This window comes from Sitophilus oryzae, unplaced genomic scaffold, assembly GCF_002938485.1.
Source record: "Sitophilus oryzae breed Bouriz unplaced genomic scaffold, Soryzae_2.0 scaffold_1301_pilon_pilon, whole genome shotgun sequence".
Lineage (NCBI taxonomy): Eukaryota > Metazoa > Arthropoda > Insecta > Coleoptera > Curculionidae > Sitophilus > Sitophilus oryzae.
In genome coordinates, this window is record NW_022145951.1 from 33610 (window position 1) to 105698 (window position 72089).

Sequence of the window (72089 nt, forward strand, 5' to 3'; positions counted from 1 at the left end):
GGATCGATCCGAGGAAAAATGTAGTCCGACATTTCTCGGACGGGGCACGGACGGGTTCCGGCGAAGCTCGGCCCGTGCTCGGCTTAGCATGAATGCATAGGTATAAATAACATTTGACAATGTTTGGCCGTGCCTTCACCGTCGCACGGCCCCGGCCCGTCACGGTGTACCATGAATCAGCCTTAAAAGGGGAAAAATCGACGATGAATAAAATACGACAAACCAAATATCATGTTAAAGATATAAAAATTTATTACTTATGCGTTATTATTTGCTGCAGGTTTTTTATCGGACATGTTTACATAAACCGGTCACCTTTCACTATGATCCAACTCGCTTGTCTCGCGGCAGGCTTGCGTCAAAAAATGGATAGAAAATGTCTTGCTCTCGTCTCGCACTCGTCTTGCTCTTGCCTCGCTCTTGTCTCGCTCTTGTCTTGCTCTCGTCTCGCACTCGACTCCTTAGGTCTAGACGCACCATTATGTTTGCCCTATCATATAAACTTTTATTAACACCTTTTTTATACTTATACTGTGATTAGATGTGACATTTAAGTATCTGTATTTGTAGGTTTTCTCTAAACATCTAAAATTAGTGAAACGAATTAAAACGCGTAATTATTGTCTTGTTATATTAGTTTTCACTTTCGGGATCTTTAAAAAATTGTTTCTTCTTGATTTATTTGTAGGGTTAGCACTAAGAGTAGTCCAGTGGCCTCCCATCTATGTCTTAGGACGATTGACATTCAGTGCCTATTTAATACACTTGTGGATACATTTGGTCAGACTAGGTATGGCAAGATATCCAACGTACGCTAGTATTACCACCCTGGTAAGTTATTATCACTGTGAATAATTAATACATAAAATTACTAAAATTTAAAACCACTTTTATAAACATTGGGGTGTCCGTTATTTACAAAGTTGATCATTTCTCTCACGACGCCCTCTAATTTTTTATTTTATTGTCTAAAAAAATAACAGACCATTGTAAACCCTTAATATACTCTGTTTTTTTTCTCAGGTAAGATTTCGACAGAAGATGACAGAAGAAAAGCAGATGACGTCCCATACCAATCTGTTTATTTTACTAAAAAAAGTTTTTAATAATTTTTAAGTTAACTATGGATGGGTTTAAATATAAATTCGTCATGCGTCGTCACTTGTTGTTTTTAACCAGTTTTATTGGTTTATTTCAAAAATGACAGATCGTATTTCAATTTTATTGGTTTGACGGAACGATGAACGACAAACGGACGCCGATGCGTATGAACTCGCCTTTAGATTTTTGACGTTTGTCAAAGTCTTGCCAAATTATAGGTTATAATTTTGTGACAACTTTTGTCAAATACCCTGCGTTTTGGAAGATGATGCATTTTGATTCGTGTTATTACGTGTGTTTTGTGTCTTTTGAAGTCAAGTGGAGGAAAAATCGAGTGAAAATTAACTGTAGAACCCAGAGCACAGTTTATGGTTAATACTCGCTGCCCAGGCAGAAAGTCTTATACAGATACACCAATAAAGTTACTATCAATAAAGTTCGTATACCATCTCGTCGTAGATAAGTGCATCTCGAATATGGTAGAAGGACCATACTAAACACATACTAAAAACTGGAGTAGCTGTAAAATATCGACATCACACGATAGGTAAATAATGGATTTTAGTACTGCAGAAAAATAATGTCAAAAGGTACTGGTTTAAAAAAATTAAGATTAAAGTTAATTAATCAACCTGTGAGGTATAAAATTTGGTAAGTGTTATTATTAATAAAATAGTTTGTTTTATTTGTGTTGTTTTATTTATTCCTGCGGAATATTACAAATTTGTATTTGTACATAAGTTATATTATTGATATATTTATCATAAATCTGGGAAGTTTCATAAAGCTTGAAAGTAAGAAATAGTTTTTTATATTTTTTTGGTATGTGGTGTCTTGTTTTTGTTTGTTTTGTATTAACACATACCGTTTTTTATTAAATAAAATAACTCGATTACATTTTTTCAGTTTTATACAGTTTTTTTCACAATATTTTGAAGTTACTTGTCAGTCAAATTTTAAATACATATATTAATTTCCTGCTATGCGTTTCAGTTGTACCAACTTATTTCTTTGAAAAATAAAATAAACTACTTTGAAATTAAAATAACAGACACATCTATCACTGTCAAGGATCTTCTCGTTGGACAGACTATATTCACAATTAATCTTGCCCCAAAGACGATTCATTTCCCATTAAAATTACATGGGAACTTGCCAATTTTTGCAAATATTTTTTTTTCTAGCCGGACTATTCAACTCTCCAACTTCTTTTTAAGAATTTACCCAGTGGTTAACTTTAACCGTGAATAACGTTTGAAGGAATTGGTTTATTGAAAAATTGTAAGAGACCTTTTTTGTAGAGCGGTCAATTCTGTACAGAACATGACATGGTGCCGTGGCTGCGAGAGAACAAGGTCGAGAGAAAAAAAGTATTTGCAAAAAGTGGCAAATTCCCATGTAATTTAAGTGAGAAATGAATCGTCTTTGGGGCAAGGTTTATTGTGAATATTAAGGGTTTACCACGGTCTCTCATTTTTTTAGACAATAAACTAAACATTTAGAGGGCGTCACCGGCGCCGTCGTGAGAGAAATAATGATCAACTTTGTAAATAACGGACACACTAATAAACATAAATGGTGACTTTGAAGTATATTATATTTTCTAAAATATATTTGCATGATATTAAAACAAGAAATTATACAGGGTGTCCCAGAAATAAGTGCAAGTATTTTAACTGGTAATATAGTTCAACGCCAGAAACACGCCTATAAAATAATTTTGAAAATTCGAAATTTTTTGGAAATTTTTTTAGTTAATATATATATATATTTTATTAGTTTTATATAGTTTTTAGTATTATAGATAAACCATAATTTCTTGATAATATAGCAATATAGATAGTAGATTAAATTTACAAGAAAGAAAATCCAGAAAACATTCAGTGGTTCTCAAAAATCATTTTTTTTTTAATTTTCAAAGTAAAATAACTCCGTTATTTTGGACTTATTTGAAAAACGATAAAGAGAGAATATGTTTCTTTTGTCGAGATCTACCACCCCTTAAAATACTTGCACTTATTTCTGGGACACCCTGTCTTGAACTAATCTTTTTATTCAACGGTTTTGAACAGTATTTTATTTTATGCTATGGTGCATTATAGCACAGTATGAACTTTTTATTTTTTGAATGATATTTTTAATCTCGAGACACTTCCCATACAGCACATCAAATCACATTTACGATGTGTTTACATTATTAAACGTAGACACAGGGTGACACAATTTCCCCGATGTAAATATGCTACGTTTACACATTGTAGTTCAACACGTATGCACAAAGGTTTAAGGTTTTAAACGTCCGCCTCACAATGTAGCCACAATATAGCATTTACGTCTACACAAAGTAAGGGATACACAGTGCTTGTGTATTACGTTTAAATTCAGTTTACAAATTGCAGTTGTGACTACCGCGTGTATACTTATGTATTTTGCTTCGTATATACATCTTGTGCTAGATAACACTACTTCTTATGAACGAATTTAGGAAATAAAACAAGTTTTGATGCCTAATTTTTCGTTCTTTTTAAGAAATATTTATTCAATGACACCAATAATTATATATTTTTAGAACGAAAATTAGGAAGGCAAAACTTTGTATTTTCCAAAAGTATCTCGATTGTAAGTTCAAGAGAAGTAGCTTTAAAATTGTTCCATTTTTGTTTTGTATCAAATGTACCACTTTTCTTCCATAAAATGGATTAAGTGGTTAAAAAATAAAATTCTTATATTTCTTTATATCATGAAACGCAATATCGCAAATAACACAATAATAATAATTATTTACATTGCAGAAACTAGAAGTAAGAAAATACTGTAAAAGAACAGAATTTGTATAAAATGTATTAAAAATATAAGTACCTAGTATAACAAAACATACTAAAATAGTAAACACTGGTATATCGCCACGATTTGGTGGACCTCGTTAAGTCATTTTTTTCTCCTCTTTTCCCTTCAAGCAGTTGGTTTGTTAGCAAATTATATCCACGTAGCTGGGTACGTCACCCGCCTTTGACGTCACTGCTACCTCAGCAGTAGAAGCCTATAAATATAAGTTACATTTATATTTTCTCATCTTTTTGTTAGTACTGTTCAACCAAACATATTAATAAACTGATCAAGTCTCTGTGTTGTTTTTTAAAAAGTAATTGTCTTTCTCTGGTCCATTTAGATTTTTATTATTTCCAAATTAAAAAAAAATTATATTGCAGAGCTAACCTCTTTATCATTATACGAGAATATTTGGAGTTTTCATTCTTTGGAGTCAAAATTTGGTAAATTGTGTATCGAGTAAGGGAAAAGTCGCTGCTATAATATTAATAATACTCTTAGGAAGGTATAACAAGGTAATTAAAAACTTGTGCTTACCTTAAGATCTCTTTTAAACTACACACAAACAGAACATTTATATAGAGTTTCCGAATGATAAAACAATAATGGCTGCTAACACATACCACTCCTAGAAAGGACAAAGGAGATATACACATAAGATACACTTGGTCGGTGTGTCTACGCTGAGGCTATCCGCGCGTGCGCACACCTTCATTTCATGCTAGAATGTAGACACAACAGTTAACTATAACAAATTGTCTATATAGATATTTATATTATGTGTATACGTCACATTTTTACAAGGTGTGTACTATAGGCACAACTATGATACGAAGTATCACAGATACATATGACTTATGCCCGGACCCCATTAGCCAACACGCTACGCCACGCGATGCCATGCTACCCCACGTCATGTGGATCAGTGCGTATGTTTTTCCATTTAATTACATGTATTGCGTACACACTAGACAACACGCCACGCCATCCGACGCTATAACACGCCAGGACACGTGTGATGGTCGATTCGTCGGTCCCAGATCTCACCGACGTGTGTTACGGCGCGGCGTGTTGTTCTCCGCTTGCCTCTCTAGTCCCGCAGCTATCTACTTTTGTAGTTGATGTAGGGATGCCCCAAAAATAAAATAAATCAATATTTTGAATCGATTCAACATCGGATATAACAAGATAGATCCAGAAAAAAGCGGCAACAAAAGATTGATCCCCAAAAGATTGATTTAATAATATCGATATTCGATTCTGAATATATTGGTGTACTGGTATTATGATTATAATCTAATATCGGTATGGGTATCGATACTTCTAGTATTTTCGTAATAAAAAATTCGTGTTAACACGAGTTAACAGGTGTTACCTAATGTACACCCATTCCACGTCGCAACACGTGGGATAGCGTGGCATCGCGTGGCATCACGTCGGGTGTTGGCTAATGGGGACCCAGCTTTATACATTGTACATGTCTTATATACCGACGTCAGATTTCATCATTTTAATAATTATTTGTTACGTTACAAAAAAACTCTTTAGAATCTTGAGTGCACACGGTATACAACTATAAGTAAACACTGTATCACGCAATTCTATCAATATAAACCTGCGTGTATCTCATATGTATATGTTAAAACAGATGAACACTTAGGTTCACTTTAACATATTTTGTTCCTCATGTGTCTCCCTTGTAGAAACGTACTTTCATTTGGACGTGCTGTATGGGTTATATTTAATTTAAACATATAATTTTTTAATGGAACACAAATTTGCCTTTGAATCAATACTCTAGTTCAAAAAATAAAACCCTTCCCACTGAAAATATACACGATATTGTATAATATTTAATATTTCTTTACTCCATAACATTTATACCATTCCCTATAGTTGGTGGCCTCTGTCGGCGATATAGCATTGGCATACATGTTTGCTACCATCTTGGCGCTCTTGGTTGAATTTCCTGTATCACAAATCCTGAAGCAAATTTTTTCCATTGAAAAAGTGGAACAGACAACTGAAAAAGAGGAGTAAAAATTATATGATTTTTCTTTTAAATAAATGTTCTGTAGAAATTATTATAAAATGCCTTTTATTTCCAACTCAACGTTGTGTTTAGTGGTGAGCAAATGCAAGACCAACTTTGGTGTCGATCTTGCAGTCTAAGACCACGGCCACATACACACAGAAAGCAGGGCCGGCGGAAGGGAAATAATGATACCGGGTGAATACCCTACCTGGCGCCCCCCCCCCATACTTAACATGTTAACATAACAACTAAGCATATTTATGCTACTTTAACAATAAAATTTCATTTAAAGGTACTTCAAAATTCTTCTCTTCGTTCAATCTTAGTCCGCGGTTGTTGTTTTTTCTATACCGGGTGCATCTTGGAAGTGACTCACCCCTATAACTCTTTTATTTTTTTAAATAAAAAACGAAATTTGGTATGTTAGTATATGACATAAATTAGGATCGGTTGACGTATAATTGTTTTTGGTCACTTCCTGTTTCAATGAAAAACTATTTAAAACAAAATGAAAATCAATATTAAAACTAATATTGATTTTTAAATGGCACCGTCGCGTCGGTATATTTCTGGTTTATTCGATAGAAAATGACACTCTGAGTAGAATGACATATCATATGTCAACTTTTGATATTTTTGCTCAAAAAATCGTATTTTAAATTTCAATCTAGAGTGCCATGGCTGTGTTAAAAACACTAATTTTTAAACAAGGAGCCTGGGAAAAATAGATTTGATCGTCTAATGTTTTTCGTGTCTTGTCCTGGTCGGTTAACAAATGCCCAAATCGTATTTTTAACCATATGCCAATTTTTTCAAATGTAACAAGTGGCTCATTTGCATATTTGGAAAAAGAATTTTTTACGAATTATTTTTGTAATGAACCGTGTTACAATGTTACAATTTCAAATAAACCATATGCGAAAATGTCAAAAGTTGACACATGATGTCATTCCATTCAGATTGTCATTTTCTATCGCATAAAGTAGAAATATACCGAGGTTGACATTTAAAAATCAAAAGTTTTATTAATTTCCGGTGAAAGAGGAAGTGATCAAAAACAATTGAATACGCCAATTAATCCTAATTTATGTCGTATACTAACATACCAAATCTCGTTTTTCATCTGAAAAAATAAACAAGTTATAGGAGTGAGTCAGTTTTGAGACGCACCCGATATATAAATGATAAGTACATATAAGTGATCTTTGAAAACATTACTATTTAGTTGCAAGCAATTGGTATTATTTTTCTATAAGAATTTAAGAAAAAATTATTTTCTTTTTCACAATCAATTATTTCGTGCACAATCAGTATAGGTATGATCAGATACAGTTTTGTCGGCTTCAAAATGAGGATCAGCCAGTGTTTGAGATTTGAGATGCATTCATTTGTCTTGTTTTAATGAGAAATTTCGACGATTCTGCTACCATTTACCATGTATTACTACATATTCAATCCAGAACAATCAAAATCACCAAAAGATTGATATTTTTCCCACTACTGTTAATAAATTAATGAGGCAAACTTACAAGCTTTTTTTTGATAATAAGGATATCGGGATCCTATTTAGCTTCTTGCGAATGAATATTTGATTCATATAATTTTAGGGCAGATCAGCCATTAACAAATAAAGGGTGTGGGTAGTAGACAAAGTGCAATTTTTAGCGGTCAGTCTAAAACTGTCAATTTTGTTGGCTCTTGACCCAAAACAGTTTGTTTAGAGAAAATTTATAAAAACAAGAATTATAGAAAGAAGGGTTATTTACAAAAAGTTGATAGCTTTTCAGTTATAAGTAAAATACCACAAACAATTTTTTTTAAATATTTTAGTTGCTGACGTGGCGCCCCTCACATTCGGCGCCCCGGGCGGTCGCCCGGGTCGCCCGGCCCTTCCGCCGGCCCTGACAGAAAGCGATTTTTGCGTTTTTTGCCTGAAGCGTCTTTCACGACTAAAACAAAATAACAGGATTATACAGGGTGCTACAAATTCGAGGTACGAGCATTCGTAACTCGGTAACCGTAATAGATACGAACATGGTTAAATTGGGGCAAAGTTGCGCTTTGGGATGTTCACCAAGATGCCATCAAAAAAGTTTTAAAAGTTTCAAGGATTGCTGAGTTTTTTGGAAAAGACGAATATTTTTGAAAATCAATTTTATTTTTTCCTATCGATACTTTTTAGAAAATCAAAAAACTAATTGCACATTCTCATAGCCACTTTTTTAGGGCTATCTGATAGTATTTTTAGATTTTCAAATCAGCTGATAATTTGTGAGATACAGAGGCTAACTTATTTTTTTTAAATACGGACCTACATTTTTTATTTCAGATTTTGAAAGAACTCCTCTCCTGAGTACAACGATATGCCACACTTAATATTTTTTTTGGTTTTGGAAATTTGGACAGAATTTATTTAAACTAATTTCAAGTCCGGCTCTGTTTTTTTTAATATTTAATACATTCATCGTTACAATATTGAGAAGCTTTTAAACTTAACAATGACGTGGGTTGAATAGACAAAATCAAATGCAATAAAATAAAAAAAAAATAAAAATAATGTGTAATATAAACAATCACATCATTTCCCCGGAAGATGGATTGCAAATGGTAGAGCAGTATAATGGCCTGCGAGCTACCTGGACCGTCTGATGACGTCAACTAATTCGACAGGTCCAAATTTTACAAAAAAGTGAAATCAACACATCTCGGCAATTACAATAAGTGGTCACAATAATTGGAAACCCAATGCATTCGAAAGTATAAGAAGATCTATTCAATAGCTATAAATAAAATTGAACGAAAAGTAAATTTGTGTAATAGGGAGGGTGGTAACCCTTTCGAACATGTAGACTATGTAAAACGTTAGAAACTAGTTTGTAGAAGTTAATTTATTCATAATAACTACGATTAATATTATGCAAATGATTAGATCGTACACTGATAATTTCAAATTCTCAATAAGAAAAGTTAAAAATAATATCTTTAAATTGCTGATCTGGATATTATTTATTGAATCTTTCAATTGGCTCAATTTTCCTTATTCAATGTTAATTAGTACTGACCAATATTGTTGCGATGAATATAATCAGATTAAATAATTTAAAAAACAGAGTCGGACATTTTTTTTAAATAATAATTAAATAGTTTTGTTGTGGTTATAGTACCCAAAACAAAAAAAAGTATAAAGTGTGGCATATCATTGTACTCAGGATACTGAGTTCTTTCAAAATCTGAAATAAAAAATGCAGGTCCGTATTTAAAAAAAATTAAATTGGCCTCTGTATCTCACAAATTATCAGCTAACTTGAAAATCTAAAAATACTATCAGATAGCCCTAATAAAGTGGCTATGAGAATGTGCAATTAGTTTTTTGAATTTGTAAAAAGTACCCACAAGAAAAAATAAAATTAGTTTTCAAAAAAATCCGTTTTTTTCCAAAAAACTCAGCAATCCTTGAAATTTTTAAAACTTTTTTGATGGCATCTTGGTGAACATCTCAAAGCGCAACTTTGCCCCAATTTAACTATCTTCGTATCTATTACGGTTTCCGCGATACCAATGCTCGTACTTCGAATTTGTAGCACCCTGTATAGGAGTGGCCCGACCAAAAGCGTGTAGCGTTCGGCGTATGTCGCAAAAGACGCAAATGAAAACAAATCAGTTTGTTTTATGTAGCGTCTTTAACGATTTCTAAGATGAGACCCCGTCATAGGCGGACGTAATATTTAATAATACAATAAAAATAAATTAAATAGTATGCATTTTTTTTCATTTTAGGGTATTATCTAAAAATATTTTTATAGAGAACATCTACTGTTAAGGAAGATTCTATTAATTTGAATATAAAACAAAACATATTTGAAAAAGTGTAGTTTGAAATGTTGTGTGACGCTCCCCCGTTTTTGAGAGAAGTCACGGACGCCGAGTTACCTTGTTTGGGTTCCTCGGGCGCCACCCCCAAGTTTAAAGTGTTTGAGAGACCACTAGTGCCAATACGGGTAGCTTTTATACAGAGGAGATACCAGGGAGTGATGAGATGAAAAGAAAATAAAACACACAATTAACTACCAACGTAACACTAGGCTTTTATTTAACTAATTAACTATGTACAAAAATAATCTAAGAAGGTTCACGTCCTCGAATCGTAACAACAGTGAAATAAAATGTATATTGAAAGACCCGTAAAGTAAAATTTACCAAACCAAACAACCGTGTACCTCTTGATGAGTTTTGATCGATTATTCCCGATATGTAACTCTCTGACTGATTCTATCCCGTGAATTCAAAACGCGTTCCCGTAATGACGTTCTATTAAATAAAACGACGCGAGTTCCTAATCGACGTCGAATCTAGCGGCGTCCTAATGCACACAGACACGTAAGTACCGGAGTAACACACTCTACTATGACGCGACTCTCTAAACGGCGGCGACGTCGTTACAGGCGTCCCGATAGTCACAGCTAAATATTTCTCAGAACGGCGTCCGTTTTGACAACGAAACACGGACCTCGGATCGGCGTCGAAGTTAAAAGCGTCCCGGATTATAAAAACGCGAGTCCTGGATCGATCGTGAAGTTAACAGCGTCCCGTGGGATACACAAACGCGAGCCCTGGATCGATCGCGAAGTTAACAGCGTCCTGTGGGATACGCAAACGCGAGTCCTGGATCGATCGCGAAGTTAACAGCGTCCTGTGGGATACGCAAACGCGAGTCCTGGATCGATCGCGAAGTTAACAGCGTCCCGAGGGATAGACAAACGCGAGCCCTGGATCGATCACGAAGTTAGCGACTCTCGGCGAGTTGTACGTCGTTTGGATAAGCGCAGCCCGCACACACACCGCCCGGTCAGGACAACCTCGGGATTTCGGCGAGATCCCGTCCAGCGTCACTGATGCAGGGTGTCGTCCGGACGACGCACCTAGAAAAATAAGGGAGCTACAAAACCAGCCTAGGGATTTGGCGAAGTCCTGTTTTAGCTCCGTGAACATTCGCGACCCGTGCGTTTACTGAACTACCCTGACTTTCCCTTAAGAAGATGAATTAATTATTAGCCCGTAATTAGCTTTCCCCGAGAGGTACACTGAGCCGGAGCAGATGTCAGACAACCTTTAAAAGAAAAGGACATGATTCCTGGCGACCTGCCCGTAGCACAGCGTAGTCCCTTTTTGCCTGCTCGGCAATCCTGGCAATTTTAATATTAATGAAGAAAACCACGAACTCTCGTCTCATCAACCGAAGGACACGTCAGACCGGAGCAGATGTCAGACAACCTTTAAAAGAAAAGGACATCATTCCTGGCGACCTGCCCGTAGCACAACGTAGTCCCTCTTTGCCTGGTCGGCAACGGTTGTTCTCCCGCGCTTTTAATATCCTAACAATCCCGTCAACTAACTCCCTTATCCCTATAACGCGTCCAGGTAGTCGAGAAACGCTTAATAACAATAAAAATAATACGACCTACCCTCGATCACTTTGGCGGTGGGTGCTTACCTTATACAGTGCGGCGACAGGCGGCTGACAGCAGGACACTTGGCAGGGCACTCCGGACTCGAACCTCACTGTTTCGCGTGTGACCACAAAAACTGTCTCTCTAGAGCTGCTGTAGCCGACGTACTCGACTGACGCTCCCCTCCACTCAACCTGCACTGGTAGGGAGAGCGGCGCAAACGTCTCGGTTTCTCGCACCGAACCACAGCGACCAAAACCGATCAAAACTCTCTTACAAAATGGCAATTAAATATTTAACTTATTTAATTCAACAATAGAAACACTAATGAAGTTTATTACAATAATGAGTTAACAATAAAATACACTGCTTGTCATTATTAAAAGAGAATCAAGTCTCTATTATTCTAGTATAATATTAACACAATATACAGGATGTCCTAGAAATTTTTATGAACTTCATTACAGTTGAAAAAGTAATAAATTAAAAAAATATTCTTTACGCGTAAAAAAATAGTTTTTTTGTGTTAAAAATATTTTTTTTTCGTATAACAAATAGTTTTTTATGCGTAAAAAGTGGTTTTTACTGGTAACAAATAGTTTTTTAAAAAACGCTTTCTCTGTGGCCGTGTGCTAATAGTGATAAAATTCTAAGTAAGTAAAGTCTAAGAGAGAGAGAGATAGATAGAGAGAGAGAAAATCCGTAGTATCTAACTAGCGTGACGTCATAAATCTCGCTCCGTGGCTGTTCTATTGGACGGTATTGGTCTGATATTTAGAAATGTCAATAAGCTAATGGCATTTGACTTTTGACAATTATGCCATTTCGTGTTGATTTTTGTGAAATTTTTCTATTTCACGAAAGTAAAGGAGTTACCTGACAGAGAGAGAGATAGAGAGAGAGAGAGAGAGAGAGAGAGAGAGAGAGAGAGAGAGAGAGAGAGAGAGAGAGAGAGAGAGAGAGAGAGAGAGAGAGAGAGAGAGAGAGAGAGAGAGAGAGAGAGAGAGAGAGAGAGAGAGAGAGAGAGAGAATTGTCCCTCTCACAAACAAAATTTACGTGTTTTTGAATTTTCTGAAAAAAAAAAAATTACCCTGGCCGTTATGCCTTGCGGAACGTTTTCGATGGGCCACCCTGTATTTATTTGACCCTATAAAATAACCTCAAGCGTCACCAACCATTTTAAACGAACTTCCACAACAAAGACCTTAACTTCTTTTTTCTTATTTTCCTTTCTGGCTGCATTCTGCACTGATGCAGTCATAATATGATCCGCAAACATTCATAGCGGCTGCCTGGCATTCAAGCTGAAAAAGTTATTAACCGTTGACAAAACACAATCCTCTTACCGGCAGTCCAAGAACAACTACATCTTAAAAATTAATAATGTACTTATTAATTTAACCAAAAGTATTTTTTAAGCTGGCCAAAGGCTATAGGCTATAAATTTAAAAACGATAATCGAAGGAAACCAGTTTTTTAGGATCCGCAAAATTCGACAATAATTTGAAAAATAATAATGATACCAGATACAATCAAGAATTTCGGAGAACAGGTTACCAATAGTTTTTTTGAAGTTGGCCTCACTAAAACGTACTAAGAGGATGTATTTTATGTAAACAATAAAATATTCAATAATCAATAAATTTAAACATTTTGATTTTTAACAAAAAGAGAGCAATGAAGATCAGCAGTGTTTCAGTTTTAGTGATCTTGTTTTATGTCAGTAGCCAAGTTAAATGTGATATACCGGGTGAGTTATGTTTGATATATTGTAGAATTAGCAAAATTTAACAACGATAGGTACAGGGTGGGTCAAATTCGACGCTTTTAAATGGAAATACCCTTTTCTATAGGAGATAAACGAAAAGTAATATCGGTGTCTGGAGCTCAATTTTCATCAAAAATATGATGGTAATAACCGCACATCAATATCTGTTACCGTTTTGGAGTTACGGGGTGTTTTTCAAAAATGTGCATTTTCAACAAATCGCTGTAACTTTCTTGTTATGAAAAATTTTGTATTTCTATGAAAACATTTCCAAAGCAACTTTTTACGTAGAATTTAATGGTCTAAGTATAATTTTTTTTAAATTAATAATTTAAGAGTTATCAACAGAAAAATTGATTTTTTATTTGGGACACCCTCTATATTTTTAATTAACTGAAAATAATTTAAAATTACCTTTCCAAAAATATAGCACACTTGATATTTTGTTATAATCCCCTTCGAAATACAGAATTTTTAAAAGTTCGCCACTTTTAACTAGTAGGCTTTGGACTTTTTTTTTAACTAGTAGGTAATGGAACTCGAAAACATATTTTTCCAGTAAGACGACGCGCCGCCTCTGAACGCTGAAGTTATCAGCAAATTTTTGCAGCCAATTTCAAGAATAATTGAATAGCTAACCAAGATCCCAGCCGTTGGCCATCGAGGCCCCCTGACTTAGTGCCCATGGATCTAATCCTATGGATATATTGCGGAAGAATAAAGGTTCCTTATTCTTCGGTATAATCTAGACAAGAATTAGAAATACTTAGCAGTTATGAGAGGGTATCTTTGACCCCTACTGAGTTAATGAATTCCGCGAGAAATGTTTAAAAACTGCCCCGTCTGTCCGTAACAGAAGACGGTCGATATGTCAAACACCTGTAGCAAAATCTCATGTCTTGGTTTGCTATTTATTTTTATTGTTTTTAGATGTAGTTTAAATGTGTTGATGTTAAACTATTAAATTCTACGTAAAAAGGTGCTTTGGAAATGTTTTCATAAAAATACAAAATTTTCCATAACAAAAAAGTTACAGCGATTTGTTAAAAATGCATATTTTTGAAAACACCCCGTAATTCCGAAACGGCAACAGATATCGATATGCGGTTTTCACCATCATGTTTTTGACAAAGATTGAGCTCCAGACACCGATATTAGTTTTTGTCTATATCCTATATAAAAGGATGTTTCCATTTAAAAGCGTCGAATTTGACCCACCCTGTACATTAAATTATATTATTTAAAAACTGTTAAATGTATTAACATTGTTAACTAAAATATATACAGTAAGTATTCTGTTTTTAATTCCAAGTTTTGAAAAATGGAATGGAGTATAAGACATACAAATACATTTTCATGGGCAGATTCTTCTAGCTAGATATCCATCTTTTATTATTGATTACAAAGGCTATTACATTAACTTAAACCATCAAAATCAGTTTTCTTCTAATCTTTTATTCTTTTTAATCTTTTATCCACGACTCGTCTATAATTTGATTATTATACATGAGTTTATGAAATAATAATAATATTCATTATTCACTAGCACTAGTGAATAATGGTTTCATTATTCACCATTTCCAGGGATATCTCGATCCAAACTCCAAACAAGAGCTATTTGAAGTTTTCAATGTCACTTTTTGCATTCATCTATGGGATGTTTCAAAAGTTGTTTTTCTTGTCACGAGATTTTTAACATATTTTTTGCTCCTTAAACATTCTCTTATATTATATCTCGCCATGTAAACAAATTATTATACACCATTATAAAGAAACAATGTTAAAATTCCCTCATTTTCTACTCTAAAATTCGATTTAAAAATTTGAAGTTTTTAATGTCACTTTTTGTATCTAAACCAACCTTAATTTATTCTAAAACTGTATATTTCGGCATTCCATAGTCTTCCTCAGGCGCGTAAGCTAAAAAAATCAAAACAAAAATGTTTTTCATCTTCAAACACAGTAAAAGCAAATTACAGCAATAAATATTAATTATCGTTTTTTTTATACATGTATAATTAAAATAAATATAATTATATAATTAAAAATGAAATAAAATGAAAAAAATTATATACAAAAAGTGGGTTTCCATTTGAAAAAAAATGATTTATGATAATTTTTTAATCGTTCAATTCCATGACAGCTACGCCCAAAATTATATGACGTTCAAACTTTGAATAAGAAGACTTTTATTTCACACGATAACTTCAAATTTCGGATGTCGTACCATCGGATTTCGGATGCATGAGACTCCGGCTTAGAGCCAGAGTCTCATGCATCCGAAATCCGATGACACGACGATCCGACGGTGCTCCTATTGGTCGAAATATTTTGACACCAATTTTTATCCGATATTTTTAACTAATCGTCCGACGTCGTATAAAGTTAAATTTTGTTTAACTTTTGTACGATATCGTGTGTTTTTTAACCTCACTTTTTTTGAAAACATTGGTTTTTAAAATCAAGTTTAGTGGGAAGTGGGCAATTTCGGGATATTTGGCGAGGAAGTTATTTTTATAAGTATTTCTCCAATAATACATGGAATAATACATAATAATAATACATAGTAATTACAAGTCTAAATGTCAAAACTGTCAAATTTCGGAGCGAACTTTCGGATGTATGTGACAGGCTTGTTTTATTTCACACGATAACTTCAAATTTCGGATGTCGTACCATCGGATTTCGGATGCATGAGACTCCGGCTAAGGAAGGAGCATAATGCTATCCATGTATTCATGCATGGTGGGCGGAAAAAGCGCCATAAAAGCACTCTAGGGTGGGGATCCTTGACAGTTCTGTTTGACGATTCATTTGACACATTTGAATTTGATTTGAAATTTTGTGGATTTGTCAGTCTTTACGGAGCTTATTTTATGTTATTTATTATTTATTCTACTACTGATAGTTGTATATAGGTAGTAAATCTAGATGGAAATTGTGGCAGAACTTAAATTAACAGTGACACTATCGCGATTAATCGAAATAGATTCTAAAATAGTTGGTTGTGTAGCGTGCGGTAGATCTCGGCAAAAATTGAGTGAAATAATGGAACAACTTTTCGCTAGTAAGTGACTATATAATATACATACGTGTAGTAAACCGATCATTTATGAAATTCACTTAAATTAACAAAATTATATATTTTTCTTGCATTTTAGCTTTTATTTATTACTTGTCAAAGATTAGATGTCAAAGAATTTAGATACGTTGATTTGACTTACCTGCTTCAGTAGCGTATTGGATGTTTGTGTTAATAAATACTTATTATAACTTATCTATTTTTATTAGAATTATATATTTTTATAACAATTTTAATAACTACCAACATTTATTCACAACGTAACATAAAACAACAAATTATTGAGTCTACCCCACGTCTACCCTACATCATAGTTTTACATTTTTTAAATAAAATTAGAACGACACTGATAATCCGGAATTTAAGTCGGCCATATTTGAGACCCATCGCGGTGTACAAGATTTTTGATATGCTCCTTCCTTAGTCTTCTTATTCAAAGCGTTCAAACAATTTCTGAAATAGATAGTTACAATGTCACATGTCGCAAACTTTATGTCTCAGTGACTGTTGTAATTACCCAATTTGACATTTAGGCTATACAATTTTTTTTCACAGGCTGTTTTTTTGTCAAAAGATTTTAAATATTTTTTTCTCAAAAACGGTTAATGTTAGGTATAGAGAGTGTTTAATATCAAAATTCATAAAATATTACAGAGAATTTAAATATGCAATAAAAAATTGGGGTACCCGTTTAAACTAAGAAAGTTGCTGTCAACTTCCGTTATTTCCGGAAGTGTCCCCATATTGAAAGTATTTATGGTCGATAGATCTCGTTGTGAAACAATGATGTGCAAAAAATCTCCGATCTAGATATTGCTGTTCTCTAGAAACTCCTAATGCACGCTCAGCCTGGGACACCCTGTACAGGGTGGCTCAAATTGGACGCTTTTAAAAGGAAACACCCTTTTCTATAGGATATAGATAAAAACTAATATCGGTATCTGGAGCTCAATTTTTATCAAAAACATGATGGTGAAAACCGCACATCGATATCTGTTACCGTTTCGGAGTTACGGGGTGTTTTTCAAAAATGTGCATTTTTAACAAATGTTGTATCTTTTTTGCTATGAAAAATTTTGTATTTCTATAAAAACATTTGCAAGGCACTTTTTACGTAGAATTTAATGGTTTAAGTACAACTTTTTTAAAATTAATAATTTAAGAGTTATCAACAGAAAAATTGACTTTTTATAGGGGACACCCTGTATATTTTTAATTAAATGAAAAGAACTTAAAATTACCTTTCCAAAAATATAGCACACTGGATATTTTGTTATAATCCCCTTCGAAATACAGAATTTTTAAAAGTTTGCCACTCTTAACTAGTAGGCTTTGGATCCCTTACTGATGATCTGCCCCTAATGGAACTCGAAAACATATTTTTCCAGCAAGATGAGGCACCGCCTCAGAACGCTGAAGTTATCAGCAAATTTTTGCAGCAAATTTCGAGAATAATTGAATAGCTAACCAAGATCCCAGCCGTTGGCCGTCGAGGCCCCCTGACTTAGTGCCCATGGATCTAATCCTATGGATATATTGCGGAAGAATAAAGGTTCCTTATTCTTCGGTATAATCTAGACAAGAATTAGAAATACTTAGCAGTTATGAGAGGGTATCTTTGACTTAGTGCTTATGGATCTAATCCTATGGATATCTTTGCGGAAGAATAAAGGTTCTAGATAAAAATTAGAAAAACTTAGCGGTTATGCGAGGGTATCTTTCACCCCTACTGAGTTAATGAATTCCGCGAAAAATATTCAATAACGGCCCGGTCTGTCCATAACAGAAGACGGTCGATGTCGAACACATCTGTAGCAAAATCACATGTCTCGGTTTGCTATTTATTTTTATTATTATTATTAGATATAGTTTAAATGTATAGATGTTGGTAAAATATAGTTTAAATTATTATAAAATTCTGCATCTCTCATTGCAAATATTATTTTCGTTTTAATTGCTGCTCACCGCTAGATTTTTTTTGCATTACAGCCGGCGCCGTTCAAAGCCTACTTATTCAAAGTGAGCGAATTTTAATAAACTCTATATCTCGAAGAGCAATCGAGCAAAATATCAATTGTGCTATATTTTTGGAAAGGTAATTTTAAATTATTTTCAATAAGTTAAAAATATACAGGGTGTCCCATTTAAAAAATCAAATTTTCTGTTGATAATTCTTAAATTATTAATTTTAAAAAAATTTTGTAAAAAGATGCTTTGGAAATATTTTCATAAAAATAATAAATTTTCCATAACAAAAAAGTTACAGCGATTTGTTAAAAATGCATATTTTTGAAAAACACCCCATAACTCCGAAACGGTAATAGATATCGATGTGCGGTTTTCACCATCATGTTTTTGACAAAAATTGACCTCCAGATACCAATATTAGTTTTTGTCTATCTCTTATAGAAAAGGGTGTTTCCCTTTAAAAGCGTCCAATTTGGCCTACCCTGTATATCTGTAATTTATTTTTTAGTTTTTAATTTTGTAAAACTTCGTAATAGAGAAAACCAAGGAGGTTAGTTAAAACTTGAAGACTATTTACTAAATAATAATAAAAAAACTACAAAACGCTACAGATAATTAATAATTATTAAGTAATAAGTTAAAAGGAGTTGACGTCAAACCAAAGTCTAAATTTAGATTCCAGAAAGAATTGAATTCAAAAATTGTGAAATGACAATTTTCTGAAAAAATCTTATCTTCGTTCTTGTTATGAACTACATAAGCATACTAATTAATATTTAAATATTATTAAACTGACAATAATTATTTTATAATAACATCAAACACAATTTAATTACAGAAAATATAGTGACAATTCACCTCTAAGGCAAATCATGATTTTGAATCAAAAGTTAATATATTTTTTCTCCCAAAATCATGTTTTACATCAATGCTAATACGCAATGTATACTAAATTTCATGTGACGTGAAGAAGAACTCATAAACAGAATCATTAAAATTAACAATTACTTTTGGCGATTTCAAACTGTGCAAATATAAAAAACCAGTGATTAAAATTTCTCTATAAACATTAATATTGGTATAAAATAAATTATTAAAAATTAATACTAATCGGCGCGTTCATATTTTACGTCAGAAAGTTAAAGTTTTTGATCATTGGGCTTTCTGCTTGGGTATAAAAAATATTGGAGTAGTAAAATCATACGATAAGTTAAAGCCTTACTTATATAGGGAGATTCAAAAAATATGTGCCATCTCTCGTGGGGAGATTCCTCACGTAAAAATAAGATTTATTTTTCATATCAACATAGGTCCCATTCTGCTATTATTATTTATAACTTAATAATTAAAACTTATTATAATACAATTACAACATACATACAGGGTGGCCCATCGAAAACGTTACGCAAGGCATAACGACAAGGATATTTTTTTTTTCAAAAAATCCAAAAACGCGTTAATTTTGTTTGTGAGGGGGACAACTTTTGCCCCAAAAATGATTGCAAAATCTTCAGCCCTCTAAGCGGGGGTGTCATCCTCCAACTTTTTTCAAATGGGAAGGGGGGTCAAGTGGTACCGCAATGAAAAGGGCCTTTTATTCTCTATACTTTCCCGCTTCGTTTTTGAAAATCGGTCGAGTCATTGAGAAAATATGAAGGATTGAAATTTGAAAAGTTTATTTAAACATTTATCAGAGTAAATGATAAGGATAAATTCCTTCGACCAATTTGCTGTCTTTTCTTATTATTTCTAGATGTTTACGCATTTTTTCACTTGCCACAAGGTTGAGCGATCAGTTGCGGCAGTTGCTAGATAGCTGTTCTGTGACTTGTGCGTTGAAGTTCTTCTCAATATCGTTAAACTGACCTAAAATAGAATTTCCAAAAATACCAGCCCACACGTTCAATTTCTGAGGGTTTTGTGTGTGCACCTCGTAAAAAACCCCTCAGCCCAGTATCGACAGTTATGCCGATTAACTACACCGTTCAAAAAGAAAGTACACTCATTCGAAAAACACACATTAAATAGGAAATTATTATCATTCGCCACTCGTTTACTCACAGTTGCACAAAATTGCAAGCGACGATCAAAATCGTCTTCGTTGAGTTCTTGTACCAACTGAATTTTGTACGGGTGGAACTTGTGTTTTTTAATATCCTTTGGACACTGGTACGATTCACGCCAGCTAATTTTGCATTGGCTAATTTTCTTGTACTCAGCGTACTATCCATGGCAACTTGGCCCAATACGAATACCTCCATAGCTTCATTTACTACAGGGTTTTCCCTCTGCCTCTTTTTATTCATAACGGAACCAGTTTCGCGAAATTTTGCTACTAACTCGCGAACAATTTTGCCATAAAGGTGTTTTTCAGGATGGCATTCATTGAATATCTGCGGGACCCGATTGCTACATTCATTATTTTTAAAATAAAGTTCGATTATTTCCACTTTTTCTGCAAGTGAGTACACTATAATTGTTAAAAATATATTGAGAAGAACTTCAACGCACAAGTCACGGAACAGCTATCTAGCAACTGCCGCACCTGATCGTTCAACCTTGTGGCAAGTGAAAAAATGCGTAAACATCTAGAAATAATAAGAAAAAACAGCAAACTGGTCGAAGGAATGTATCCTTGTCATTTACTCTGATAAATGTTTAAATAAACTTTTCAAATTTCAATCCTTCATATTTTCTCAATGGAAAAAAAATGGAAATTTTCTCAAACGAAGCGGGAAAGTATAGAGAATAAAAAGCCCTTTTCATTGCGGTACCACTTGACCCCCCTTCCCATTTGAAAAAAGTTGGGGGTGACACCCCTTCTTAGAGGGTTGAAGATTTTGCAATCATTTGTAAAACTTGGAAAATAAGTTCGTCATAATAATGCTTTTATTTATTCACTATTCTAATAAACAATATGTATTCCTTCGGAAACTCTCTATTTTTTATTTATCTAGTAATGCTGAAACACTCTATTTGAAAGTCGATTAGAGAAAATAGTATGATTCATTGGCAAGCGATGTAAATATTTGTGATCAGGTAAAATTGTGATGTAAGAGGAGACTTAGCTTGCCGGCGCGCGGCAGGTCAGTCAGTGGTACACGTGCCGGCCAGCTGTGTAGTAGTGTTGTGTTGTGTTTTGTCACAGAGTTGACATTTGGAGGTTACGAGTCTTATTGACTATTTGGATACGAGTCTTATTGACTATTAGGATACGAGTCTTATTGACTATTAGGATACGAGTCTTATTGACTATTTCGATACGAGTCTTATTGACTATTAGGATACGAGTCTTATTGACTATTTGGATACGAGTCTTTTGACTAACATAGTTGCAAGTCGTTTGACTGTAAGCCAACGGGGTCGTTTGACCACAGGAAGAAAACCTCTTGTGACGTCCTGCTTTCGAGTTGGTCTTGAGAGTTTGAGGTCTCCATAATGTCTTCTCGATTGACGATGCGGCGTTGGGATAGTGAGCTACCCAATTAGCTTATTCGATTGGGATGCGAATCTGTTTAGCGGCAGAATTGCGTCCGGGGGAAGCCCCTATACTATTTCAGGTGACACTAGCTAGTTGTTGAAGATTTTTAACCAATAGATCCCAATAATATTTGAATTAGATGGAAGATATGGAATGGGATATATTGAATAGAATGTCAGTGATGTCAGTGGCTAGGGGGCGGAGTACTCCGGGTGAGTCTTACTATTTAACTATCAATTTTATCCGGATCAGTAAATGTTTGTTTTATTATTTTCATGTACAATGAGAGAGTGCCTGCCAATGACCAACTAAAGGGATATTTCAGGTGAATTTGCATTGTGAGACACGGTTGAGTAAGCCCCAAAAATAGCGATTTTAGACATTTTTGGGGCAAAAGTTGTCCCCCTCACAAATAAAATTGACGTGTTTTTGAATTTTCTAAAAAAAAAATTACCCTGGCCGTTATGCCTTGCGGAACGATTTCGATGGACCACCCTATATATTAAATTTATTAAGGACTTATAGTACTTGCTAAAGTCACTGTAAGTGCGACCAGAGCTGCAACAAGTCAGTTTTAAATAAACTTAAGTCTTAAGTTTTAAGTCATATTTTAAAATCAAAATGATTTAAGTCTTAAGTCTTTGACTTAAATCATTTTATTTCAAGTCAAGTCATTTTCTTAAAAGCTTAAATCAATATAATGAAATTTAATTCAATAATTACTTAAGTCTATATTTTTTATTTAAATCATTATAATTTTAGAGTTAAGTGGGCAAAATTACTTAAACCATATAAAATAATTACAAACACAAAAACTTGTTTTTGTTATAAAATTTAATCGATTTTGTAGTACTTATTACCATCACAGTTTAGATGTCATCAAATTCATGTCTATTAAAAAGCGGTGATGTGGTTTGATCACTATATAATATGTCGATGGCATAAGCTAAGGGCTGGAGGCTTTTAAGATACTCTTCAATATATTTGAAATAAATTTCTTTTGTTCGTCTTTCGGGCTACGTGGTGTCGGGGATTCACTTGAAAGACAACAGACTCACTACGCACGTGTAACACGATAAATAATTAAAACCGGCTTAGAAGAATTAATATTTTATTTCATTGCTCTTTTCTAAAAAGACTTAAATCTTTTTCTATTTTCGAATAAAAATTTAAATCACAAGTCATTTTGAAAAAGACTTAAATTTTAAGTCTTAACTCTAATGACTTAAAATCAAAGGACTTAAGTCATTAAAATGATTTAAATCAAAAGAAGACTTAAGTTTTCTGTGAGCTTGCAGCTCTGAGTGCGACATATTTTAATGCTAAAAAGTGTCGACATATTCACTGCAGTCGGCAGTTAAAAGGCGGCAAGTGAATTTTTTTCAATTTTGAGATTTTTGCATTTTTAGACTAATGTGATCCTACTCTATCTAAATATTCAAAAATATTTTTGAAAAATATTGTCAAGGATGGAATTATTCGATATATAAAATAACATATTTAATATTAATATATTTCGTAAATTAATAATTCGATTGAAAGGAAGTATAAAATAATTAAAGTTCATTGGCATTTACGCAACAAAAGTAAAGTTTTAAAAATCAAAGTTATAAGCATAATTGGCAATTGCGAAAATATTTCCTTTCAATACTACGAATTTGTAAAATCATCAAATCAGCACTAACGCGGTCATCGCACCGGTCATCGCACCGATAGACCAATAATGCTGATTCGATGATTCGACGTAACGAACCAATAAATACAAAAATGTCACCTGTTGGGGGGACAGTCCACAGTCGACAGTCGACAGTCGACAGTCGATAGTCGATAGTAAGTTCGATAAGGTCGCGGTCGAGATTCCGGCATTGGCGTTACACTACCCTGACACTACCCCCGAGCCAGTGATGATGTTCGTCCATAAATATAATATGTAAGTACACATTTAGTTTTATAATTATTTTATTATTCGTAGATTAATTAAATTGATTATTAAGTTAAATTGAAGTATTTATTATTTGCTATGCCCCTAGTCATAACCCACAAAATGGGGTGTGACATATGTGGTGGAGGCGCCGGTTTTTATTAAGTAACAATTTCTTACACATCTCCGTATGTGATGGAGGCGATTTTTATTTTATAATTATTCATTAATTTACGAATAATGTGCATGCCAATTCATAATTCCAACATTTTACGGTAGTTAGTAGATATGTTTTTTTTTCTCTAAGTTTGTCTCTCGGAATCTAAGTTCATTTATTCATTTTACTTTATATATTTAAAACATGGCGAAAATACAAATAATTAAAATACATCATATACGATTTTTTTTAATACTTCGATAGCAACGAACAAGCTTACATACTTTTACTTTACATTTACCGACTTAAATAATTATATATTAAAAATGCTTGATTATTTAGTAGGACGGACTATTTTATTTATTTTAATTTATTGTATTAATAATAATTGGAGATGGCAAAATTTATATTAAGACTTAGGAATCTCTTATATTAGTTTTGTTTTACTTATTTTTTACCATTTATAAATTCAATGTGTAGGAACATTTTTTTTATTAAATATCCAGTATTTTTTACACTATTTAGAGAGAAAATGCTGTCGAATCCTTATTGTTTAATTTTTCTTTTATCACTGCATATGGTAATAATTTTTGTGAATGTTGAGAATTTTTATTATTGAGAATAATTTATTTATTTTTATTCTATAAGGACACATAAAACGACATCCAGTATATTGATAGACAGTATATTTTAAATTATTTTTAGTGTTGCCATGATAAATATATAATGATAAATATAATTTTTAAATGAGAATTTTATTATTTCAGTTATTTAAACTGTAGAATTTAACCTGTTGGTTGAATATCATTATCAAGGATGACACTGACCTAGAAAATATTATTCTTGTTAGGAATATTTTGAAATATGAGTGTTGAAGGAAGCGACCATATTTATTTAATTCGTGTTACAAATACTGCTGACTTAGTTAGAACTGCATTGTACGTCTGTGTGTGTTGAAAAATGTATTTCATTACATGATATACTGAGCGATAATTATTTTAATGATAGTTTAGAATTTATTTATTTTATTATTATTTAAATTGATTTTTTTAAATATATTTTAATGTCTTTTGTAAAAGCACCTGTTCTACCGGAATTTATACCGCCACCTACTTTTGACCCTACAATCGACTGCCCAATTTCTTTTATTCGAGAATATGATAAAATAACTAGTAAGAATGGCTGGAATTATGCTTTTAAGATAAAATATTTAGAATGTTACTTAGAAAACGCTGCTTTTATTGGTATAAGGAATATGTTATGACAAAAATAATTTTAATAAAGTCTGGAGCGATATCAAAAAAGATTTTATTTTAGAGTTTGGAAGTGAAATATCACTACGCAAACTAAAATCTAAATTCCGTACACGGAAACAGGGAAAAAATGAAGATATAAAATCTTATTATTACGATTTACTATCAATTGCACATGAAATCTATGGTAAAATAAATTTTGAAATATTTAAAGATCAATTCGAATATGGTTTACATGAATCGTATGATTATCATTATTATCTTCTGCTTACTGAAAATATGAATTTCCAGAGTTTGAAAAATATAATCTATAAAATAAGCGATTTAAAAGATATATTATTAGAATCCAAAACATCAGCATATTCCAGAAATTCTTATCATTCTCAAAATTCTAACATAAATAAAAGACAATCACAGCAAGTAAATTCAAATATCAGTCAGAGGCGCTATGATTTTCAATACGAATATTTTACTAATCATTTAGATTCGAACTTAAAGGGCAGAACTAGTTTTATAAATAATAATAATAATAATAATTATGGTCAGATAGAATAAACAATGCAGGTCAATCTAAGTACAGTAATTTTTCACAATCAACTAGGTCGTCAAATAATATATGTTGTGATAATCAGGATACTCTCCCATACGAAATGTATAGTAACCAGGAGGAAAATATTTTAATGATGTCAAAAGAGGATATTTTTAAAAAAGAGGATGATTTTGTAAATGACTATAAAGAGGAAACGTTGGATTTCCTCACTTTAGAAAATGCGCAGGCAGAGGAAGATGATAATACCCTCCCTGTAGCGTTGAAATATGCACAGGCAGAGGAAGACTATAATACCCTCCCTGTTGCTGGAGAATATTTGCAGGTAGAGGATGGGGATAATACCCTCCCTAGCAAAATAGAATGTACGAAAATAGAAAATATTCAGAATGAGCTCTTAGAAGTAGAATGCAATTCCTCAAGTTTGCCTATATTAAGTAGAGATAAGGCAAAAAATAGATTTATTTCCTCTGACAATATTCCTGGAAGAAGAAGAAAAAGACAGTTTCCTGAACCTCAATCGATAATTGAGTCAGAAAACATAAATGAAGAACTACCATTTACAAGAAAGCGAAAGGTTTTAGAATATAAACCTGAAACAGATAATACAATGCCATGGAAAGAGCATACATCGAGAAGAAGACATAGGACAAAGATAATATCTAGGAAGCGAAACGTCATGATGGCAAAGGATATTATTATCCACCCTAGCCACCCTCCCTGGAATTGCTGTAGATAGTCAAATTTTACAGTCAAAATTAAATGTAAAATGCGAAGAATAGGTACCCGAAAAAGGAAAACCGATAAAAGTAGAATTTAAGTTTACATTTTCGTTCTAATTATCTAGTCAAAAGTCTGAACATACACAAAATTTTTTTTAGATTTCAATATATAAAATAGGTAAAATCGAGTGATATATTTCTAATTTCTATATATACCATTAGCTGACACAGTAATTTTATGTGACAGAAGTATATATAATTAAAAAAAAAAATCGTAATTTCAAACGTATTTATAATAGGTATAATCTCAGTCTTTAAGTAAATGTATTTACTCGAAATCGTTATACGACAATTTTTAGCAAAAAAAAAAATAATTTAGTAAATGAAACTAGTATAGGTAATTCAAATGGTTCACGGTCAAGGTGCGAAACTTGATCACGACACGTCTCATGACATACTTTTGGGCTAGTTGCACTTTTTTCATTGTTTTCTTTTTATGTTTAGTTATTTACTGTATTTGGCATTACTTTATAAAGTTAAAAGGCAAAATAATAGGCGTTTAAAACATTTAAATAGATGTAATTTTAACAATGAAAATAAAAATATTAAACTCTCTTGCGTATCTAGCGAAAATCGAACATTTCATTATAATCTAGAGCCAAATGATAATCAGAACCTCCTATCTCTATCTCCTGGGGATAAAATAAATGCAACTATTGAATGCATACAAATAGAATAAGTATTGTGTATACGTGTATTGGAAAGGCAACTCTGTATGCCCAAGTTAGTCTTCTTCAAAATAAAATCAAGATGGAATATTGAAATAATTGGAAAAAGATATGTTTTTCTTAACATAAAATATTAATGATGTCTTTATTAATGACATGTATTATTGAGCTTCCCTAGTGTGTAGGTTTTAAATTGATATTTAACCCTAACTGCGCGCAAACTCTAGGACAAATATCAATTTGAAACGAAAAGTATTGAACCACTAGAGTTAATTATTTAGCGCTTAATATAAAAAATAAAAGAAATAAAGTAAATTATTATAAACCCAAATGTAGGTAGGAGATAGAGGGCATACAAATTAGGTAGGAGTGTTCATAAATCCTACAAATTTACAACGAAAATAAAAGTTTATTGTTTGTTTTACGCCCAATCATATAAAATTTTTATATTCTCCCTTGCTGTCAAGAAAAAAAAAAAAATGATATTCTGAACTAGGTTGAAAAATAAAATTAAACAAACAAACTTAAAATAGGATTAAGTACTTTAAGAACTAGTTTATAAGACATAATAATTTAATACAATAAGCTGTAAGTAAGAGCACATATTTACTCTTTGTTCTCTTTTTTCATGTAATTACTGGTCAAAACTGCCAATACCAAGCAACAAGTCAAGGAACACCACTGAGAAGAATTGACGTATGAACTCAACCCTGAAGGAGAAAGAAGAATGTAGTACCACACCATCATGCCTATACGATGCAAACTGCCTACCCTTGTTTATGAAGCTTTGTGACCAGTACACCATGGTAATGCAGTCCGAAGCAAGTAGTCCAATTCAAAAATGGGTTCAGAACATGCTGTCAAATTTGGTCTGGCGATATAAGCAGCTACAGGAAGAGTTATTGTCTTGTCTAAAAACTGGTCTCTTCTTCGAAAGATGAATTCGACTCAATCCAGATGACAAACAAAATCATACTGGAATTTTGTTTCCATTGTCAGCCTACACCGATATCAAGAAACAACTCCCTAAGGACGCAAGTATTGAGAAACAGCTTACCAAAACAAAGAGCTTTTCAAAGTGCAGGGAACGGAGGCATGTGTGCATTCGTTAGGTTTATGATGTGAAGGTGGATACTACAATCAAAACTTCAGTTTTCAGCCTCCGTGAGCAGCCGACGAGATTTGTGGGTGGGTGTTTTATGAACGAAGTCAGTGCAAAGTATTGAAACTTAAAAACTATATAGGTATTGTGCAGTTCACGTTAGTGCCAGTATTAAAAGACATTTTTTTTGTCTATATGTAAACGGCTAATCGCCATCCTTAAACTTATAGAGAAGCTTTTTTTTTATATTTTTTTTTTAGTTAGTAATTTCTTTAAAAACATTTTTTTTAATTTTTTTTTAATATTATATACTTACAACATTTTTTTATTATGAAACGTTAAGCACAATTTATTGCAATGTATAATAATTATTGTTAAAAAGTATAATTTCATAAATCTTGAATTATCGCTGGGGTCCAGCTTTAGAGGTGCGGGGGAAGTGTCAAGGATGGAATTATTCGATATATAAAATAACATATTTAATATTAATATATTTCGTAAATTAATAATTCGATTGAAAGGAAGTATAAAATAATTAAAGTTCATTGGCATTTACGCAACAAAAGTAAAGTTTTAAAAATCAAAGTTATAAGCATAATTGGCAATTGCGAAAATATTTCCTTTCAATACTACGAATTTGTAAAATCATCAAATCAGCACTAACGCGGTCATCGCACCGGTCATCGCACCGATAGACCAATAATGCTGATTCGATGATTCGACGTAACGAACCAATAAATACAAAAATGTCACCTGTTGGGGGGACAGTCCACAGTCGACAGTCGACAGTCGATAGTCGATAGTAAGTTCGATAAGGTCGCGGTCGAGATTCCGGCATTGGCGTTACACTACCCTGACACTACCCCCGAGCCAGTGATGATGTTCGTCCATAAATATAATATGTAAGTACACATTTAGTTTTATAATTATTTTATTATTCGTAGATTAATTAAATTGATTATTAAGTTAAATTGAAGTATTTATTATTTGCTATGCCCCTAGTCATAACCCACAAAATGGGGTGTGACAATATTTTTTTTCAACGATTTTTGAAATTTGAAAAAAGTGACATAACGTCACCATTTTGGAAGTAAAAAGGCGGAAAGTGTAAATCTTAAGTTAAAAGGCGGCATTCTTGCAAATATGCCATTTATATTTAAAAAATGATGACGTAATGATGCATATTATGTAGTAAAAGGGCGGCATTAAACAGTAATTGCTCTATTCCTAAACGATGGATATCAAATACGTCATAAAACTTGAAGTTATAAGGCGGCATTGTTTAATACCACCCTATTCGTTAAATAAGATTGTGAAATACGTCACGAAACTTGTAGTAAAAAAGCGGTATGTGACTATTGCGCCCTTTTTTAACGGTCAAAATCACCACGCGGACGTAAATTTGGTAGTAAGAAGGCGGTATATTTCACGAAAGATGAATTAGTCGATTGGGAATCCAGGCACGCATCGCATTTTTCGGCTTATATAAAGTGATTAATAATAATTTATTATAATAATAGTGATTGGCTTTCGTGCAAAGGTAAGCTTTTAAACTATTTTTATAGGTATTTTAGATTATTATATATTATTTACTGTTCAATACATATTTATATGATGGATTTATAGCTAAATTTGTGTCATGTGTTAACAAAATATAAATTTTACCCCTGAAATTAAAAAAAAGTATAATAATTAGAATTAGTAAAATTTATCAATAATTAAGTATTATTAATTAAATTAAGTATCATTAATTAAATAAGTACTATTATAGTGCCTCCATAAGTTTTTCTTTTAAACGGTACATCAGTATATTTACAAATATATTTTGCCACGCCCTTTCTAATTTAAAGTTCAATAAAACACAAGTTTACTTAATGCAGAATGAGTTGCATAGAGGCCACTAGTTTTTTAATTTTAACAGCCGGGTGGTCGGGGTTCACAGATCTTAATAAAAGGGCGCCACGAGATTATACTCTACGAACTCGGCAATAAAGATGTAACTATTAAGTAGACTTCAACACTAACCTCGAACTGTTGAGTGCAACCACCATGAACTTCAAATATTACTATAATTATTTGAACTTGAGTGACTCTAACTTAACTATGAGACTAAACTGTAAATAATACTACTAAAAATATTAAAGCAATTTATTAAAATATTAAAAAGTTAAATATATATATATATATATATAAAAATTAACGAAATGTAAAATGTAATATGTTAAGAAGTTTAAACCGAAAGGTTGGAAGATAAAATAGAATTTTAAATTAAATGAAATAACTAAACCTATGACGTCAAACCCCCTTATCTAACTTAATACTAAATACAATCAGGGTGGTTTATACCCATAAATCAAGTCTAAAATTATACTAATATCTAAACGATCATACTCTACAGTCTTGAAATTACTTGAAACTTAATCCGGGTGAGCTACGGTGTATAGCTATGTGGTGGCTACAGCAGGGTACAGCAGCTCGGTGTACTGTCACTGGAGCCCACAGATGTTAGCAGTTAGCATGTTAGCCCGCAGACGTACGGATGCCGGCCAGGTGTAGGACAAAAGGTGAACATAGAAACCCTAAATAATATTGGTTGTCTTAGAATAGAGCCTCAATTATAGAACAAGAACTAGCAAAACGTGTAGGACTTAATAAAATAAGGTAATAAAGAAGGACTAATGAAATCTAAACTTTACCTCAATGAGGGTTTATGATGTTCAACGGGTAACTCTACACACGGGCAACAGGAACGGATGGAATTCTGGACTGTTCTGTGCTGTACGGTCTGGATCGGCCTTCTTGCTCTACAATTACGAACAACCAAATAAGACTTAAGAAAGATAACACTCAACTAATCTTTCTACACCACGTGGGCGTGGAAAAGTCGAAAACCAGTCAACAATACGAATAAAAATCAGTTGAGCATTGACTTAGAATAGGCAGAAGAATTACAGCATACCTTGGAATTATTCGGGGACTTCTTGGGCACGTGGAATCGGAATATCGGTCGGAAAAAGGCTATTTTAATCCCATTATGGAAACTGGTCGGTGGTCCATGTAAATCCCACAAAATACGATGCAAGGATTCGATTTCCTTCACAAAATCAGATTTCAACCGGAAATCTCCCTCCAGGATATAGATAGAGAACTATATATCTTGACTAGTCCAACTCACAAAAAGGCATAAATAAAAAACGATGTTCTGGATTATTTTCACAGCCATCTTCGATATCCGGTCAATGAGCGAACTAAACTCACAAATTCCCACAATTAAATGAACGAATTGCACACTGTGATCCACATCAAAAATAACCAATTTAACTACGAAATTTTATCTGATAATTATAAAATTTCAATAACCAAAACAAAGGATAAATAAATCCAAAAACATCTGATTTGATCTGACAATGACAAGTGACGGACAAAAGTGATGATCAAAGATATAGAGAGACGGACAAAAAGCCTACTACTGCTGGGGTGACAATATTGTGTATCCAGTGACAATATTGTGTATCTATAGCGCGGTGTATATCGGGTTGCATAATTGTAAAATTTAAATAAAATAATATTTAACAATAAAATTATAGTAAACATGATGCAAAAATAATAGTTATTTGCGATAATTTATGAGCTAGCACACAGAGGTCGTTGCGAGGAAATTTGACTGTTACAATTCATGAGTTATCTTTAAATGTTTCATATTCATATTTCGAATTAATTGGCAATAAATAAATTATTTATGGAAGAAAAGATTTTTCACTCATCCATTCAATTTTTTTTAATTTTAAGCCTAACTTAGAGCCATATATATATATATATATAAAAATATATATATATATATATATATATATATATATATATATATATATATATATATATATATATATATATATATATATAAATATATATATATATATATACATATTATAAAAATGAAAACCTTGCTATTATTTTTTTAATTTGAATACTATAGTATTTCGATCAGAAGTTTTTTTTTTATTTTGGGTTTTAGAAGAGGGGGCATCGGCTTATCCTCTTGCTTAAAACAAAAAAAAGCAGACACCAAACTAGCGCCGGATGCAAAGATTTTTGAGGTGGCACTTCTCAATTAACCATTTTTGTTATATCTCTCAGTAAAACAACAAAAACGACTCTCTATTTTATAAAATGACTGCAGGCAAACAAAAAATACATGAGGATATATACAGAACAATCCATTATGGACCACCCTGTTATACCTAAAATTATTCCTTTTACTATATAACTGTTATCATAAAACTACTTAAAATTTGCAAGATGACTAGTAATTTAAAAAATAAACTGAGTTTTTAATAAATAGATGTTACTTAAAACTTATATTTTTTAAGTTAAAACCTTAATATATTTTACTTGATTCTAAATAGCGGCACGTCAAAGGTTTTGCAGTTAAAAGGCGGCATTTGAACAGTTTTTTGTCGCTTACCGCCTTTTAACTTCAACTTCTTACTGTATTCAATACAGAAAACGAAGCAAGAAAGAATTAACCAACATTTTTTTAAACAAAACTTGCTCTATTGTCTAAAAATACCTCTAAATAACTAAACATAGTATATCCAATTAGTGTTGAACAATAAAATCGAATGTATATATTCTTATTAGTGAAGGACAACATCACAAAGTTTGTGCCATTTTTCTAGAAACTATGGTTTTGTCACTTGCCGCCTTTTAACTACCGACGCGCCGGCAGTTCACCAGGGACGTGCAAAAATATTCCATTGATAACTCATATGCACGTCACTGGTGTATCTGTTGACACTTTTTCAGCATTACAATATGTAACACTCATAGTAACTTTTATCCTCCAAATTTCATTCGAATCCCTAAAAGCACTTGGGAGAAAATTATAATAAATCGAAAAAAAAATAACACTTTAACCTTTTCTAGCTGCGAAACAAAGCATCGGATAAATAGATATATTTATGTTTCAGATGAACAATACAGCCTTATGCCAGAGTTGTTTTATTTGGACAACTTTGACCATTGTATGTTAAGAAAACAAGAAGCACTGTACTGCACTTTTACGTTTGAATTAGAGCCTCTATCAGATAATAATACTGTTTGGAATATAATACAGGTAGTATTTTTTAGCAAAATAAAAAACACTAAATCACCACAGTACCCGAAAACACTTTTACTTTTACACTGGACGCGCGTTTCGCTAACCATGTTAGCATCATCAGCAGATGATTATAAACTAAAATACAATCTACAAGTTGAGCGTTTATATGCTCGCTCAGTGGGCACCGAGTGGGCGTGGAAAGATCTAGCCAACCAAGTCACAGCCCACCGAGCGTAACAGTTAAATTTCCGCCACTAGAGTAGTAGGAACAAAGAACTTGAAGGAATTGGACCGTTGTCTCTGTTCATACTATCTTTACATTTATTAATTCTGATGCTTTCATATGCATCTAATTGCCTGTAATTTGCGAGTTGTTTAATTAATTTTAAATTATTAAGATCTATACAATGTTCTTTATCAACAATATGTTCGGCAACGCAAGATTTATGTGGTCTACCATATCTTATCTGAGCTAAATGTTCTTTAAATCTAGTTAATATTGATTTTCTATAGTTTGCCCAACATATTTCTGATTACAATCTTTACAAGAAATTTCATAAATACCCGACCTTTCCAGTGGAGGTGTTTATCCTTTGGATTACCTAATAATTGTTGTAATTTATTATTAGCACTATACACAAGTTTATAATTGACATTCTTAAAAATTCCTTTTAGACCACGGGATAACTCTCTATCAAATGGTTTGATTTGAGAACTCTCAAAAATTTGACGTATCTTTCTCCACTTGAAAAGTCGAATTTTCAGAAATCATTAACCTATACCTACGTTTTCTAATTATTTCAATTAGTGAAGGAGAATATCCATTACACTCAGCTACATTCCTAATGTAATCTCTTTCTATTTGGTATCTTTCGAAGCTGTAGTATTTTTTATATATTTTTTTTTGTTCGAATATTGATAAAAAATAGGTACTTACGTTTAAATTTGTGATCATGTTGTGATCAAATTACATGTCAAATTTCAAATAAACAATTATTAGTCCTGATGACAGTCATCTTAAAATTTTGTATTATTTTGTTTGAAAATATTATACTCACACAAAGTGCGATAATCTCAGACCACAGTACCTACCTCAATCTATTGAATATTTGGTTTATTTTCTCCAAAAATTTAATCTAGATCGTATCTTAGGTAACTATAAAAATTACCATGACCCATGACAATATGGTAAAGAGTTTTTGGAACTGAATTTATTAGAAGAATCTACTCATAACACTGCACGCAATCGATTTTTTTATTTATGTAAAACAAACCAGTTTGACACTTAATATCTCGCTTAATATTCACATTTTTTTGATAGTTACCTAGTTTTAAATAAATACTTCCTATATGTTATGGGCATTTGAATATATATTTTTTTAATATTTAATAAATTATTTCAGTAAAGAAGATTGTGTGTTAGTTCTGATTCCAAAAAATTTAAATTATCTTATTTTAATTTAAATAACATATGTTTTGGGTTTTAGTCAAAGAATATTGTTTTGGCCAAACCCGGTTGTGACGTCATTTAGTCTTAAATGACTATCCATTTAGGCCAAGATTCGTCCAAACTTAATAATTAAAAAAAAACAGTTATTTTTTTAAGGAACTTAAATATTTAACAATAATTATTGTAATAATAAAAGTATAAAACCCCCACATAGTATATAATATAACATACAGGGTGGCCCATCGAAAACGTTCCGCAAGGCATAACGGCCAAGGTATATTTTTATTCAAAAAATCCAAAACACGTCAATTTTGTTTGTGAGGTTTGTGACAACTTTTGACGCAAAAATGATTACAAAATCTTTAACCCTCTAAGCGGGGGTGTCATCTCCCAACATTTTTCAAATGGGAAGGGGAGTCGATTGGCGCCGCAATGAAAAGGACTTTCTATTTTCTATATTTCCCCGCTTCGTTTTTAAAAATCAGTCGAGTCATTTTGAAAATATGAAGGATTGAAATTTGAAAAGTACTTTTTGCAAAAAAACGCATAAATTGAATTAATTAAAAAACTTACCTTATTAATGAAGCAAATGCTGAAAATGTGGCCCGTCAACCTCCATACAGTAATTCAAATTATTTTCAAACCGTTCTCGAACGTTCTGAAGAACTTGCGGTGTCACTTCGCGACCAAAATCAATAATTCGTTTTCGCAGGTCTTCCAATGAGGCAGGTTAGGTTACTAGTGCTATACACTTTACTTTTTATGTGTCCCCATAGAAAAAAAGTCTTAAGGAGTCAAGTCGGGTGACCGGGGAGGCCAATCAATTGCACCCCTTCGTCCTATCCACCGACCGGGAAAGTTATTATTTAAATAATTACGCACATTTTGAGAGTGATGTGGAGGTGCACCGTCTTGTTGAAATATTAGTTCGGCTTCAACGTATCCAGGACTGTTCTCTATGATGTCAGTTAGGGCTGGGTCGATGGTATTTTCCACTAAATCCAAGTACATATCACCTGTTATATTTCTAGGGAGAAAAAAAAGGCCCCACAATAGAAATTCCAAATATACCAGCCCACACTTTCAATTTCTGAGGGTTCTGTGTGTGCACCTCGTGAAAAACCCTGGGGTTGTCCTCAGCCCAGTACCGACAGTTATGCCGATTAACTACACCGTTTAAAAAGAAAGTACACTCATCCGAAAAACACACATTAAATAGGAAACTATTATCATTCGCCACTCGTTCACTCATAGTTTCGCAAAATTTCAAGCGACGGTCAAAATCGTCTTCGTTGAGTTCTTGTACCAACTGAATTTTGTACGGGTGGAACTCATTTCCACTTTTTCTGCATGTGAGTACATCATAATTGTTAAAAAGTTTAACAATATTGAGAAGAACTTTAACGCACAAGTCACAGAACAGCTATCTAGCTACTACCGCACCTGATCGTCCAACCTTGTGGCAAGTGAAAAAATGCGTATAAACATCTAGAAATAATAAGAAAAAACAGCAAATTGGTCGAAGGAATTTCTCCTTATCATTTACTCTGATAAATGTTTAAAAAAGCTTTTCAAATTTCAATCCTTCATATTTTCTCAATGACTCGACCGATTTTCAAAAACGAAGCGGGAGAGTATAGAGAATAGAAAGCCCTTTTCATTGCGGTACCACTTGACCTCCCTTCCCATTTGAAAACAACTGGGGGATGACACCCCCGCTTAGAGAGTTGATGATTTTGCAATCACTTCTGGGACAAAAGTTGTCCCCCTCGCAAACAAAATCGACGTGTTTTTGAATTTTCTGAAAAAAAAATTACTCTGCCTGTTATGCCTTGCGGAACGTTTTCGATGGGCCACTCTGTATATACATAAAGCCATAAGCATATACAATAAGCTATTAATATCCTAAGCCATTTCAATAAATACTTAGCTAATATAAAATAACCCAAATTGAAATGGATTGTTGAATTATATTTTCGCCTGATGACCATTTATTTTTATATGAAAGTATTGTGTTTCCAGAATGTCAGCTCCAGTCCTCAAAACTACAACCACAGAAATTTGCGTCATGGAATATGTGTACCAACAAGTTGCCAGTATGACTACAAAACAGCTCGTACCACAGCAGAAGCTATCTAGAACTGTTACAGGCGGAAAATGCTTCCTTCGGGATTTTCTGGGAAAGTAACTCATCTAAACTGTCAAGGATCGAAGTCTAAATACCCAACTGATGTATATGACTGGCTTGCAGCGTAAGAATATTAATATATTTTTTCTAATATGTAATTCTGTTTTTTAATTTACATTTTAATTGTCTATACAGGGTGAGTCTTAAATACTTGTGCAAATATTTCCAGAGCTGGTATATCTCGATAAAACAAACATATTTTCTCTTTACGTCCAAAATAATCGAGTTATTTTACTTTACATTTTGAAAACCACTGTATTTTTTTGGCGTTTTCTTTTTTTGTGAATTTAGTTTACTATTTATGTTGCCATATTATCAAGGAAAATTCGAAATTTGTTGAATTTTTTTTTGGAAATTTGGTATTATTTTTTTTAAATAAAAACTAATTTATTAAGAAATTATTATTTTTTTAAAATAAAAACTAATTTCTTGATAATATGGCAACATAGATAGTAGATTAAATTTGCAAGAAAGAAAATCCAGAAAAAATCCAGTGCTACTCAAAATTTTAACAAAAAATATTTTTTTTGGAAATTTTCAAAGTAAAATAACTCCGTTATTTTCGACTTATTTGAAAAACGATAAAGAGAAAATATGTTTCTTTTATCGAGATCTACCACCCCGTAAAAAACTTACACTGCACTTATTTCTGGGACACCCTGTAGATATTCATATGCATCGCCTTTAAACCTAAAAATCTATTTTGTATAAATTTTATCAACCAGTACAATATAAGATTTTACTTTTAGTGCTCTTTTGACACTCTATGTACTGTTTGTTATGTTTGCCTCATTCTATGAAAGAATGGTATTGAGAAATTCATCTTTGAAGAAAATTTCAACTGGTAAGTATAAATATTGTTAATTTTTAAAATATACAGAGTGTTTTAAATCAAATTTAAAAAACTTTAAGAGATTATCCCATGGTTATCCTTATTAAAAATGTATGATGTCAGAAAATTAATGTTTTTATTATACAAGGCGAGTCTTAAATAAGTCCAAAATAACCGAGTTGTTTTACTTTGAAGATTTTGAGAATCACTGGATCTTTTCTGGATTTCGAAGAAATTATGTTTTGCTAAAAAAAATCAATTTTTTTTCAAAAAATTCCAAATTTACAAAAAAAAAATTAACAGATTTTCGTAATTTTACTAAAACTAATCTGTAATTAAATTAATTAATTTTATTTTTTTAGTGGGGAAAATATTGGAAGATTTCTCTTTCTACAAAAATTGGAAAAGACTGATGTCGATACCCACAAGTCCCGACCACATAAAGCTACGACCTTTGCAAGGAATGAGATTCTATACAATGTTTTGTATAGTTATGTCCCATACACTACTGGGCATATTTTCTGGACCAATATCTAACACACGTTACACAGAAGACGTAAGAATAAACATGTTTTAATGAAAGAAATATGTAATGTGGAATCATATGCCTTTGTAGCGTTTTTCAGATCTTATGTTTTGATTTACAAAAGAACTATGATTAGATGTTTTGGTATTTTGTGTCATTTTTGGGATCTCGTCTCCAGATCCAGATCTCGTCTCTAGACTTCCTCACTAATTACTTACTATTTTCCAATTATAGTGTAGCCTCCATCACATATTTAGATACTCTGTTTGTAATTGGGCCCATTGTTGTCTATTGCTGACTATGCAGGCCCAAGTTATCCCTGTTATTTTCTTAATATCCTATCTTAGGTTTCTTCTTTTTCTAGGTCTCTTAGTTCTTAATGCTTCTTCTCTTAATGCTGAGTTTCTTCCATAAGTACTCCATGCTAACTTAATTATTTTGCTGATTTCTGGTAGTAGAGATCCCGGATATACAGGATATTATAGAGGATGAAAGACGCAAATATACAAAATACTTGAGCACCAAGAAGATCGAAGACAAACTAATATATAAAAAATCCCAAGCTGAAGTACGAAGAGAAATATGCCAGAAGAAAAATCTGATATGGGAAAAGAAGTGTAATCAACTAACCACATATATAGGAGGTAGAAGAAGCACAGAAAGTTGGAAATTTATAAAAAAATGTCAGAAAGGGAAAAGGCAAAGAAATCATCTCCCCGATTACACCACAAAAATGGGAATAATACATGGAAAATCTTATGACGGAAAATAGAGTCGAATTTATGGACTGTCCTGACGTGACGACAAATATAAGAACAATGGGATCCCCGATTAGAATATCAATGGACGGAGTAATTAAGGCATGTACCTCACTAAAAAAGCGTAAAGCACCCGGACCGGGAAATATACCGGCAGAGTTAATTAAATCAGGACCGATAAAACTGTACGAACACTTAAGGAAAATACTCCAGGACTGCATAAACGGAACAGATGTACCACAAGAATGGAATGAGGCTTACCTATCAACTATATACAAAAAGGGAGATCGTACTAAGTGCGAAAACTAGAGGCGAATATCAGTAACAGCCACCGTGGGTAGAATATATGGAAAAATTTTGAGAAATAGGATCGAAAACGAATACCAAGAAATAGAAGCCGAAGAACAAGCAGGATTTAGAGCCGGAAGATCGACGGTGGACCACTTATTTACAGTCACTCAAGTAATAAGTAAAAAGAGCAATCTAAACCAAGAGCTACATCTTGTGTTCGTGGACCTGCAGAAGGCATACGACAGCGTTCCCCTTGTGAGACTTTGGGAAGCTATGGAAAAAACCAATATAAATGTAGAGCTAATAAAAGCAGTAAAATCATTATATAAACAAACAAAAACTAGAGAATAAAAGTCGGCATAAAGTTAACAACAGGATTTAATGGAACCAAAGGTCTGAAACAAGGGTGCTGTATTTCACCAACACTGTTCAAGATATATCTCGAACAAGTTCTCAAAGGTTGGAAGCAAAAATGTAGAAATATGGGAGTACCCATAGGGGATAACATGCTTTACACACTTTGCCTCGCGGACGATCAGGTGATCATAGCACAAGATTACGATGACATAAATTATATATGACACGTAAGCTTATAGAAGAATATCAGAAATGGGGACTCGAGATCAATACTACAACAAACAGAATATATGTGTATCGGAGGAGAAAAACAAGATCTAATACTAGAAGAAGGTGAGAAAATTAAGTGCTGCACAAAATACAAATATTTGGGTATGCAAATCACAAATGATGGACTGTTGGATACAGCAATTAAAGAACGAAACCAACTTGGAAGGAATGCTATCACGGTATTGAATGGGATACTATTGAATTCCATCATAAAGAGTATAACCAGGTACAGCTGTGAAGTGTGGCCCATTAAGGAAACAACAAAACGAATGCTGGAAGCTACAGAGATGGATTTTTGGAGAAGATCAGCAGGCAAATCAAGACTCGAGCGAATAACTATTGAACGCATAAGAGAGATTATGGAAGTTAAACATACGATAGTGGACGACATAAAGAACAGTCAACTCATATGGTACGGGCATGTCCAAAGAATAGCAGAAATAAGAATCCTAAAGCAAATTATAAACTGGAAACCTGCAGGAAGAAGAAACCGGGTAGACCCAGAAGAAGTTGACAGGAAGGGATTGACACGTGGAGGAAAGATCTCTCGGAGACGGTGCATGGAGAGACAGACAGGCATGGAGAGATGGCATCGGAAGACGTACAACGTTTTAAACCGATTAATATATATATATATATATATATATATATATATTAGTTCTATTAGTTGAGCCAAATATATATGCCAGTGGCCTGATCTGGGACAGGGGCGGATACAGAAATTTATTTTAGGGGGGGGGGCAAATCAAAAATAATGTAAAATATGCCTTTTAGGATGTAATTTTTAACCCAAAAGGCTAATATTTAACCCAACTTACAGGTTTTAGGGGGAGACCGTATCTGGGATGTTTCAAGGTACCTTTAAAGTTGTCTTTCAGCTTGAACCATGTATTAGTGATGCAAAGATTGTGCATGGTGTTAGTAAGCGTTCACCATTGTTATTTACGTTTTCCTAATACGTCAGGCCATATTTCTTGCTGATTACCGACATGGGCATTAAAGTCACCGAGCAAGATGATTCGCTTCTGTTTTGGAATTCATTGGAGAGAGCATTTTATAGATATCTATATTCCAAATATATATATTCTTCTACTATTTCCAGTGCTGTGTTATTTATTGGAATGTCTTTTCTCTCTACTAATTCATTGTACATTACTTTAGTTTTTGCTAAATTCATTTTGAGACCTACTTTATTGCTGGCTGTATTTAATTCGTTAATTTATTGTGCTTGTAGTTCTTCAAGACTATTGGCAATTAGGAGCATGTCATCAGCAAATCTTAGTAGGTTAAGATATTCTCCAACTATTTTCATTCCTTTGTTGTAGTCCCTGCTTATTCCTAGTCCAGTTGATGGAAGATTTCTTCTAGTGTTGTTGTAAACTGCTTTGGGGATATCGCGACACCCTGTCGTACTTTTTTGCTAGTTGGGAACCACGTTTTTTTTATATATCTTTAAACTTGCTTTGGTTTCTTTGTATGTATTGACGAGAATTTCTATATAAGGTCTGTCAATGGAGCTGGAAAAGACGATGATGATGTCGATACTAGCTAGGGCTTTTATTATTTTTATTATTGTTTTGCTAGGGCTTTTATTATTGCCTTAGGATATATTGAATTCAAAGCCTTCTCAAATTCTATAAATACTATGGCTGGTGGAAGTTCGTATTCTTTTGTTGGGCTGATAGTTTCTCTTAGTGTATGCATGTGGTAATCGTGCTGAACCAGGTTCTAAAACCTGCTTGTTACCGTGTTGTATAGAGTAAACTTAGTAAAAATATTTCCATTGAATTATTTTGAAGCAAAATAATATTTAGAATATTTTTCTAAACTTTATGTTTTCAGATGACGAAAAAATTCTTGAACATGATGGTGGCCAACGGTTGGTACATAGTACAATCGTTTTTTGTTATATCCGGATTTCTGACAGCGTACAACTTTTTCGACATGAAATTGAAGAAAAAAACTTTGTCAAACTCGTTCTTCCCGTGGGCCATATTTCTTAGATATATCAGGTGAATCAATCAACTATTTGTAGTTATGCGATTGTTACTCCAAACTTTTAAGCTGTAAATACTCAAGTACTCTTGTCAAATTTTGTAGATACCTTTGAATAAGAAGACTAAGGAAGGAGCATATCAAAAATCTTAGGTACACCGCGATGGGCCTCAAATATGGCCGACTTAAATTCCGGTTTATCAGTGTCGTTCTAATTTTATTTAAAAAATGTAAAACTATGATGTAGGGTAGACGTGGGGTAGACTCAATAATTTGTTGTTTTATTTTACGGTGTGAATAAATGTTGGTAGTTATTAAAATTGTTATAAAAATATATAATTCTAATAAAAATAGATAAGTTATAATAAGTATTTATTAACACAAACATCCGATACGCTACTGAAGCAGGTAAGTCAAATTAACGTATCTAAATTCTTTGACATCTAATCTTTGACAAGTAATAAATAAAAGCTAAAATGCAAGAAAATTATATAATTTAGTTAATTTAAGTGAATTTCATAAATGATCGGTTTACTACACGTATGTGTATTATATAGTCACTTACTAGCGAAAAGTTGTTCCATTATTTCACTCAATTTTTGCCGAGATCTACCGCACGCTACACAACCAACTATTTTAGAGTCTTTTTCGATAAATCGCGATAGTGAAACTGTTAATTTAAGTTTTGCCACAATTTCCATCTAGATTTACTACCTTTATACAACTATCAGTCGTAGAATAAATAATAAATAACATAAAATAAGCTCCGTAAAGACTGACAAGTCCACAAAATTTCAAATCAAATTCAAATGTGTCAAATGAATCGTCAAACAGAACTGTCAAGGATCCCCACCCTAGAGAGCTTTTATGGTGCTTTTTCCGCCCACCATGCATGAATACATGGATAGCATTATGCTCCTTCCTTAGTCTTCTTATTCAAAGGTAGATACCATTCAAAAAAATACATTGTCAATTATTGAGTATTCTTTAGTATTAAAAATAGGTTGAGTTGAGTTGTAGTTTTCTTAGTAGTTGTAGTTTAGTATTAAAAATAAACAGAGTTGAGTTGTCTTACATATTATTTGTCAGTGATTATAAAAATGATTCCCATGGCCTGGAACATGGAATAACAATCAAATACTAAATTTTTAAGACCAAATATTTAAATACTACATTTTATGAAAATTTTAACATTCTGGCTGGTTTAAATAGTAATTTTGATTTTTTAGAATTGTTCCTGCGATGTTCGTAGTGATGGCCCTTCACAGCACATGGTTAGTTCATACATTTAATGGGCCGTATTGGGATGAGTTTGTGGGTCAAGAATACAGAAATTGTCGAAATAATTGGTGGGCAAATATTTTACTAGTGAACAATCACGTGAATTTACCTGAAATAGTAAGTTCTTTCCACCTTTTGACTAATGTTACATTATGGTAATTTTTAATCTTTTTTTAATTCTTAGTTTCCGTTCTTTCTAAGTATATTAGTATACAGGGTGCTACAAATTTGAGGTACGAGCATTGGTATCTCGGAAACCGTAATAGATACGAAGATGGTTAAATTGGGGCAAAGTAGCGCTCTAGAATGTTCACCAAGATGCCATCAAAAAAGTTTTAAAAATTTTAAGGATTGCTGAGTTTTTTTGGAAAAAAACGGATTTTTTTGAAAATCAATTTTATTTTTTCCTGTCGTTACTTTTTAGAAAATCAAAAAACTAATTGCACGTTTTCATAGCCACTTTATCAGAGCTATCTGACGGTATTTTTAGATTTTCAAATTAGCTGATAATTTGTGAGATACAGAGGCCAACTTAATTTTTTTAAATACGGACCTGTATTTTCTATTTCAGGTTTTGAAAGAACTGGGTCTCCTGAGTTTTGGATACCTTAACAGTAACAAAACTATTTAACTGTTATTTAAAATAATTTGAACTCCGACTCTGTTTTTTTAATGTATTTATCTGATTATATTCAGCACAACAATAGATTAGATACTTAGAGGTGGCTTTCGGCCTGATCCACTGCGACCTTCTCAGATCTATTGTGGTCCTCTTCTGATCCTTAGATTAGATTCTCCAGTCCTATCCTTTTCACAAAGTTTAGCAACTTGGAGACTTAACCCTCCATGTAGCTCCTTGGCAATGGCCTATCATTGCCTATTACCGGGAACCGCAAATTTGCCTGGCTGTCACACCGACATAAAATGTGTTCTGACGTTTCTTCTTCAGATTGGCAGAACCTACACATAGCTTCGTCTGTCAATCCCATCAGCTTTAGATGCCTATTTAGCTTACAATGCCCTGTTAGTAGACCTACTACAGCTTTGACTGTCTTTCTGTCCTTGCTTATCAAATCTACCGTGAATTTTGGCGAATGTTCTACAATGAACCTTTTCGCCTGTCTCTGCCCTAGTGAGTTTCTCCACCATTCTAGAGATTTGTTGGCCACCCATCGTTCCGTGGCCATTCTCGTGACCACCTTTGCAACGCCGCAGAAGGGTTCTGGGCCTATGAATGGCATTGATGAGCCTTGCTTGGCTCTTTCATCTGCCTTTTCGTTACCCTTGTGACCCTCGTGACCTGGAACCCAGGCCAACGTAACAGTGCTACGTTCGTCCAAAGTATTCAGAGCAGGCACACAGTCCCACACTAGTCTAGAATTGACCTCCGCAGAGCTGAGTGCCTTTAGCGCCGCTTGGTTGTCTGTGAAGATGGCCACAGAACGATTTGTTCTTTGTTGCCTTATTATTTCTTCTACACAATAGTGGATTGTCGTTATTTCTGCCTGGACAATTGTGACTTCCTTGGATAGGCTTACGTGGAAGGATCTCCCTTGTTTCGGCCCTACTATCCCAGCTCCTACGCCTTCTGACGTTTTTGAGCCGTCTGTATACCAGGTTGCCTCAGCTTGAATGGGTACACCTTTACTCCAGTCTTCCCTTCCTGGTATGGTTATATTAAATTTGTTGTTGAAGCTATACCTAGTAGCTGTTGCATCAATTGGTAATCCCAATACTTTGTCTGCTTTCAGCTCTTCGATTAGCTTCTGGTTAGCAGCACTATACGTTTGGCTTATGTGCTGCTGACCGTGAATTAACATGTGCATGACAGATCTGGCTTCGCCTTGTATGAAAATATGTAGTGCTGGTAAGTTCAACAAGACTTCCATCGCATTTGTAGGAGTGGTTTTTATGGCCCCAGTTACACACAGGCACGCAAGCCTTTGTAGGTTATCATGGGTCTTACTACCCTTGTGTATAGCCATAGAGTCATTTTAGTTAAGCCCCATTAGTTAAGTCCCCAGTTTTTTCCATACATCTTTCTGCACCTACCTAAAGAGATGGCAGCCCTCTGTGTTGCTTTCGATATGTGAATATTCCATGTAAGCCTTTGATCAAAAATTATCCAAGATACTTTGTTTCTTTGGCAAATGAAATCTCCGTTTCTCCTAGCACTGGTGGTTTTAGGGAGCAACTCCGACTCTGGTTTTTAATGTATTTATCTGATTATATTCAGCACAACAATATTGATCAGCTCTAATTAACATTGAATAAGGAAAATCATGCCAATTGAAAGATTCAAATAATTAATATCCAGGTCAGCAATTTAAAGATATCTATTATTTTTAACTTTTTTTATTGTGAATTTGAAATCTCAGTGTACGATCTAATAACATGCATAATATTAATCGTAGATATTATAAATAAATCAACTTCTACATACTAGTTTCTAATGCTCTGCATGTTCGAAAGGGTTACCACCCTCCATAATGCACACATTTGTTTTTCGTTCAATCTTATTTATAGCTCTTTGAACAGATCTTCTTCTTATACTTCCGAATGCATTTTGTACTCTTTAATTGTTTTTTATTAGTCGTTAATTGTTTTTGTACTCTTAATGTTGAAATGTATTGATTTCAAATGTCCAAAGCAATTTTTATTGATTTTTCTTATTCAATGTTAATTAGCGCTGATCAATATTGTTGCGATGAATGTAATCAGATTAAATAAATTAAAAAACCAGAGCCGGATTTGAAATTATTTTAAATAACAATTAAATAGTTTTGTTATTGTTAAGGTACGTACCCAAAACAAAAAAAAAGTATCAAGTGTGGCATATCATTGTACTCAGGAGATCGAGTTCTTTCAAAATCTGAAATAAAAAATGCAAGTCTGTATTTAAAAAAATTAAGTTGACCTCTGTATCTCACAAATTATCAGCTAATTTGAATTTTTAAAATCTAAAAATACCGTCAGATAGCTCTAATAAAGTGGCTATGAGAACGTGCAATTGGTTTTTTGATTTTCTAAAAAGTAACGACAGGAAAAAATAAAATTGATTTTAAAAAAAATACGGTTTTTCCAAAAAACTCAGCAATCCTTGAAATTTTTAAAACTTTTTTGATGGCATCTTGGTGAACATCCTAGGCGCAACTTAGTCCCAATTTAACCATCTTCGTATCTATTACGGTTACCGAGATACCAATGCTCGTGGGATCATTATATGGACCAAGAAAACAAAAAACCCAATGACGAGGATGGATCAAACCGTCCCGATCCTTCTCCTAAGGAGGAGGAAACTAAGGAGCGTGGGACTATTCCTACCCCAAACAACTCACCTCAGCCGGATCAGGAAACAGAGGGGCCCAGATCCCCCTCGCCTGAGAAGGCAGAAGGTGAACCTCCTTTCGGGGTCTCCAAGCAATTGGAGAAATTATCCCTGGAAAAGAAAAGGTTTGCAGGGGCGACAAGAAAGCTCCTCTCAAGACTTCTCAAGGGCGGAATGCCCTATGAGACCGCTCTGCAGACGATTCTGCAGCGACAAGCGGAGAAACAAAGGGCACAGATAAGTGGGGGTACCTCTTCCGGGAAGAGACAAATCAACCCGGAGGAGAATAAACCTCACACTGGTGCTCCTAATGCTAGCAAGCGCATCCGCTCGGATGCAAGCACGCCTGAACAGAGCGCTAAGAAGCCTTGTAGGGAGGGCGCAAGAAGCTACGTGGAAGCCGCTGGGGAAATAAGGGTTGGAGTAATCCGACCTAACCACCCAGAGAACAGCCTATCCACCGAGCAACTCTTGTTGTTGAAACGTGCCATTATGAAGGCCGTGGACGCAAGCACAGAGGAAGGACTACAGGTACGCTTCCAAGGCTGCTCGATTCGGCCTGGATGGCTGCTTGTAATCTGTGCCGACGAGACCAGCGCTGCGTGGTTAGAAAGGATGGTCAACGACCTTTCGCCATGGCAGGGCATGGAACTCAGGGCAGTAAGGGGGCGGGATATACCCAAGCCTCATGTCTGTACGGCCTACATTCCCGATGATGAGCCTGGAGAACGGCTCAGAGGGGATGTTGTGCTGAACAGACTTAGAAGAATGAATCTTAGCCTGCTAACTCAGGAGTGGAGAATCCTCCACCAGAGTGATGCAGGGCCGGGACAAACCTGGACCTTTGCGGTTGATGAGAGATCCATGGATCTCCTTCGCCGCAACGGATTCAGGGCCTACTTTGGGTTTGGGCAGATTACCTTCCGACCCAGAGATAAGGAAAATGAAACCAATACGGAGCAGACCAGGGCGTCAGTCTCGGGAGATGGTGGGGACCATCCTACAGCCTCTCGGGTGACGACTGACGCCACGAGGTCTGGCAACACCCAGAGGGAGAGAGCTGGAGGCAAAGTAGTGGCACGGAAAAACCCGGCCATGAAAGGGTCTAAAGCTAAACCCTCTGGAGCCTCGGGGAAGCCTGGCAACTCGAGTGGGAACAAACCCACCCGGAAAGGCAGGCGGAACGAATGTAGGTTTCCCACCAAAAGGGGACGTAGACCCCCTGACGGTGGGAGCAAAACCTAAATTTGACTACTGCAGGGATGGCTGCAGCAGTCAAATGTATACAAATTAACCTGCAACATGCCAAGGCCGCCTCTAACGTCCTTGGCAGAAGGTTCAAGAAGGAGGACGTGCATCTCGCCTTCATTCAAGAACCCTGGGTTAACTCAGGCCGCGTATGTGGCCTTGGGGACGCAGAGGGTAGGCTAATTACCGCCCCTGGAGTAACCAGACCTAGGGCATGCATTTTAGTAAAAAAGAGCGTGCACTCTTTTAACCTTTATAGGTTCTGCTGTCAGGATGTGGTGGCGGTACATATCAAGATCCCAGCGGGGAGGAGCGGAGGGGGAGTGGAGTTCATTGCCTGCTCAGCATATTTCCCGGGAGACAAGACAGCGGATTTACCTCCTCCAAGAAAGTGAGAGAACTAATCTCCTTCTGCAAGAGGAAAAACCTACAGCTGGTGATAGGATGCGACGCCAACGGCCACAACGAGGCATGGGGAAGCACGGACACCAACTTCAGGGGTGAGTTAATTCTTAATTACTTAATAGGTGAAGGGTTAGTAGTTAATAACATAGGCTCCGAACCAACCTTTGTTACTTGTAACAGGAAAGAGGTTTTAGACATTACGGTCAGCTCTAATTACTTGAGCAATAGGATATCCAATTGGTGGGTATCATCTGAGCCATCGTGCTCGGATCATAGACACATACAGTTTGAAATAAGCGTAGGTGAAAGCACTCTCCTGCAATATAGGGATCCTAAGTGCACAGATTGGGAAGGATACAACCGCTCACTCGTGCATCTGCTGGAACCCACAATTGCAAAAGTGAGAGATCGCGACGAGATCGAGATTGCAGCGGAGCAACTGCGATGTGCAATTATAACGGTTTATAGTGAAAACTGTCCACTTAAAACAAAGAAGGATAATAGAAAGTCCTCTTGGTGGAACAACAAACTGGACAAAAGAAGAAAAGAAGTGCGGCAGCTTTTTAACCGCGCTAAAGTGTCAGGTAACTGGGAAACTTATCGTGCGACGTTGGCGGAGTACAATAAGGAAATAAGACGGGCGAAGAGAGAGTCCTGGAGAAGGTTCTGTGGGAGTCTGGTCGATCTACCTCAAAGCACCAGAATTCCAAGATTCTCTCAAAAGAACCAGTGAATGAGCTAGGGACGATACAGCGCCCCGACGGTAATTTCACAGAGTCCAGGAAAGAAACGCTACAGATTTTGGCCCAAAAACACTTCCCAGGCTGCTTGATACTAGGTGATGAAGAGCTACCCCCCCCGATACTCATGCGTCGTAAAAACCGGCCCAAAAAAGAGGATTGGGAGATAGCGAAGAAAGTAATCACCTATAGGGAGACTAAAGGGGCGATCGAAAGTTTCGACCCATTCAAATCCCCAGGAGAGGACGGAGTGTTTCCGGCCTTATTGCAGAAGGCTGAGAACATTATCGTCCCTCGCTTATTAAGAATTTTTAGGGCAAGTCTGGCATGGTCACACCTGCCAGCTGACTGGACGAGAGCAAAGGTGGTATACATACCGAAAGTGGGGAAACAAAACCTACAACCTGGCTCATATCGACCAATAAGCCTTACATCATTTCTGCTGAAGACTCTGGAGAAGATATTGGATGGACACATTAGGGGGAGGATTCTTACGTCTAATCCCCTGAATGTCCGACAATATGCTTATCAACAGGGAAAATCAACAGAACTGGCCCTCAACAATTTGGTAGGGGAAATTAAGAGTACCTTTGATCGCAAAGAAATTGCGGTAGGGATATTCCTAGATATTGAGGGAGCATTCAACAATGTCACCCCTCAATCGCTCCTAGGCGCTGTGAAAGCACGAGGAGTCGAAGCTACCATAACTGAATGGATTGAGCAAATGCTCAAAAATCGAGTAGCAACGACCTCGCTCAGTGGTGAGTCCGTTAGGTTTGTTCCGGGCAGGGGATGCCCGCAAGGAGGAGTTCTCTCTCCTCTTCTGTGGACCCTGTTAGCGGACGACCTGATGGCAATCATCGATGCATACGAGGTTGAAGCACAGGCATATGCGGACGACCTGGTGATCCTAGTAAAAGGACACAAAGAGGAGGACATCTCCTCAAAAATACAGGAAATCCTAGATGCAATTCACGGCTGGTGCACACTGGAACAATTAAGTGTAAACCCACAGAAAACCGTGATCATACCATTCACCAGAAGAAGGAAAACAGACAAACTGAAACCGCCCATTCTTCTTGGTGAGACAATTCCGTTTGCGGAGGAAGTTAAGTATCTGGGATTAAACCTGGACAAAAAACTTAGCTGGACCTCTCATCTGGAAAAAACATCAAAAAAGGCTTGCTATGCTCTATGGGCATGCCGCCGAATTTGTGGTAGAAACTGGGGATTAAACCCCAAAAATATGTACTGGCTATACGTGACGGCCATCAGACCTATTATCACGTATGGTGCAGTTGCCTGGTGGCAGAAAGCCAACCAAATAACGGCAAAGAATAAATTGTCGAAACTACAACGACAAGCATGCCTAGCGGTGACTGGTGCCTTCCATTCCACGCCGTCAAAAGCTATGGAAACCCTACTCGATCTACCTCCTCTTCAAATTCTTTTGGAAAGAGAGGCGAGATGGGCTACATATAGGTTTCTAAATATAGCACGAGGAAGCCAAGGAACAATTATGTTCATACAAAACCGGCTAGTAGAAGAACTACAGTCGGATGAGATTCTGGGAATGATCTCGGATCTTACACCACCAGTCCAACTCTTGACGCGCACCTACAACGTCCTGTTTCCGAACAGGGACGAGTGGGACAAGCCGGGAAACGGCTTATTACATGCGGAAATGTGTTGGTACACGGACGGATCCAAAAACGAAAAAGGATCTGGCGCAGGAATTTACTGCAGCAGTCCAAAGACTGAGATCTACCACAGTCTTGGAAAACACACCACGATCTTCCAAGCTGAGCTATATGCTATTGAAACCTGTGTGCAACTGCTGGTAGAACAGCAATACACCGGGAAAACAATATGCATATTTTCGGATAGTCAAGCTGCACTGAAAGCACTTGAGGCAACGAAAAGCACGTCTATGACGATTCTTCATTGTAAGAAACTACTCAATATACTGGGAGATAGGAACAAAGTGTCGCTAATATGGATACCGGGACATGTCGGCCTAGAGGGAAATGAACGTGCTGATTCCCTCGCCAAAATTGGTGCAGGCGCGCCATTCGTGGGGCCAGAACCGACACTTAGCGTTCCCAAAAATCTCGCAAGAGACAGGCTCTGTGAATGGGTTAGGGGTGAGACATTCCGAGACTGGAATGACAGTCCCGGAATGGAGCATGCCAAGAAAATCCTAGCAGGGCCATCCAAACATAGAACAGGAGAACTCCTAAAGGCCGGTAGGAATGGAACGCGTGTGCTCACTGCAGTGTACACGGGCCACTGCCGGCTGAGATCTCACCTGCAGAGGACGGGACTGGTGGAAGACGCCGAATGCCGACTCTGTATGGAAGATGATGAAACAATGAAGCACGTTATGTGTACCTGCCCGCTGGGAGCAGGACCAGGTTTGAGATGTTTGGCAAACCCATGCTAGACCTATCAGACCTAGGAGACATATCGCCCTCAGACATAACGGCCTATATTAAGAGGCTGGGTCTTGAGGATGAACTTTGACGCTCTTGTAAATTAGAGCTTGTAGAAACTGAGCCACAATAGGCCCTCGCGGCCTCAGTGGAGGGTCCCCCTTGGGACCCACTCTTAGTCAAATACAATACAATACAATACCAATGCTCGTACCTCGAATTTGTAGCACCCTGTATAATATACATTTTAAGTCAATTTTTTATAACCAAAAATTTTTCCTAAATTCCAATTTTTTCTACTAAAATATGAAATAGTAAAAAGTTTTGTTTTTAATCATATATACCTATGGTAATTATAAAAGATATCATTTATAAGTGTTCTTGTAAAAATGGCAAATAGGTAATGTAGAAAACGACAAGGCATTTTAGAGGTAAACTTTTGAGAATGGACAAACTATTGATCTATTTGAGCATATAACCAAGTTTTAGTAATTAAGAAGTAAAGGAAAATATATAGATACTTGTTAGTGTTAATTTGTATTTATTTGTTTCAGTGTATGCAGCATAGTTGGTACTTATCGGCTGACATGCAAATCTTCATACTAGCTATGGTGGTACTGTTCATAATACACAAATATCCAGAGAAAGTACTGCACATATTTGGTGTTGTTTTGGGAATCGGTCTTATTGTACCTGGAATCGTGGCCTATATTAGGAAGTACGATATTTTATACAGACAATACCCTGAGTAAGTAACGTCTGTAAGATTTCTGCAAATCATCATCATCATCATTCTCAGCTTATTCAACCATTTCCATTTTTGGTGTAATCTCCCTCACATGTTTAGATACTTTAGATACCGTCGTTTGGGGTGAAATTAATCATAAGAAAAAGTTTTAGCCGAGATTTGGTATTTGTGTAAAATGATATTTTTGTAAATAAGTTTATTCGGTAGATGTTATTGATGGGAACAACACCAAATAATCAGAAAATTTGATAAAAATATATTAAAGGCCTGGAACGAACAAAATATCCTGAACAATCTCATACTACGTGTGGGGTGTGATTGATCACGTTTTATTTAATGCATTGAATATGCGTATACCTACATAGAAACTGATTAATCTAACCCCTGTCTTTTTTAAAGTCATGGTTTAAATTTTATAAGATTTTTTAGGATTTGGGCCGGTGAGATGGTTGGTGCGGATGAGAACGATCAATGAAAAATAATGATTGCTGCGATGTAAAAAAAATACAAGATTAGACTTTTAAACTAAATATTTATTTTCTGAATCAAAAACAAGAAAGAAATACCAACAGTTCCTTCTTGTTTTACCACAATTGACTCGCAGGGGAGATTGTTCACGGGGTGAGATTGATCATTCGATGATCAATCCCGCCCGTACTAAACGATTAATCTGACTCCTTCGAACAAATTAAAGTATAATCTCATAATTCACGATCGAAAATAACTAAATTTCGGAATATGACTTGCAGAAACATTAACAAATAGCGCCATGTAATCAGTGTGTTCGTTACTATATCACAATTTGACTTACCGATCAAAGTTCTAGAAGTTGTAAATGAAAGCAAAAACAGTTAAACAATTTGAATGTATTATTTAGACAAAAAAGAGCGATTTAACGACGGACGTGACCTGTACACATTCCCTTCGGTCATATTTCTACTAAACACACTTGGCGGTTTAACATTAAACGAACCGACGATTCGCGCGTTACATTTGAATTAATAAAAATGCAATCTAGTGATCATTCTCACCCCGGAGATCAATTTCACCCCAAACGACGGTACTCTTTTTGTAGTTTGTTGTCTATTCTTGGCTATGCGGGCTCAAGTTATCCTTGCTAATTTCCTAATATCGTGGTCCCATCTCAGGTTTGGTCTTACTCTAGGTCTCTTAATTTCTAATTTGTACCATGCTGAAATTTTTGTGGTCGACCTGTTGTCCGTCCTTCTTGCCAGGTGCCCTGCCCATTGCCACTTGAAGGGTTTGATTCTGTGGATAACATCTATTACCTGGATGTTTTGACGTATCCACTCTATTCTTTTACGGTCTATCTTAGTTATTCCCAGCATATTTCGTTCTATTTATCATTGTGCGACATGCAGTTTTCTTATAATGTCCGTTTTAAGAGTCCAGATTTCGCATGCATAGGTCATAACAAAAAAATAACAGAGAAACAGTTAGTTTATTTTAATATCAACGAAATACCAGAATACCATAATACCAGATGTATTAATACCTAATAATTAAGATATTATTAACAGTGAACAAGAAACGATGATTCAGTGATGTCATGGTAGGCTTTGGAAAAAAGTTGCTTTTGACGTAATAGTATAAACGTCAAATTGTTATTAGATCAACATTTCGATAGCCTTAGCAGCGTTTTTTATGTTTTAATTGTTTTTTTAAAATGGCCTTATTATTTGAAGTAGTTGAAGTTGTGTTGGCATTTTGAAAAAGCAACCAAAAGATAAAAGACTATCAAAATGTTGATCTAATAACAATTTGACGTTTATACTATTGTCAAAAGCAACTTTTTTCCAAAGCCTACCATGACTTCACTGAATCATCGTTTCTTGTTCACTCTTATTAACATCTTAATTATTAGATATGAATACATCTGGTATTCTGGTATTTCGTCGATTTTAAAATAAACTAACTGTTTTTATCTTATTTATTTCTTAAAATGGGCATAATCAACAGGGCTACTGATACCGTGTTTTAAAAATAAGATAATTAAGGGCTTATTTTTTGGTATTTATTATAATTTTGCTAATATCTTTGGTTTAAAAGAAGATATCAAGATGCGGTTTTTCTCTGACTTTTTAAGCTTTTACTACTCTTTACCATCAGCTAAAATTTCATATACTATTGTATTTAATTTTTCTGAAAAAACGCGCTATGTTTGTTAAATTGTAATAAATCGCCCCCTAGCGTCTACGTTCAAAACTGTATTATTATTATTTTAATGGTATAATATATAGTAAGACACGCTCTTTTAAACAAGCCCTCGTTTGTTGGATTCTGATCATCCAGTCTGGAGTTATTAACATTTAAATAAAGATAGATCTAATCTTCCCCCACCACTTTATTTTAGCAGGTAGGGGAAAATGGTTCTAATAAACAAAATCCAAAATTTACTGAAGATTATGAAGTTATTATTTATAGTACTCATTATCTAGGAAAAATTCTGTAAAAATTCTATTTTCTTATTTTCCATAGCAGTTGCGCCCACTAGCGGCAGTTTTACAAACTTGAAAATCATTTCCAGCAATTTCTCATAGCCCCTTTAGTTATAAATTGTTTTTTTTTTCCGAGGGCTCTACGGCTAATACTTTCCGAGATACAGCACAGAGCTATTCTTAGTGGGACACCCTGTAACAGGGGTGGGTCAAATTCGACGCTTTTAAATTGGAAACACCCTTTTCTAAAATAGGAGATAGACGAAAACTAATATCGGTGTCTGGAGCTCAATTTTCATCAAAAACACGATGGTGAAAAACCGCACATCAATATTTGTTACCGTTTCGAGTTACGGGTGTTTTTCAAAATGTGCATTTTTAACAAATTGCTGTAACTTTTTTCCTATGGAAAATTTTTGTATTTCTATGAAAACATTTCCAAAGCACCTTTTACGTGGAATTTAATGGTTTAAGTATCCTAGTTACGTATTGCTTGCATACTCAAATTAATTTATATATTTGAGATCAAATAAACCTTTGTCACGTGATTAAGCTTGGACCGAAGAAGCGTTGTCTCTTTTTACATATTTCCTTTTAATCAAAATATTTTAGAAACAAAAGAAATGAATTATAAATATATAAGCACTTATTATTTACATCAACAAACTCACCTCCTTAACAGCACTTAAGGGACATAAAGGGCCATTACTAGCTCTGTTCAAAAATATTTTCTCCTAATAAAATTGCAGCCATCTTGTACACTTTGAATTAAAAGAGGTTCTAAAGAAAACTATTCGACTGCAAGGTCCGCTAGTAAACATTTTTTAGCTTAAAGCAGGGTTACAATCTGTCTCAGCTTTGTCGGGGACAGTCCTGATTTTGATCCAAAAGTCCCACGTCCCCACCCAAAGCCCTAATGTCCCGATTGTTATTAGTTTAGCCACGTACATTTTTATTAAAAAAAACCATAATATTGTAAAAATTATTAAAAAAATATGTTTATTACTTAATTTAAAAATTTTACAAATTAATTAAAATCGTAGAATTTTTAGAAATTAAAAGATGTAGATACTGATACTCTTTAATGGAGTATAAAAAAAATTATAGATAAAAAAATAAAGTAAAACATACCTTTTAATTGGTTAAGGTTTTACTTACATAGTACATCTAATGTTTATGTGGAAATAATATTTTCACGTATGATTTTGAAGTAGGCAGACACTAGAAATAGATGTTCAATTAAGCTCTTCAGAATGGAACTTCAAATCTATTTAATTTTAATATGACCTGTATGGAATTCTGGATTTTATTAAAATGACAAGGCTCTTATTATTACAGAAACAAAACGAAACAAAAAATATTCATTACAGTTGGGGTTGGAAACTTTGGTGTTACAACAGCAAAATAAAAACACTAATTCACTTTCACAATACACCAAAACACTTTACTCTTAACAGTGATTGCTCGCTAACTATGAATTTGAAGCTAACCATCAGTTTTCATCACGCTACTGATGATGCTAACATGGTTAGCGAAACGCGTCCAAGGTTAAAAATAAAGTGGTGAAGCTTGGTGTTGTGGTGAATTAGTTTTTTTTTTTTTTTTTTTTTTATTTAAAATAATTAAATAAATTAATAAAGTCAATTATACAGCTGAAACTTTTGCTCTAATTATTTTAGATTTAATTGACATTTACTTATTTTGTTTTCAACGTTTCTTTTTTATTTTTACATAATTATTTATCAATTTCTGATAGCTTTTTTAAGTCAAGGCAAAAAGGTGTTAGATATTGTTTCAAAATCCCATGGGCACATAATATTTTATATTTAAGAAAAAGAATGCGCCATGCAAGTTGTCCTGATTTTTAAACACAGAAACTGACAACCCTGGCTAAAGTATCACACCACTATTTATATAAACCGAAAACTTTAACTCAAAAACTAAAGTGTCAAACGAAATACAGTGTCTGGAAATAAATAAATAAATAAATGTGAAATTCTGACATTTACAATTGTGGCTACCACCTGAATCCCCAGCGGGAAATTTAAATACCAAGTTATTCAGCGCCGGGCTATCCGGGCTATTCCATGGTTGGCCCCCCAACAATGAATTTCAAAATCGCCCTCTCTACTACGTAATTAAAAGTTTAAATTAAAAAAAAGTTTAATTGGTATCAAATATAGTTGTTATTCATAAAGACTAGAATCACTATTTTGACTGTAATTATTGATTGAAATGCAAAGTGAATAACTAAACTAAGAGAGATAACTAACTAAGAAAATCGACATAATATATTACAGTAAAAAATAACTCAATAATAATTTTTTTAATAAAATGTTAACGCTGTGCTACAAAGTATCCTGTTACGAGTCCCAATACCACTGCTAAACTTAACCATCCATTATAAGTCATCACTATAGCCATAAGAAAATAACCAATAGCAACTTGAAATACTTGTAACAGCGTTTGAATAATATGAGCTGAACTTAAAATAGTCACCCTAAAAGTATTTCTTCAGTGTTTTAGTAACAGTAGGCAGTAAAATCTTACCTTTTTGTATGTTTAGCTCTGAGGTAGTCCCTAGAAATAATTAAGTTGTAATATTAAATTGTAATATTTACATATAGTTTCTTTTATTCTATTATTTATATTATGTTTAGGTGGATATTTTTTTAACGTGTGTACAGGGTGCTTCTTTTATACAATCCCATCGTTAAAGGTTATACTTTAGCATTTGATTTAAATCAAGTACAAATTTATTTATTTATTTATTTACACTTTACAAACACCTATTAAGGTAACTACATGTAAAGGTCAAAAAAATACAAAATATAGTTACAATTACTTAAAATTAAACAAAATAGACATGTATTACAAAAAATGCAAAATATATCAATAACATAACATTTAATTTATAAAGTATGTAAGAACTGGTGATCGTGCTAAGTAAGGGCAACAAAAAAGAAAAATAAAAAAAACAGAGCTAACAATCTTGCTCGGCAATATATTACACTGCTCTGACAAAATTCATTAGTCTTTTCAATTCCTTTGGGTTAATATTGAAGAAATCGATATTGTTCTTAATTTTGAAAAAAATATTACTGTTCCGACACATATTTATAACAGGTGATGATCTACAATGATCGGTGCAAAAAATATCTGAGCTTAACAAACGTAGGTTAGATTTCGTAACTCTAAAATTTATGAAATTTATCATGTAACTGTCCCTGTGTTTAATATTATTCACAATATTGTGTACAAACCCAACAGACATTAGGGGAATTTCGCCTAAAATGACATACTTTTTAGAATAACTCTCACTTTTTTATTTTACAAACGACAACCAGAATAGGAACAAATAACATAGGAACATTTATCAAGTTAGTATAGGAACAGTTACTGTCACTTAAACAAATACAAACATATTTAAATTAATAATCTTAACCTAATATACTCTATGTCATTTTAGGCACATATACTCGGATAAAATGACATAGGAGTAAACACTGCAAAAATAAACTCATTTTTATCACATATATCGACTACTATGTTGAAGATATAACAAACACATATATCACAAGTAAACATCTTAGCTTTTGGATCTAAATAAATAAATAAATAAATGCCTTTATTGTCAAAAAATTTTTCAATTTGTAGACAAAGGTAAACTAACAAACAAAGTAAAAAAAAAACAAGGTACACAAATAAACAAACAAAAGATAATACAAAACATTATACAAATAATATTGTCAGTCTTATTGTTAAAATAAACATTTATAAATGTTTACAATGTAAAGAACAAAAAAAATTAAAATAATATTCAAAAATATTTAGCCAGTTTATAGCAAAATATCAATGACCTCTAAATAAATTAATTTCGATGTCATTAGTAAATATAGCAATAGCAAACATTAGACCAGTGGTTTCAAGATCAAATTCGATTTTCAATTCAAATATAATTCATTTACGGCGTAGAAAGCCTTGTATAGTAAATAAGAGTTCAATGCTTTGCGAAATGAAAAAAATGATGTTATGGATTTGATTTCAAATGGCAGGTGATTGTGCATTTTTTTCGAGTTGTATAATATTGAACTTTTAACTAACTCTCAGCGTGGGGTAGGTAGATAAAGATCTTGCTCCGCGTTCCTGAGTGGATAAGTGTGAGCTGGCCTTTCTTGAGAAGCTGATACATGTTTACTTATTAGGCAAACGGATTCAAATATAAATAAGGAAGGAAGAGTCAATATTTTTAATTCTCTAAAAAAGCTCCGGCAATGAATTCTGCTGTTTAGTCCCAGTGAATATCGAACAGCTCTCTTCTGGAGCTTGAAAATGCGGTCAAATTGAGCCGCACAACACGTACCCCAGAATGGAAGGGCATACCTGAGGTGCGACTCAAAAAGTGCATAATAAACAGTTCTAGCCACTGACAAGTTAAGCTCCTTAAAAACAGACCTTAATGCAAAACAGGCAGAGCTCAATTTTTTCGACAAAGCTTCGATATGTATGTCCCATTTCAGAGAATTGTCCACAACAAACCCCAAGAACTTTACAGATTTTCCGACGTCAATGGTGGTGTTTCGACTTTTTAAAGTATGTCAGAAATTTTTCCTTTTCGGAAAAGGCTGCAACATTTTTATACGATCAAAGCCTTAGTTTTAGAAATGTTGACACTCCGGACCTTATGAATCGCACCAAGATTTAATGGATATTAAGTCATTTGATATAATCTATGAAGTGCCGCGATATCCTTCGTTGATGGACTGAAGCTAGTGTCATGTCATTTTGACTCCATTTTGCCACTGATGTTTATGTTAGCAATGTCGTTAATAAAAAGAAGAAACAACTACTGATGATGAACTCTATTCCGGCGCATTCAATGTGAGATCATTTCATGCATGACTGGCATTTTACCCACATTTCCATAGGTTGGGATCGCGAATAAAGGCCATTGCAGTAGATGCAAGCAACCTCATCGTTGTCGTCGCTAGTAGTGGAAAAAGGATCGTGATTTTCTTCATTTTCTGTGTCTTGTAAACGATTCATTATATCGAGCGACACTTTTTGTCTCTTAGACCTAAATTTTTTCGTCACTATTTTTTGTTTTTCTGCCTTCTCTTTTAATTCATCTAAATTTGGTGTTGAAGTTAAAACCAAAGGACCTTGACTTCTTCTCTTTCTTTTGTTTTTATTTCCACGGCTTTTGGAGTGGGCTTTATCTCTTCTAGCCTTACTCTCTGGTATTCTGTTTCTTGTTCTGAGCTTGTCGATTGTTGAAAAGTATCCATTTCTAATGGATGCTTTTCAATTTGATTTTGCAAACCTGAATATCCACGTTCAGTGAGATCAGTTTGATCTGATGGTTCTTCTAAGACCAGGTTCGTGACATCAGAAGGAGAAAACATCTATTCCGGAAAAATGTCTGGATTTGGAGGGTAAATTCCGGTGGTTTTAAAGCCACTAACTGCATTGCCCATAACAGCCGCTTTTTCATAGGCTTCCAAAAATAGTTGCCCAACTTGAAACGCCGTCACTGTTCTGGCCGGATTTGCCTTCATCTATTTAGTAATTGCTTGATTATAGTAGTTTGATAAAGGTCCAAAAAAACTTACGTCTAAAGGCTGGATACGGTGAGGACAGTGAGGTGGTGTGCATAGCAAAACACACCATGTCTCTTCGCATATTCTAGAGCTGGTAGATATTTATGGCTAGAATGACCTTTCCTTTTGAAATTTTAGATGGTCTTTGCACCGGTGATAGTCCTGACTCATCCATATTATATATCCTCTCTGGTGGAATTTCATTATCCCTTATTATATTTTCTAAAATGTCAAAGAACTTTTTTACTTGCACTCTGTTAAACGTTGAAGCCCGGGCTACTGACGTAGCTTCCGGCTGTCTAATCGGTATGTCAGAATTTCTCTTCCGGAACCCATAAAGCCAATCCCATCCAGCCATTTTATTCTCTTTATTGAAACGGTGTGGTAAATGATTCTGCTCTGCAAATTCATAAGCTAAGTGACGGAGTTCAGTAGTTGTTAAACCGTAAAATTGTTCTTCGACTTTTTTTTATGTAATTCACTAATTCTCTTTCCTTTTCGGAAAAGTTTATCTTCCAAGACCTTTATCTGATCCCTTAATACGTTTATTTACATTCCGGCACCTACGTCTCAAAGTGGCTTGAGGGACATTAAATCTTTTGGCTGCAGCTAGCCAACCCATTTCCCCTAGTTCGATGGACTGAATCGCTTCTTTAATGTCATTTTGGCTCCACTATATCTGACTTTCGTGAGTAGTTTCCCACCATCTCTGGAAATAAAAAAAAAATTAAGCTTAAAATGACATACTATGTCATTTTAAACTGATAAGCCCTATGTGATATTACCCATTGGCAGCATTTAATTGTTCTAACTTTTCACAAAATACAATTAATAGATTCATTAGCATTGGAAATTCAAGATAACGGATGGAACTTACCTGCCTTGTAATAATAACTTCCAAAAAAATTACGATTAACTTGAAAATACGAAAAACGGAACTCGTACTAAAAACTGCTTCTGACTCAAAACACATATACTCGTCTAAAAGCTACAAGCCAATTGATTGACATCCCGTATTAAGTGTGTCACGTGACACACATGTGAGGAAGAAGTAGAGATAGAACAACACCAGTAGTATCGCGGGAAATTTGAATTTGGGCAGTATGTCATTTTACCCGCATATGACATTTTAAGCGAAATTCCCCTATATTCCTTCTAACAGCCAAAGACAGTATGTCTCCAACGTTGACATACATATATGAAACCATATATGGATTTAATTTGAATGGTTGTCTCGGACCTCGTCTCGGACAAACATATCTGAGAAATCTCTTTTGCACTTTTTCTATGGACTCAGCACTCAGCATACTTTTAATATTGGTCTCACAAAAGCATTATAAAGTTTTTTACATGTGGAAATCTCAAACTCTCTGGTGTCTTTTATAACAGAACCCAACAGTTAGGACCTTATTAATAATAGAAAGGTAATGGTTATTATTTCAAGTTTGTCGAAAGAACCACCTAGATCCCTAACTTCTGATTTTCTGTCTCTATGATCTTAAAATTATCAACGCTGTAATCAAAAGTGACACTTATGATTACGACTTATGTATATTTAATAACATTTTGTTATCATAGAACCATTTACAACCATTCAAGTCTGACTGCAGCTTTACCCAGTCCTTAGTTGTTGTTACGGTTCTATATACAGTATACACTTCTCCAAAAAATTAACGCACCACTTTGAAATTCAAAGATAATTTGATGTTATTATAAAACAGACCCGGTATATTTTTTCCCAGAGAGAAATTCCTACCTTCAGTTTATATTTCGTATAGTTGTTGTCCGATATGTGCCAATTTTTTGTTAACTTTTTTTTTAAAGAATTCACAAACAGAAATGAATTAGTTCTCAGTATTTCTAAAGTACCTCCTGCTTTACTTTGTATTTCTTTTCCAAATCTCCATTAATTTTAATTATTATGGAACGTTCCAGTCGAAATTTAACTAACGAAGAATGCGCTCAAGCTGTGGTGTTGTCGGAAGAGGGCTGGAACTTCCGAAGAATTGGTCTTCGATTTGATGTTAATCATACGTTATTTCACGGGTAGTACAAAGATTCCTAGAAACAGGAAATCATTCTCGTAGGTTTGTGGTCTAAATCGTATTACAAGGTCTAAATCGTATTACAACACCAAATCAAGATAGATTTTTAAGAATTCTGGCTCTGAGACAGCGTTTTGTCACTTGCCATAGCTTACAGATTCAACTGCGTGAGGTCCACGGTCTGTAAATTAGTGCTGAAACAGTTTGATTACGATTAAGAGAATCTGATTTAAGACCAAGAATTGCTGCTCGAGGTCCTGCTTTAACCGTAGATCACCGACGAGAAAAACTACGTTTTGCCAGAGAACACGTAAATTGGTTACAGGCTGATTGTGAAAGTGTGCTATTTACAGGTGTGTCCCGATTCTGCCTGTACAATGAACGTTATGCCCAATGCAATTTCTCACAAACAATATTATTTGGAGGAGGGTCAATTGTGGTTTGGGGAGGAATTTCTTTGACGGCGGGTACGGATCTAGTGGTCATAAACAATCGAAGTTTAACCGCTGAACGGTACATACAAGACATCCTACAACAACACGTAGTTCATATTGCACTATATATCGGTGAAAATGTTTGGTTAATGCAAGATAACGCCAGACCGCATAATACACGATTTGTCAGAAATTATCTAGACGAGGTCCAAATCGACACCTCGGCTCGTAGTCCAGACCTAAGTCCTATTGAAAACCTCTGGGATATCTTAAATAGGCGGTTAAGATCAGAACTACCCAAACCAATCAAACTGGAAGCGTTGGGTGAGAGGCTAATGCAAATCTGGAAAAATTTGGATCAAGACACAATAAGACAGCTTATTTTAAGTATGAATCAACGATATCAAGATTCGTGCCAGAGGTGGAATCGCTCGCATCTGAAAATGTTTTTGTCAATTTTGTTTTTATACGGCTAATTTCGGAATTGTTTCTTTTTTAGAATTTCGGGATTATTCTTAAGATTAAACAAAACTTTATCCATTGTAAAACCTAGTAATAAGAAGCAGTTTAACTATAATTAACTTTACTATATGTCGATTTTTTTAATATCAATAAACCTGACTTAATAATATGGTGCGTTAATTTATTGGAGAAGGTAGTTTAAAATCGTCAGCATATGGCTCGATGACTGTGAGACATAATTCGGCAGATCGTTGGTAAATAGTACAAAAAGTAGCAGCGGTCCTAATTTGTTCCCTTGAGGGACACCCGACAATATGCTATATGGGTTAGAATTAATTTTCCCTATCTTAACTACTTGTTCTGTTATATAACATTTAATTTATATGCATTTCTTCAGATAAAATTTAGTTGGAATTGACTTGGTTTGACTAATTTTAAATAGTATTTTACATCCAATTTTCTACATATTATTATATTTGTATTTAACTAAGACTTTTAAATCAGTTGTAAAATCAAATTAGATTCAATCTTTAATCCCAACCCTTTAGGTTTACCATTGTATTACCCTTATCCTTACTAAACCATACTTATTTTCGATAGTTGTGAAAGTACATTACAAGAAAAAGAAAAAAGAAGTACGTAAGTACGTAAAGAAGAAGATTCTGCTTTTTCTTGTTAATGTACTAACAAGAAAAAGCAGAATCGACATTGCAGTGTAACCAACTGTTGGTTTATGTAGAGCAAATAGCAAATAGTTGTTAATGTTAGAACAAACAATAGCTCCTATTTTAGTGTATCAAAATTTGGCAAAAATGTAGGATGTAATCGGGCTCGTGCTTGGTCTCAGAAATAAATCGTAGATACTTAAAAATCGGAGTAGTTTCAGGATGTCATAAAGGTTTTGCCGTTCTTGAGTTATAAATTACTACGACTATGTTTTATTTATATAGATTATTTTCTATTCAGAAATTAAAGAATTATATAAATTAATTTTTCGATAGGTGTTTTAAGTACATATTATTAATTTACCTGAGATACTTTAATGCTGAACAACTAAACGCCAGTATAAATACTCCTATTATAGATACCACCAATCCAAGTGTACTGTCAAATTTCCAAGCTTTGAATAGAACTGTTGCGGATTTTGAAAACTCGAACTAAGTAAATGTAACAGTACTAATACATATTCTAATTTGATAAAGTTTTATATGTACTTACATACATAGGCATTTCCATATCCATTTCGAATGATTAGTTTTACAGAAATTTAAATGCAATAGCAAATGACTATACAAAATATTTTCAGAATAACTACTATTGATTTTGTTATCATCCAAGCCTGTTACAATCACTAGATTGATAATTAAATACTTGAAGATTGTTCACCTTAGCTATCGATTCTATTGTTATTACTATACAGAGTGATTCAGTGCTAAAAGTGCTGAAAAACAGCCATATGAATAGTTATCCTCCTTCAAGTTTGAACTCTCTTCGCTCTTTTTATTAATTGCTCCGAATTGGCAATTTTACTACCCTGCTATCATATAATATTTTAATTTTCTTACAGGGGCGAAATTTTCGGTGAAACAGGAAGTGACCAAAAACAATTGAATACATCAATTAATCCTAATTTATGTCATATACTAACATACCAAATTTCGTTGTTTTATCTGAAAAAATAAAAAAATTATAGGGATGTGCCACTTTTGAGACGCACCCGGTATATTTTAATCAATGCTGATCGCTTCATAACGTGCTGATAAATTTGAATCGCTCTTTATATTGAGAATAATAATAATAATCATAATAGCTCCCGTATACCGACCTGGTCATTTGATTACTGTGTATAGGATTTTATCGTGTAAGACAGAGAATAATATAAATGACCGGTTGACAGACAGAGAGACAGTATCAAAAGGGGCCGGCGAGGAGCCGGTGCGACCGATACAGTGTTGCCGGTTTTTACGGGTGTGGGCAAGGTAAAGCATAAGCATGGTGGGAGAACGCACTGAGAGGGGCGGTGCTTAATGTTAAGGTTCGTATTCACTATCCGAAAGAACAAAGGAATGAAATTCGGTATATTTGGACAGCAAACCGAATGCATGCGGCCGTTCGCCATTCGGTTCGCCCCATCATTCGTTTCCAGTCGGCATATCAGAGATGTTCGCAAACGAATGAAAATTATAGAACCGCGCGAACAAGACTGGACGTTCGCTCGTTGGATAGTAGCGTTCGTTCGGATAGTGAATACGCACCTTTATGTAGATGAAAGGGTGGGGAAAGGAAATAGATCACCTGAGATCCAAACTATGTTTGCATCATTCTTTTCGCCTAGCTGTTTCGGTATGTATGTAACATTTATATATAATACATTTGGCCCCACGTTGGGCGCCAAATGTATAACCCACAAAATTCTGGATGTTGATGAATTTAGAAGTATGCTTTGGAATTAAATAAAACAAGATCTTTTTGCAAAATACTACTTATATTCTAACTTAAAGATACTAATACAATTGGCTGGCTGTGACAGTCTCGACTATATAAGGTTAGATACAATGTAACTGGGATACTTAAATTTTCATCTGCTTCTGTTGGTTCGTTGGTTGGAAGAAAGGCCTCACCCTCTTCGCTGCACTCGTCCGCTGGTGGGTAGCGTAACTGTTCGGCTAACGTTGGAGAGCTTGTGAGACTCCACCAGTCTCAGTGCGTGAGCTACTTATGGGGAGGATCAATTCTCGTATCTTCCTAGAAGATAATAAACAGCAGTATGGCTATTCGAAATAATGTTTAAGTACCCAGTTATGTGGTAGTGTTCAACAATACCAAGTCGACTGTCTGTTGTGGCCAATAAAATGTACAATGACAGTAAATTAAAATTTAGATCAAAGGTATAGTTATTTACCTTAACAATATTTAAATTAAATCTAATTACTACTAATAAGAATAAAAAATTAAAGCTAGCTTTAAAATTAAAATTAAAATTGATCAATTTTAAAATACAAAAGCCGAAAGGCATCAAAAACAAATTGGTATTTAACCAATAAATTGTTAGTCTTCTCTAAAAGCCAACCAATAAAAAAATTATGAATAACAGACAAAATTCTACTATCAACTTGAAAATTTAATATTAATAATTAAATTTCATAAAATTTTAATTTAATTGAATAAATTTTGAAATCTGGCTATAACAGCTTAAATGAAATTAGAATTGAGTATTGTCCAAATTATTTAAAAAAAAATAGGCAAAGATAAAATGTATATCTCTCTCTGTCTCTCTAAAAAATGTAAAATCAATTTAATAAAAAAAAATATCAAGACCACTACCAATAACTATAGGTACGATTTTATAATAAAAATTGGATAAAAAAACCGTGGTTCTATCAGACAATTATTTATTACTTTGCACGTGCTAAAAACAAAATCTAAAAAAAATGCAATACGAAGAGACGATTTAAATTATAAAAATAAATATTAATAATAAATTTACGATCTATTAAAATTAAGGTAATCGACAGATAAGGCAAGAAAGAAAAAATTAGAAAAAAAAATCTTATCTGTCAAAGAGCCTGTCCAACGAGAAAAATAACCACCATTAGGGTCCAGGTGGAGAAGCCACCCTCTGGCAAGTAAAGTTTTTAAAGGTGACAATAGTCGATAATAATGATATTATAAAAGCTTTACTTACCAAGGGCCTGCTTTTCCTGGGACATTCCTGATTGTACTCCTGCAGCAGTTGGTTCTCTCGGACAGCCTGGCTCGGTATCGAACACCTGTCTGTGGTTTCCTGTTCCACGTTGTGGCGTGCTCCGTATTTATATATAGGTAGAAAAAAATACAGAAAATAATTAGTTATATATAACTCGATATTATTAGTGAAGAAAACTATCTTACGATACGTCTAAGCACCTAATCACATGCTCTTATGAGGAAAAAACTGTAGCTATGTAAAAAAACAAAAAAAAACAATAGGTAGTTACCTACGTTTAGAAAAAATATATTAAGTAATGAAATAATTGCTGAAATAAATTGTTAATAGAACCAGATAGTAAATTAAATAAAATCGTACCTTCAGCGTGCAATCTTGAAGAAAAAATAAAATCTCAAAGAGATTGGAATAATGACCAAATGACCAGAGCAGAGATGAGAAGAGAAGAAGGCAAAATTTTAAAATTTTTAGTTTTATATTAACCATACCCCTTCTCCCGAAAATCTTGACATATCAGATTAAATTAAAAATAGTCATGCGTTGTTAAACCAATTCTCGATAAAATTTCAACTACTAATAAAAATAATACTTAACGACTCCTTACATACCTTAAAAATGAAGGAAACAATTGCATCTTAATCAATTAGCACTGATAACAAGGAAAATTCACTTAACCTCTGTTAAAAATAAACAAATGAATCTCAAACAGTAGGTAGGCAACCAAAAATTGCAACTATTGTATTATGAATTGCCTTAAACAATCTACGGTGTTTTACAGTCTGCAATATTTTGTACACCGTACAATTTGGTGTAATTTGGTACTCCATGGATTCTCGTGATGGATGGCACGATCCATGAAAAGAGCAACTTAATTTATAATCGTTGAACAAAAACATATTAAAATCCAAATAATAAGTTCAACTTTGCTAAGTACAATTGCGAATTATTAAAAAACGATAAAAAAAATATATTTTAAATTAATTAATTATATTAATTGATTATAACAATTGATTAACGATATATATATACGATAATTATTGTAAATAATTGATTATCGAATTGAACGTTTATCTAATTCTAGTATCCGACGCACAACATCCAACGGGGAAAAAGTATGGTACCCGAAGGCCAAGTGTCAATGCGAGTAAAATTGCAAACTGTAAAAACCTCGTTTAAAAGTAAAATAATCCGAAGGCAAGCACAACGAAAATAAATTTTCGTTACAATATAGGTATGTATAAAACTAGTAGCCTAAGAATTATTTACTGTTCGTCCCATTCTAAAAAAAAGGTAAACACACCGTACAAATAACTCTAGGAAGAGGTATTTGTACAGTGGTAAAAAATTGTCTAAACAAGGCCGAAGGGGCAGATATAATAAAGCAATAAAATGTAAAAAAGGTCGGGTAACACCTTTGTTTATTTGTTGAGCAAAATTCCTTTAGAATATCGTATATAATGACAAGAAATGACGCAATTTTAAGAAAAAAATGTCACTTTCTGGCTGATAATAAAATTTCAAATGCAACGTTTATATTCAAATTTGTTATGATCTACAACAGTTAGGTAGTCATTGAGACGAATTATAATTCAATTACTGGCTACTACGTTCTTGTTTTAATAGATTAATTACAAATATAATTAAAAATTATTTTGATTGGGAGAGGCTCCTTTGTGGGACGCCTATGTACAATGACGAAAACAATACATTCACCTGTGAAAAGACAAATTCGGGTAATTTGAGCTTATTTTTCCACACACTTGACACTGTCGTACCATACTGAATTCGCAGATTCAAAAGTACGTCAAACAAAAACAAAAACCACCGAAAAACACTGAAAGTTCACTTTCGTCTTGATTCCGACTTCAAACACACCGCAAGCTAAACGTAGTACGCTATAACGGACCAAGGGCCGTCGCGAGGGGTGGTGGGACGGACGGCTTATTTCATTCTGGAAGACTAGCAGCGACGTTGCCAATAGTTCTAGACGTTTCAGCACATTAAACAGTAAACATGTCCTTTAATAGTAACACATATATCCTCTGGTTAATAACATATTATTACGCATGCTTCTTTAAAAATAAACTATTAATTTAATTAAGAAATTGAGATTTATTGATATCCGGTAAAGGTTTTAAAGTCACCTTTTCTGCAAATCAAACTCAGTAGATAGGCGCAAATTTGAGATGCGGCAAAGTCGCCTTCTCTATCTCAGTTGGTTTTTACAGTACGTAGTCAACCTCCGATTGTTTGATCGGGTTAAAATGTCTAATGTGATATCTGTTCTTACCAAATCTATGGATTTTGCCCAATTGTAGCGATTTTTCTTTTGAATTTCTGTCAGTAGCGGTTTTTCTTTGGCCTAAATAAGAATTTGTATCAATAATCTTCAGGTAATTGATTATCCACACAAAATAAAGTTTACCTTGTAAAACCCCAGACAGCATTTATGGATATATTTTCGGCAACATTCTCTTGATATATTTAAACTAGTTACAGTATTCCATTTAACTGTTACTTCGCGAAGAGTACTTCTTCTCGCAGACTTGCAAATTTTTACTAAATTTCGTAAATATCTCTGAGATACAGTTTTTGGCCTTCCCGAACTTTTACCTCTCACGTCTACATTGGCAGATTCGCCCTATTTTTTTTATTATATTAAAGACCGTCGTTTTTGGAAAACTTAAATCATCAGAAATTTTTCGAATTGTTTTTCCCGTACTGTATTGACGAATGATAATTTCGCGTAGTTTTTACTAGTTTCAATTAAATTAACAAAATTGAAAATTAAAAAAATTAAAATTACTTACAGTAAATCTCACTACTCAAAGTATCGAGTCACTTACAAGCTGTCAATGCTGAAGTAAACAGTTTGCGACATTTGTGACGTTTATAGCAAAGCTGCCTATGATGATATTAATTATTTAAAAATACTTGTCCCAACATTTAGTTGTCAGCAAATTTGTCCTTTTATGAACAAAATCCGCTACTGTAAATATGGATTGATTTACAAATTCATAAAAATATTGTCAAGTTGTTTAGGATATATGGCTATGTTTATATTTAAAAAATTAAACATATATTTTTCAGTCATTTTGAAAAACCAGGGCAATAATTGCAAAATATGACCTTGTCCCAACATATAGTTGTTAGGGCTCGTATATAGGTATGTTAATGTAGTTAAATTTAAGTTAGATAGAAAAAAAGATGTCTACACTAAAGTTTTAATACATTTATTTTCACAAAAGAAATAATTTAAATTTACATTTATTACAGTGATATTTCTTAATATATTACAACAGAAAGAAATACAACAATAGTTTTTATTTCAATTGCAGAATAATATTATCGATAATATTGTTTTAAAATAGACAGATAAATTGAATATAGTCTGTCCAACAAGCCAGGGAAGATTTTGACTGATGACATAAAAAAATGGCAGAAAATACAATTTACCTGTGAATTATGACAGACACAACTGTCGCTGTCATGGATTCTCTTGTTGAACAGACTATACAGTACAGTGACTTTTATTTTAATATAGTTTCAGTTAAAACACCTATATTACATTATATAGCTTAAACTTTATATTTTAACTATATCTAATAAATTAAATAACAATTTATTATCACAGAACAGACTAGTTTAATTAATTGTAAAATTCTAACTACATATATTACTAATTATTGACGTGAAATAATACAAATTTGACACATATAATTCTGGAGTCTTGAACTATAACTTTAATAAAAATTATTGTTAACTGTTGCTTTTACAAAATATTATTTAATTCAGTATATTTATAATTGTGAAATCCAAAAATCAGAATAGAATTAATTATACAATATTTCTTGACTACACATCTAATTTCTGAAATATAACAACTTGTTGAATTCTTGTTCAGTTCTTAAAATATAATTCAAAATTCATAAAAAGATGTTTAAAAAAAGTAACATCGAATCATGTAAAAAATATAATTAGTACTTTTATAATTTCTATTACAAAATACAAATCTATAGAATTATTAAAATTAATAGAGAGTAGTTAGTTTCAAAAAACGTCATATAAATTATGCTATTACAAACATACCCTATGGTCAAGAAAATGGTATCGTAGTGACTTTTTAAGTGGCCAAGGATGATTATTTCCGTCAGAAGTTTGTCATTTATTAAAAATTGACATAAACATTTATCAAAAACTAATATTTAGTTTAGAACAAAAGAAGAAAAGAGATTTAAGTCCCAGATCTATTTAGCAAAATATTGAATAGATTTGCCTGTTAATAATGATGATTTTTTTTAAATTTATTTCTACTTGCGGTATTTAACTAATTATTAATATTAATTTTTGAATCTATTTTTAATAAATGATGCAAAAGTATGCACCCGATAGAAATTATCATCGATTGTCATTTAAAAGGCTACTTTAACAAGGTTTATTTTTTGACCACAAGATGTCCGTATGGTAGATCATAAGTTGAAATATAAAATCTACTAGTGTTTTCGAAAATAAAGCTTTCAGGGATTCTTTTGAGATATTTATGTTCAAAGATTTAAATGTCAGGTCTCAGAAATTCTGTCAATACAGAATTGGTAAACATAAAATTTGTTTTTGTAGAGTAAAAACAGTTAATCATATTACACAGGCCGGCATACGAAACTATACAGGGTGAGTTCCCTACGATGTTCTCTATGGGTATCTCGGAAACTACTGGAGATAGAGAGTCGCTTAAATGGGTAAAGAATTGCAGTTTTGTAGGGTCATAAATATGCGCCTTTCAGATTTTTGAAAAAATTCATGGCTTACTAGATATTTCGAAAAAAACAAATTTCGGCTATTTTAAAAATTGTCCCTAATTCCATTATAAGCTATTTTTGATAAAAAGTTTTCAGATAAAAGTTGTAGATAATCACATCCCTTATGAGACTGTGCCCTCCGTTTTCTTCTAAAGTCTGTCAGTTTTGACATATGACACAAACATATGTTTTTTTAAATGGAAACATTAGTTGGCCATGACTTCATAAAAAGCGCCATTTTTTAAGCTTTTCAGCGATGTAAGCGATTATATGTTTTCTTCGAAAAATTACTGAGTTATAGCCAATTCTTCTCATTTTTAAACAATTTCACTTAGTTAGCCATGGAAACAAACTTAATCGCCTTTGCTCTCAGAAATGTGAAGCTGTCACATCCAAACTTTGTAAATTAAAATAAGCAAACATTGTAAATATGGATTTTTCAAATGAAGAAAAGCGTGTAGAATTATTGGTTCAACTTTTCTTGACCATACATTTTCG

General features: G+C 33.9%; 2 protein-coding genes across 2 annotated transcripts; one reads left to right on the forward strand and one right to left on the reverse strand.

Moving 5' to 3' along the window:
* Positions 1–21990: 21990 nt before the first annotated feature.
* Positions 21991–52093, forward strand: LOC115874851 (nose resistant to fluoxetine protein 6-like). The gene is made up of 8 exons (XM_030890151.1): positions 21991–22037; positions 33110–33255; positions 36713–36942; positions 37628–37722; positions 38073–38266; positions 41755–41924; positions 43137–43305; positions 51896–52093. The coding sequence occupies exons 3-8, from the start codon at positions 36848–36850 to the stop codon at positions 52091–52093; spliced, it is 921 nt and encodes a 306-aa protein (XP_030746011.1). The 5' UTR covers positions 21991–22037; positions 33110–33255; positions 36713–36847.
* Positions 52094–56885: 4792 nt separating this feature from the next.
* Positions 56886–64421, reverse strand: LOC115874850 (probable low affinity copper uptake protein 2). The gene is made up of 4 exons (XM_030890149.1): positions 64308–64421; positions 64119–64246; positions 57099–57128; positions 56886–57048 (listed from the first exon to the last, which is right to left on the reverse strand). The coding sequence occupies exons 1-4, from the start codon at positions 64329–64331 to the stop codon at positions 56886–56888; spliced, it is 345 nt and encodes a 114-aa protein (XP_030746009.1). The 5' UTR covers positions 64332–64421.
* Positions 64422–72089: the final 7668 nt, after the last annotated feature.

Coding starts and splice junctions, on each gene's coding strand:
- LOC115874851 (XM_030890151.1), top strand. CDS start 36,848: ATGCTTCCTTCGGGATTTTCTGGGAAAGTAACTCATCTAAACTGTCAA. Junction 41,925..43,136: donor ATATTTCTTAGATATATCAG/GTGAATCAATCA, acceptor TTGATTTTTTAG/AATTGTTCCTGCGATGTTCG. Junction 43,306..51,895: donor ACGTGAATTTACCTGAAATA/GTAAGTTCTTTC, acceptor TATTTGTTTCAG/TGTATGCAGCATAGTTGGTA.
- LOC115874850 (XM_030890149.1), bottom strand. CDS start 64,331: ATGGATATGGAAATGCCTATGTAT. Junction 64,247..64,307: donor ATATGGAAATGCCTATGTAT/GTAAGTACATAT, acceptor ACATTTACTTAG/TTCGAGTTTTCAAAATCCGC. Junction 57,049..57,098: donor AGAGCTAAACATACAAAAAG/GTAAGATTTTAC, acceptor AAATACTTTTAG/GGTGACTATTTTAAGTTCAG.